This window comes from Phocoena phocoena, chromosome 9 (genome assembly GCF_963924675.1).
Source record: "Phocoena phocoena chromosome 9, mPhoPho1.1, whole genome shotgun sequence".
Classification (NCBI taxonomy): Eukaryota; Metazoa; Chordata; class Mammalia; order Artiodactyla; family Phocoenidae; genus Phocoena; species Phocoena phocoena.
This window is the reverse complement of record NC_089227.1, coordinates 84,522,547-84,594,635: the sequence shown is the minus strand read 5'-3', so window position 1 is coordinate 84,594,635 and position 72,089 is coordinate 84,522,547.

Genomic DNA, 72,089 nt, shown 5'->3' with positions numbered 1-72,089 from the left:
CTACAATACAATTATCGAACCCCACAAGTTTTGCATGGTCTAGTATATAGAAAATATTTACATTTGGGGGTGGAATGTGTATTTATTTATTTATTTAAAATCAGGTGGACTTGTCAGGCACAATGCATATTTAATGAATTTGTGGGCTGAGAGAATAGGGCCATAGAAACTGGTTTCTACATATTCTAAAATTCCTGTATAGCCATTAAGATAGAAGGAGGAAGCTCTTTGTATTCTGTTATGATAGATCCTTGAAGATACAATCTTAGATAAGAACAAGGCATAGAAGAGCGTAAAGAAGAATTTATAAAGAATTTTATAAAGAATAAAGTTTATAAAGAATTTATAAACAGCTGTGAATGGTTGGATGGATGGATAGATAGAAAGAAAGAACATCTCTGGAAGGATAAAAAATGAACTATAACATTTCATGCCTTTAGGAGAAGGAAGTAGGTAGCTGGAGGACAGGGAGACTTTCCCCTGAATACTCTTTTTTACCTTTTGAACTTTGAGCATATTATTTATTCAAAAATAAATAGTAAGTAAGCGTAGACTTACATTGGTACTGTTATTAACCTTGTAGGGTATAGGATAATACTTCTCGTTATGTCTTAAAGAAATTGGAGAATGAGACCTGATGGAGGAAATTTTTTATCTTTTAAATTTTGAAGTTTGATGTTTGTGTCACTTAATGGAAAAAGATGTTCCTGGTGTAAGAATATATTTTTTTCAGGAACTGCTGGTGTGGAGAGAAAGGGACTTGGTGGGGGTCTGGTATCTAGAAAGTCTGGGAATTCCATACAGGAAACACCAAGGAAGATGTAGAAGGAGTTTGTTTATTACTCTTGAATAATTTTTTTCCTCCTCTAAGAATGAGAAACAAGAAGAGAATTTTGTAGTTTGTTTCAGTAGAAAAGTACAGCAGATGGCAAAGGGGACGCAGAATTTACATTGCATATATATTCATGCCGCCTTTGATGATGAAAGAAGATAAGTACATTAAAAAAGCTGCTAAGAGAAAATGAACATTTAGGAATAAGGGCTGGCTATTTTCTTTATTTTTAAAAGAGATTCTTGGGTTTTACTGAAGATTATATGAAGATTAAAAGAAAGCCGTACTGAATAAGTCCTAGAAATCTATGTTATTAGTAAATTATTTCCATTTGATAGTAATTTGATTATTTCATGTGATCATTTTGATGTAATTATATGGTGAATTTGTGTGATATTTATGCTTAAAAATTACTTTCGAAGCATTTTGAAATATGTTGCATGAAAGTTTAAATTTAATTTGAGTTAACTCAGCCACAATTTTTTTTTCTGTTTTTGAATGATTATCACAAAGGTATCGATTGGTACTCAGTGCTGTTTCTCTTGAAGGCCAATGTTTATTAATCAGTGAGTGTTGAATTGCTCCCAGTGTCCATTAGGCATCCTGTGGTTAATGGAGACAGATGGTCCACCCTTGATAGATGCTTCTGGAAAGTTAACATGTCAACAGTGGTAGTTACATTCCTGTCAGGGAGGGAAGCCGCTGACTGCTCAGGCAGGCCTTCAGGAGGAGGGAAACTCTGCGTGGTTTGTTTGGGTGTCTAGGGTATGACCTTGCAGGTGAAGAATTTTGATTTTTATCAATTCATTCAGAGTTGATGAGGACTGTGAGACTGAACGATGTGATGAGTAAGCTGAGCAAGCTTACAGGCTCACGGGAGATTGGATATCCGTGAGGTAACTTGCCAAGGGAGGTGTACTGTGGTCACTTGTAGACTGGTCAAAAGGGTAAAATTTGGATCATAACTTTACTTGGGAAACATAGAAATAAGATGGGGAAGAACGGGATCTTTTCAACTGATATTTTCATCAAGTCATGAGAATTTGATAGAGGACTTTTTTTCGCTCCAGGGGCTGTTCTACCTTAAAAACTGGGCCTTAAAGTCAGAGCATCTTTACTGTGTGGTGCTGGATGAAAACAAATTCTTCTCTGGTGTTCTCTGTAATTAGTTACCAAAAGCCCCATTACCCTGTGGCAGATATGTTACAATACAAAGGAGAGATAATAGTAATGATAATAATGAGGGCCTACCATGTGTTGGGCACTTTGCTAAAATGTGTTGTTGTTGTTTTTTCCTATTATTCCATTAATTGCACAACAGCCCTAGGAAATAGATAGTATCATCACTCCCACTTTATAGAAAATCAAAGCTTAGGAAAGCTCAGGACTTGGAGCCCGAGTTCAGAGCCAGGTAGCCTGACTCTAGAGAAGCTTATGATCTTAGCCACATGTGATAGAATTTCTTTTGCACGTTTCAGCTTCTTTCCAGTTGTGTTTTCCTTAGGATGTAACATGGCCATTTGGAGACTCCTTATCTCTCAAGTGAACACTTAGGAAATACAGTTATTGTTAAAATATTTAAGCAATAACTGTTAGCATAGTTTCTTTTTGAAGATTGCTGGTCTTTATTTTATGGTAATTCTGAATAGTAGTTTCATTTAGAGGATGAACCATTAAAAATGAAGAAGGTTGGAAAAAAACCAAGGATAATGCAAAGAAAAACTATTTTTACTTAGATTCATTTACTGTTAACATTTCCCGCATTTACTTTATCATTTGTGTATATTTTCTTGCTGTGTATTTTTGTATGTATATGTGTGTATGTGTATATTTTTTTCAGAATCATTTGAGAATGTTACATATATCGTGGCCCTTTACCCATATTTTAGTGTGTATTTCATAAGAACAGGAATTTTCACTTACACAACAGTAACTATTTTATAAATTTGTGTTAAAATATTTTCATCTGATCTGCTATCCATATCACAGTTTTGTCAGTTGACCTAATACTGTCCTTTATAACATTTTTCCCCCTGTGGTATAAGATCCAGTCTAGGGTTATATATTACATTTACTTGTTGTATCTGTTTACTGTCCTTTCTTCTAGAATATTTCTACAGTTGGTCTTTTATCAGATCGACATTTTTTGAAGAATATATTGCCTTTTTTTGGGAAATAGTAGAAAATTCCTCCTTTTGTGTTTGTCTGAAGTTTCCTCATCGTTAGATGCAGGTTATGCGTTCTCAGCCAAATTTTCCTTTTCTTTCTCCTTATTTATTAAGTTTATTCTTTTTCAAAATCAGGAAATTAACCACTGATACAATAATATTATCTAAATATAGGTCTTAGTCAGATTCCATCAGTTATTCCCCAAATGTCTTTATAGGAAGAAAATCCTGGGCCATATATTGCATCTGGTCGCCTTTCATCTGGAATAGTTTCTCAGTCTTTCTTTGTGTTTCATGGCATTGACAGTTTTGAAGAGTGCTAGCCAATTATTATTAGCATATCCTTCAATTTTGGTTTGTTTGAAGTTTCATCATGTTTAGATTCAGGTTTTGCATTTCTGGGAGAAATGCTGCACAGGGGACGTTGTGTTCTTCTCAGTTCATCATATTCAGAGGCACACAATGTCTGTTTGTCCTACTTCTGGGCATGTTGACTTTGATCCTTTGGTTAAGGCCCAGCCTGCCAGGTTTGACCAGTGTTACTCTTTCCCCCTTTTCAGACGATAACTATCTTGTGGAGTGATGTTTTTCATTAATAACCTGTTACTCCTCAGATTTTTACTTGTAGGCTTAAGAATCCATGGATGGTTCTTGCCCGACTCAGTTAGCCTTGTAATGGTTGCCCAGTCGGATTTAAAATTTCATCATTCCCTCTTCATTTTTCATTGGCTTACTTCCACAAAGAGTGCTCCCTTATCTCTCATTTATTTATTTTTAAAAAATATCAGTTTAGACTCATGAATTCTTCCTTTACCTTATGATCCTTACTTATTTTGAAGCTCAAATTGTCCCAGCTTTGGCCAGTGGGAGCCTCTTCAAGCTGGCTTCCGTGTCCTTTCGGCATACCCCCACCGTGCTTTGACACATCCTTACTTTACTGACACGGAATGATCCTCCTTGTCTATGTTCTCTGCCTCAACCCTGGAAGCGGCCATTTCTCCAAGGAGCTCTGCGTGAGAGTGCCTAGTTCTCCATATCCTGGCCAAGGGTGACTTTTCACACTGTTTAATTTTTGCCAATCTGATAGGTCAGAAATAACATGTCAGTGTAGTTTTGATTCGTATTTCTTTTATAAGTGAAATTTAATATCTTTTCATGTGTTCATATACATGTGTGTATCTGTAATGTGTATACATGTGTAAGTGTCTGTATATGTATGTGTGTGTATATTCATGTCCTTTGCCTATTTTTCTGTCAAGTTACTAGTCATTTATTTCCTCAATTTTAAGTGTTTTTTATTTATTGTGGATATCTGTGATATGATGCAAATATTTTCTCTTATTTTATCTATTGTCTTTGGTTAATGATTTTTTTGCCATGCAGAAAAAAATTGTTACACATTTTTATGTAATCAAATTATCAGTCTTTTATTCTTCCTGATTTTGAGTCATAGTTAGCACGCCCTTCCTTATATCAAGGTTGGAGAAGAATTCACCATTTCCCCACCTCTGGTACTTGTATGACTTCATTGTTTTACATTTAGATCCCTTATTCATTTGGAGCATATTCTTGTGTGTGGTATGAAGAATGGATCTAATTTTATCTTTTTCCAAATGGCTAATCAACTGCTTTAACCATTTATTAAAAAGTCAGTTTTTGCCCCAGTGATTTTTAGACGCCCCCTTTATCATACACAGTACTAAAGTTCTATCTGTACTTCAGTCTGTTTTTGAACTTTCCATGCTACTCCACTGATTTGTCTGTCTACTTGTGGGCTAGTAGCACACTTTTCATTGAGAGGCTTTATAGTATAATTTAATGTCTAGTAGGACTAGTCCTCCCCTCTCCCGTTTGGTGTATTCCTGGCTGTTCTTGCACATGTAGTTTTAATACGCCGTTCAGTATCAATTTTCCAGCTTCAGTAAAAAGCATTATTGGTATATTTATGGGGATCGCATTACATTGATAAATTAATTTACAACGAACTGACATTTTTATGATGTTGGCTTGTTCTCTTCCAAAATAAGAAATGTCTTCCTATTTGTTAAAGTCTTCATTTGTGTCTTTTTTAGGAATGTTTTAAAGTTTTCCTCAGATGGATTTTATACATTTGTTGTCAAATTTATTCTTAAATATTTTATTTTCTTTGTGAAATTTGAAACTTGCTTTTTTTTCACTTATTGTGTCATGGCAATTTGAACAGGTCAGTACATGCAGACATATTTCATTTTTTGAAATGGATCTATGGTAGTCTATTGTACCCTAATTTAATTTTTTTCTCTGTTGATGTATTTTATGTTGCTCCTGAGTTTTCCCTTTTATAAACAATGCTGTGGAAAATATCTTTGTACTTTTGTTTTTGCTTACTTGTATAATTATATCTATAAAATAGATTCTTGGAAATGGAATTGCTTATCCATAAGCCATGTAGATTTTTTTGGTAATATATTCTACCAAATTATCGTCTCAAACTATTGGACACTTTTTAAAGTTTAAACTTTATTGTATATGTCCTGTCTTTTTTTTTTTTTTTTTTTTTTTTTTTTTTTTTTGCGGTACGCGGGCCTCTCCTGTTGCGGAGCACAGGCTCCGGACGCGCAGGCTCAGCGGCCATGGCTCACGGACCTAGCCGCTCCATGACATATGGGATCTTCCCGGACCGGGGCACGAACCCGTGTGCCCTGCATCGGCAGGCAGACTCTCAACCACTGCGCCACCACGGAAGCCCCCATATGTCCTGTCTTAAAAGACATTCAAAACTTTTTTTTTGAAGGAAAGGTCATAAAAGTTAATTCTAAACAAAAAGTATATCTATGTATCCATTAATATGGGGAATATAAAGATAGCAAAGTCATGATGTCTCCCTTAAATAACTTACAGTTTTGGAAATCAGATATATGTTTATTTATATGCATTAGAAAACAGAAAAATTTCTTTGGTAGGTGGACTTTGAACTGAGCCTAAAAGGAAAGTGTTGAATTTAGATTAGTAGGCAGGGACTTCCCTGATGGCACAGTGGTTAAGAATCCGCCTGCCAGTGTAGGGGACACGGGTTCGATCCCTGGTCCGGGAAGATCCCACGTGCTGCAGAGCAGCTAAGCCTGTGCACCACAACTACTGAGCCTGCGCTCTAGAGCCCGTGAGCCACAACTCCTGAAGCCCGCATGCCTAGAGCCCATGGTCCATAACGAGACGCCACTGCGATAAGAAGCCCGTGCACCACAATGAAGAGTAGCCGCCTCTCACCACAACTAGAGAAAGCCCGTGTGCAACAACGAAGACCCAACACAGCCAAAAATAAATAAATAAATAAATTTATAAATTAGTAGGCAGCATCAAAGAAGGACGTTTCATGTGAGACTAGCATAGGCTAAAGAAGCAGAATTTTACCATGTCATGTGAAGTCAGTGAAATAACTGGCCTTAGACTGAAGCAGGTGTTTGTATTTAAAGATTAAAGTCAGTTACTGGAAGACCTTGGGTGCCCAGAGAGTTTGGATTTGATCCACTTGGCAGCAGAAAGGCTTTCTGAATTAATAATCTATTGCCATGTAACAAATTACCCCAAAATTTAGTGGCTTAGGACACCAACAAGCATTTACGATCTCTTAACAGTTTCTGTGGCTCAGGGACCTGGGAGCAGTGAGCTCTCTTGCGACATTCTATTCCTTAGAAGCAAGACAGTAAGTTCAGCATGCATTCAAGGGGAGGGGCATTAGCTTCCACCTTTTAAGGAGAGGTGTGTCAAAGAGTCTGGGAGCATTTTAAAACCACCACACCATCTGTCTTCTGAAGAAGAAGAATGGCGGTATGATTTTGAAAAAGAAGAATACCATGGCAGAAGATTAATCTGGTAGCAGTGGCAAAGATGAATTGAAGGAAGGGAGAAATAGGAGGTAGACCCGAGTGCAGTAATCCAGCGGTAGAGTACTGATGGAGTTAGTCGGGGGAGATGAGAGGGGAGAAAGTAGGATGCACATGAGGGGTGCAGTGCAACGAGAGAGAGGAAGATGTGAGTAAAAACAAATGCCTGCAGGATGATCAGGCATGTAATAACTGGTAAGAGAAACCAATTTTGAGGAGATAAAGGTGCTCATCTGGTTTTAGACGTTCAAGGGGAAATTCCTAAGCAGTTGCAACATGAACCAGGGCTCATGTTGAAATGTCTAGCCAAAGAGGGAAACTTCACATTTGTCATCCCAGAAGTGAGGGTTAAATTCTTCAAGGGATGTGTATGCAGGGAGGCAGGCCAGAGCACTGAGGACCAAGCCTCGGGGGAAGGCGTGGTTTGGAGTACAGTTAGGAAGAGGGGCTAGATCTATAGCGTTAGAGAAAGAGCCCTCTGTATTCCTGGCAGGAACAAAAAAGGTAAAGTGATCGAGAGCTTCAGATATCACAGAATCTGAAGAGAATGTTTGAAATGAATGCATTTGCCTGTAAGATTATTAGAGGTGACAGCAGTTTAAGTGGAGTAGAACAATTTTGGAAATTGGATTATAACATTTAATTCGATGATTAACTTTTTTCTAAAAAGCGCCTGAAGTGGGAGGATGAATGGCTGGCGTGCCTTTCATCACTTAGATTTTGAGATCTCACATCCTTCTTGCCTCCTTTTAGCACCACCAAGCCTCCCTGGAAGGGAACTTCTGCTCAGTTCTTGGACTGAGGGATGGAATAGGATTTTACTTCACTTGTTTTCAGGGACTCTTAACTGTGAGTGAAATCAACTTACTTTATAATTTTTTTACTTCACACGCTGTTTTTAACTATTCTCATCTGTGCTCTTCACCCTCCTGCCTTCCTTTCCCTTCCCCCTGTTTGTATGACTTCAAGATCAGAACCAAGACAAGGGATCATCTGTTTTCCCTCCTCCTTACCTCCCAACTTTAAGTGCAGTTCTATTATTCATAGGTTTGTTTTTGTTTTTGTTTGCGGTACGCGGGCCTCTCAACTATTGTGGCCTCTCCCGCTGCGGAGCACAGGCTCCAGACGCGCAGGCTCAGCTCAGCGGCCGTGGCTCATGGGCCCAGCCGCTCCACAGCACGTGGGATCCTCCCGGACTGGGGCACGAACCCGTGTCCCCTGCATCGGCGGGAGGACTCTTAACCACTGCGCCACCAGGGAAGCCCTATTCATAGGTTTTGTTAACTGAACTTGCAGGGATGATTAGTAAATATGATTAAGATAGCTGCTGACAAATGTAAATAGTAACTTGAAAGATGATTTTGTGTTCTTTTATGTTACGTTTCGGTACATGTATTTAATCAGTTTTCAAATTAGTAAAAATAATTGTCAATAAGATGGAACAAAAACGTGAAAATATTTTAAAAATTACTTTATGTGAGATAGTATATATCAAGATTTCTATAAGGATTTGAGATCAGATGGACCAAGGAATTATGTAGTAAAACACCGACATAGCCAGAAATGAAATCTGAGTTTTCTCTGCTCATATAGCAGAGAAATGTGTGATGATTATTATTTCAATTTTTTTTCTGATAGGGCTCTTTTTCCTTTAAGAATAACTTTGGGTCTTCTAAAGAACTAAAGAAACGAAACCAGTATATCAATAGTAACTGTGCTTCTAAATTAAAGTGTAGACTTTATGCTATGAAAAAAAGTATTGATAAATTCTTTTTAGCACAAAAAGATCTGACTGACATGGTAACGTCATATTTGAATAAATAGGGCAACATTAAATGATGTATCCTAGTTCTGCATTGTGCGTGGAAGGTGAGCACAGGAAGAGCTGAAAGGGTCAGGGAGTTGGGGAGAAGGCCAGCAGGAGTGAGGGAAGTCTGAGAAACTTTGGCATGGAGAGCACAGATAAGAAGTGACTGTTGAAGCGGCCATGAAAACATGGGCTCTAAACATGTCAATACTGCCATGACCGGTCTTACATATATTTTTCATTACATGTATTAAGTATTTCTTGTGTCAGTGGGTATGAGAGAGAGGGACAGACAAAAAGGGAGTGAGAAAGAGTGTCCTGGGAGGTTGACAATTTTGTTGTTTGTTTTCACAATTAAATGTCTGTATATATTTGCGAGGACTGTCTTGTGACTTGTACTACTTGTACTTGGGCAGTGGACAAAAAGTTAGTGTGGTTAATTGCTGTATTTTCCTTCTCCTGTCTCCCACCTGTCCTATCCCTTCCTCTTTCCCCAATGTTCTCTGAGACTCACTTCGAGCACCATCAGTCCCAGAAGCTTCATCCAGTGGCCTCTGTCATACCCAATTCCCCCCACTTGCTGGGTTCGTTGTCCTCCTCTGGGCCCCTCCACTCCAGAATGTCCTGGGAATCACTCTGTCACTGGGCTCCTCCAACATGTTATATAAATGTCTGTTTACGTGTTTGTTTTCCCTACTAGAGCATGAACTCCTTAGTGGAAGGTGTCAAGTCTTACTCATCTGTGTATCCCCATGTCTAAAAAGTGTTAGTGGAATGAACAAATGAATGGTTTCCACTCCTTGTAGTAGACACACTCACCATGGTACATCAGCATGGCAGTGGAGTCGCTGCGCTTTGATGGTCAGGAGATCCGTTGACTAGGGAGACAGATCACGTGGGCCATAGAGAATCTGGGGTGGACGGAAAAACGAGTGGGGTGTGGAGTTCCTGATCTTGAGGTGCTCCACCAAGTAGGTTTCAGTGATGGCTTGGGAGCAAGAGCAGAGTAAATGAGACGCTGTGTGTTAAGTGTTGCAGCAGAGGCCTCACAGACAGACCGGAAGCCTGTGATCACTTCGGCCTGGGGAGGCTGGGAAGTGGATATGTAGCTGCTCACCATGTGTAGAAGGAGGAGGAGCATGTACCAGCCATAGAGGTCCGAGGATCATTTCTTGAGACGTTGAAAAGGAGCTTGAGGCTCATGGGAGTTGGGGAGTGGGCACGTGGTGGGAAATGAGATTGGAAGGAGCTGTGTCTGTAGTCCTAGTATCTGGTGTTGGCCCTGTTGACTGTGGGGAACCATTGGAGGTTTTAAAATCAGAGGAATGGCACAGATTCACATTTTACGAGAATGTCCTGGCAGCAGTGCGAAAATTGGACTGGAAGGGAGAAAACTGAAGAGAATAGACTGGTTAGGAGATTGGTGCAGTGAGCAGCGGTCCAGATGAGCGAGATGAAGGGCCTGGATTAGGGCCCTGACAGTGGCGATGAGCGGGGGGAGGCAGTGTGGAGTGTGCTTTGGGAAGTAGAGTTTGTGAGGCTTATTGACTGGAGCTTCATATAGCAGTTGTGAGAGAGATGGAAGAATAGCAAATGGCTATAGATTTTTTTAATCCTCTAGCCATTGGATGAGAGAGTAGAAAGGAAGCTTGGATTTGGTTTTGGACATCTGAGAAGGGGGCATCTAAATGGCAACAACTAGCAGACCGTTGGAAACGTGACTCCAAAGTTTAGGAGAGAAAGATGTGCAGGGTGGAGTCATATGTGTGTGAATGGGTGAGATTACAAAAGGGGAGCTACCTGAGCGGGCCAAGCAGAGGACCTCTGGACATTGCAGCATTAAGAGGGCAGGAAAGCCCATCGAAGAACAGATTCAAAAAGGGAAGTACTCAGTATCAGATGCCACTATAAGAGGCCAAGCAGAGGACCTCTGGACATTGCAGCATTAAGAGGGCAGGAAAATCCCATTGAAGAACAGATTCAAAAAGGGAAGTACTCAGTATCAGATGCCACTATAAGAGGTCAAGTTGGGATGAGAAGTAGAATGACGCCATTGGATTTGGTCAAGTCAGAGGCTCTCAGTGATAAAAATTGTAATACTGGCAATTAGAAACTTCATTCCAGTGGCTAAGTGCAATGGGCATTAATGAGTACAGGCAGTGAGTATGTATAGGCCATCTTAAAAAACAATTTGAAATAGGAGGTAGATTATGGAAAAAGGGTAGAGGGAGGGTCTTTATTTTGGCATAAGGTAGTATAGGTATACTTTGACGGTCTGAATGTCTGCACATGCTTGGAACAGCAATTGTATGAATCAAGAGATAGCTGACTAGGGACAGGTTGTGGAGCATCGCCCAGCAGCGAGGGCCTGGCTGAAGTGGAAAGCAAGTTTTTCACCCAATGGGAGAGGTGCTTGAGTTTTCTCCCATAGCGCTCTCCTTAGCCTGGGAGCTGGAACAAGTAAACTACAACATGACTATTTATTTAACTATCAATAATTCTTTTGTCAAAAGAACTTATTATAAGGTTCTTTTAAATAACAAGTACTTTTCAGTAGTCTCTGTGTGGTAAAATATATATAGAATTGATCATTTTAACCATTTTTAAGTGTACAGTTTTGTGACATTAAGAATATTTAGATTGTTTTGCAACTGTCACCACCATCCATCACCAGAACCTTTTTGTCTTCTCCACTGAAACCCATTAAACACCAACTCATTTCCCCCTGCCCCCAGCCCCGGGCAGCCACCGTTGTACTTACTATCTCTATGAATTTAACTGCTCTAGGGACCTGATATCAGAGGAATCATACAGTATTTGTCCTTTTGTGACTGGCTTATTCCACTTAGCATAATGTCTTCAAGCTTCATCCATGTTGTGTCAACGTCCCCATCAGTATTCTTAAAATATGATTTAAACACATTTTCTTTTTTAAAGAATGCAGCTATTCCACGGCCATTCTAAGTTCTCAAGACCCGCCGCATTGGTTTTACAGGGGAGAGACAGGCAGAAGCACGGAATTCGTCGCATTTACCGTGTGTCAGGTGCTGTACTGGTTGCAAATGCTTTGTCTGACTCAGTCTTCCCCACAGCTCTGGGAGGTGGATACTCCTGTTACTCTGCAGCTGAAGAAACTGAATTTCAGAGAGCTGAAGAAGCTTGGCCAAGGACACACAGCTGGCACGTAACTGAGCCAGGATTCAAATCCTGGTCCTCCTGATGCCAGGCTCCATGCTCTTTTTAAAACCCTGCAGTCTCTCTGTAGTCCTGTCTCCACTTCTGTTATTCTGAAGGAGTCAAACCTCTTTGCTTTGAACTGAATGAAGATGTGCTTTTTCAAGTTTTCCTGGTGTTCAGCAAATGTCCTTGGCTCCTCGTAACATTAAACTCCCACTGTTTTGTATTTAAGCTTTTAAGAACAGAATCAAACATTTGCCCAAAGTGGAGAATCACTGGTATAATTAATATAAATAACAGTTATTTATTGATGTTATCTGGTGTATTTGTCCAACTTGGAATTTATCTGAGGTAGTTTACAGAACTAAGTTGATAGATTTATAGCGTAGATTTTTTTTTTTTTCTTTTTTTTTTTTTTTTTTTTGCGGTACGCAGGCCTCTCACTGTTGTGGCCTCTCCTGTTGCGGAGCACAGGCTCCGGACGTGCAGGCTCAGCGGCCATGGCTCACGGGCCCAGCCACTCAGCGGCATGTGGGATCTTCCCGGACCGGGGCACGAACCCGTGTCCCCTGCATCGGCAGGCGGACTCTCAACCACTGCGCCACCAGGGAAGCCCTATAGCGTAGATTTTTGAAGGAAAATACTTTTTTGGACTGAATTTATATTTCAACCCTAATCACAAGTAGGAAATGAGAAAATTTATATTTAAAAATGAAAAATGTATAACCATTCATTTTTAAGGATCTCACAAAACATTATTCAAGAAATCCTGACTACAGGATTTGATGCTGAAAGCCACAATCTGATACACGCCTTGAAGATATTTTCTTTTAACCTATGACTGTTTCTCTGAATTCTTGAATCTTCTATCCTGTGCCAGTGAAAGACGTTTTTTTTAAAGATCTAAGCACTGATGGTGACATACCAAGGTTGTTTGAGTGGATGATCCTGACAAAGTAAAAAAAGTCATTTACAGAACGGTAATTTCTAGAACTCGGGAGCTTCATGGAAGTAAGCCAGTGGGCTTCAGTGTCATTTGAAGGCTGTGCTTATTTCTGCATCTTTTTTTTTTTTTTACATCTTTATTAGAGTATAATTGCTTTACAATGGTGTGTTAGTTTCTGCTTTATAACAAAGTGAATCAGTTATACATATACATATGTTCCCATATCTCTTCCCTCTTGCGTCTCCCTCCCTCCCACCCTCCCTATCCCACCCCTCTAGGCGGTCACAAAGCACCGGAACTGATCTCCCTGTGCCATGCGGCTGCTTCCCACTAGCTATCTACCTTACGTTTGGTAGTGTATATATGTGCATGCCTCTCTCTCGCTTTGTCACAGCTTACCCTTCCCCCTCCCCATATCCTCAAGTTCATTGTCTAGTAGGTCTGTGTCTTTATTCCCTTCTTACCCCTAGGTTCTTTATGACATTTTTTTTTTCTTAAATTCCATATATACGTGTGGGCATACGGTATTTGTCTTTCTCTTTCTGACTTAACTTCACTCTATTTCTGCATCTTTGTTCATTGTTTTGCTTTGAAAACTTTGAGAGCACCACTGAGTTTTTGAGTTTCATCCGCATTCTGTGACCAGTTGTTATAGAGACCCGAAGTCTGAAGTTTGTGTTGACTTTAGAAAAGTCATTCTCTGAAGCCCATTTTTGGAGTGAGTTTAAAGAAAGAAGAGTACCAAAGCCAGGTTCAGTCTTATAGTGGATGCTTGGAAAAGGATAAGTGGTTCCCTGGGACTATTAGAGTGGATCAGATTACCTTCTAAAGTAATGATGAAAACAAAGAGTAAGTCAGAGGGACTATCAAACACTCTAAGTTCTTCCTTCAGGCAAATGATACCAAATCATCAAAGTCAGATAATTGTTTTCTCTCCATTTTATTTTTTATTTTTTTCTTGAAGATTGACAGAATTAGAAATTTTACAACCCCCATCAGTGGTACATTTAAGTGTTTTAGTATCCAGGTGATTAAAAAGTACCTGATCTCTTCTGCTTTATTTCAAGGCTCTTCTCTTGTTCTGACTGCATCTATTTAAAAGCAACTAATGAATATCTGTAGGAAAAAATTTCTCATCGTAAAAGTCACGGATAAAGCGGGCACTTCCCTACCTAGAGTCAGGGACTTAAACTGTAGTCAAATGTTCATGCCTTACTGTTTTGTTCAGATGTAAAAGAAAACAATGCTCAAGATATAGAAAAATCTTTAAAGTATGCAATTTGTGTGACCCTTGCTGAGTCAGGTGAGTGGGTGATGCTGGTAGGAGAGAGTTGTAGAAAAAACCGACTTCTAGCAAGGACCCAGGCTAAAGAGAACAGGAGTGGGGCTGAGAATATGCTCAAGGAGAAGGAATTCTTTGGAAGGGGGACGCCCGAGTGGTTAGGTGGTGGGGTCCAGTGGCTGAGGAGAAAGCTTTTGAACTGAGAGGACTAGATCTGGGGCCCAGAGGGAAAAGGACTCGCTCTCTTTACCTCGGGACTTGAGAGGAGAGCTCAGGCTGCGTCTGGGAGTGGAGGTAGATGGCCTAACAGAGAGTACTGACTCCAGGGAAAGGGAATATCGTGGAAGGTCTAGGAGAGTCTTTTTTTTTTTTTTAAGGAGAGTCTTTTTAATGTTCTATACCTACCATGAAATTGCATACTGTGAGACTGTTGTGCTTAAAACTTAATCCAAATGGATAGCATTTGTATTCCCGAGATACACACGTAGTAAATATTTTTGGTGTATTTGAACAAACTCTCAAGTCTGTTTTTCACTACGGGGTACCAAGTAGGGGATTCCTGTTAGCAGACGAGAGAGAGCAGGATATGATGTCTTCACAGGACAAAACTCCGATACATTTAATTCAGGTAAGGTGACAAAACCCAAGTGTGAAATCTCAGGGGGGCAGAAAAGTACCCTTTTTTTATATAGCATTTGATCCTTAAAAATTATTCTCTAATTGTCATCCCTCAGAACATGGCTGGATTTGGCTCACTTAAACTGCCATAGGTCCAGGAAGGGTAGAGATCTGGAGTGTATTCATTCATTTGGGAAGGTACCCCAGTAGGAAACATGGAATGTAGAACCTGGAGATATGATAATATAACATGACTGTCCTTAGTGTAGGTGAAATCCTAAACACTGGGATAAGTTTGAGGTATAGAGGTTACATGACTTTAATTTATTATCCTCTGGTTTTTGTCTTCATTGTCTGCACTGTTGTTATGTTTTATGAAACTTAGAGCATTCTCTAATTTGGAGCAGGAATTATTCTTTGATATCAGGCAACACCTTAGCTAACTTCCTCAATCAGGATATGTTTAGTCAACAGATAACTCTTTTTTTTAAAAATAAATTTTATTTATTTATTTGGGCTGCGTTGGGTCTTCGTTGCTGCGCGTGGCCTTTCTCTAGTTGTGGCGAGTGGGAGCTACTCTTCGTTGCGGTGCACGGGCTTCTCGTTGCGGTGGCTTCTCTTGTTGAGGAGCACAGACTCTAGGCACATGGGCTTCAGTAGCTGTGGCATGTGGGCTCAGGAGTTGTGGCACACAGGCCCTAGAGCACAGGCTCAGTAGTTGTGGCGCACGGGCTTAGTTGCTCTGTGGCATGTGGGATCTTCCCAGACCAGGGCTCGAACCTGTGTCCCTTGCATTGGCAGGTGGATTCTTAACCATTGCGCCACCAGGGAAGCCCCAACAGATAACTCTTGACACATACTAAATACAAGTGCGTTGCCTGCTTTGGGTGGATACTACGATGAAATCAGAGGCAGACATTATTCTCAAGTTGATCTAGTGGGAGGGGAGAATGGACTGAGGGTTGGGAACTTGGGTTCTGCAGTCAGACCCAACCTGGGTTCAGATCCTGGTTTTGACATGTTCTAGATACATAACCTTGGAAAAAGCTGCTCGATTTCTTTAAGCCTTCCAAGGTTACACACCTAGTACATGTCAACACCAGGATCTGTGTAGTAGTACCTGTTTCATAGGCATGCTGGAGATAATAGTTTGTAAACTCAGGAACTTAGGAAGTCCTCTGTAAACACTGGCAACACACACAGTTGAACAGAATGCTGCCCTATGGGTCTAGGGCATTATGACTTTGCTGGAAGTTCAGTGTTAGAGATAGGACTTGGGGAGTTATCTATATGGAAGCAATCATCCAGACTGTATGACTTTGAATGACATTGCCGGAGATAAGCACAAGAAATAACAGGACAGAACACAGAATCTTATTGTTTTTTTTAATCCACAAAAGTGGACTAGCAATTGCATTTCTCTTCTTTGATGATTTGTTTTATTACCTTGTGATAACTCAGATGCTACGAGAGTTGAATCAGACTGATACCAATATGAAAATGACTTAACTCATCAACTCTTTTTAACACACAGTTATTGAGCCTGTTGTATACACCTGTCATGGGTTCTAGCACTAGATCTACTTTTTCAGTTCTGAAAACAAAACAGACTAAGAAGCCATCTGGGTGGTTAGCTGTCAAACTCAGGAGTTTGGCTGACTATTAAAGATAGGTGGCTTTAGATATTGGAGAGTTTTCATGCACAATGCATGAAACTGCTAAATAATAATTTGGTAAATAATAAAGAAGTGGTGGAGATGGATTTCTTAGCTCACTATTTTGTTCAGACATTGTGGTCTCAACTTATTTAAATATCTGTAAATGTTTAATATCACTGATTGCCCTGTCTCATGCTTTATTCTTTAGAAAAAGTTACATAATATTTGATACATGCAAAAGGTTATATAAATCTATAAATTAGTAGAACATTATCAATACATTGAAGCATTGTAAGGAGGAGCTTAACTCGTTTACTGCATTATTACAGCTTACTGAACATTATTGGTCAATAATTAAATATTTCCAGAATGCGACCTCTCTGTCCCCTGCCAAGCATCTGGTGTGGGCCTGGGGTCTTTGTTGGTCAGTCAGTTTAGTGTTTGGGAAAAACAGATGGACACAGACCAGAGGGGTGTGACGACGAGCTGGCATCGGTGTCTGTCACCACATCTAACCAAGAAGAGAGAATCAGCGGCTGCCGCAGTTCCTCCTCCTCCTCCGTCTGAAGTGAATTCCTCTTTTGGCCAACTCTGCCTGGAGCCATTTGTGGCCAGGGATTCTGGGAAATGTAGTTCCACCTAAGTCGAGTTGATACAGTACAAACCAGCACACGTTCCTGTACTTGTTTGTTGTATTGTAAACAAGAGAGACATTCAGAATTATTTCTGCTTAGAAGATATCAGAAGAGTTATTTAAGATACCAGAATAGTTTAAAAATAGAGTTTAACTTGATTTATATCATTGTTTCCTTTTCCATTAAACTATATCTTTATTTTCAAAGCCATGAGATAACTTAAAACAGGAGTAATATAATCTTACCTTCGTCTCTTGAAAGAATTCTTTTAATTTGATAAGTAATTTGAACCTCGAGCTAAAAGAAACAAGACAAAATAATTTAAAAAATTATCCAGTACAGTGCCATCTAGTGATAAATAATTTCCTTTCTGGTTGAAGATCACTACTACATTTTACTTCTTGGTAAATCGAGAACTTCTTTTTTTTTTTTGGCTGTGTTGGGTCTTCATTGTAGTGCGCGGGCTTCTCATTGCTGTGGCTTCTCTTGTTGCAGAGCACAGGCTCTAGGCATGTGGGCTTCAGTAGTTGTAGCACGTGGGCTCAGTAGTTGTGGCTCTCAGGCTTCGGTAGTTGCAGTGCGTGGGCTCAGTAGTTGTGGCTCGTGGGCTCTAGAGCACAGGCTCAGTAGTTGTGGCGCACGGGCTTAGTTGCTCCGTGGCATGTGGGATCTTCCTGGACCAGGGATGGAACCTGTGTTGCCTGCATTGACAGGTGGATTCTCAACCACTGCACCACCAGGGAGGTCCCAAGAACTTCATTTTTAATCATGCCAAATAATTTACTTTCTGGTTGCAGATCGCTACTACATTTTACTTCTTGATAAATCAAGAACTTCATTTTTAATCATGCCTAACTCCTAAGACATATTGGGGGACTATTCCTAAATAAACCAAATATTTGCAAATAATTAAAAATAACCAGAAAAAAAAGAGCTAGGGGGCTTCCCTGGTGGTGCAGTGGTTGAGAGTCCGTCTGCCGATGCAGGGGACGTGGGTTCATGCCCCGGTCCGGGAAGATCCCACATGCCGCGGAGCGGCTGGGCCCGTGAGCCGTGGCCGCTAAGCCTGCGCGTCCAGATCCTGTGCTCCACAATGGGAGAGCCCACAACAGTGAGAGGCCCGCGTACTGCAAAAAAAAAAAGCTAGGAAAGTTCTTTTATCCTCAGATTTTATTCTACATCTACCTCTGCATATGTAATGAGTCACAATTTGTCCATTTGCTGGATACCATTTGGAGGAGGAAAAATGTTTTGTTTTTGAAAAGAATAGGATTATTTTAGAAGCGTGATGTAGTGGAATGAACGTGGGCTTTAAAATCAGGCAGGCAAAGGTTTGTCTTTTGACCTTATTTTTCTTATGATCTGCCAGGCAGTGTTCCAAGAACTTTATATGTACTGAATCATTAAATATTCATGAAAACCTGATGAGGCGTTTTGCAAATGAGGAAACCAAGGCTTACAGAACAGTTAAGTGTTAGGGTGCTTATCTCATCGCTTTTGGGTTATTTGTGTGTTTGTTTCTCTAAAACAGAGTGACTCTTTGCAGGGAAGGTCTTATTAGTATTTGTTTTCCCAGCACCTAGTACAGGTTCATATGTCTCTAGCTCAGCTGGTGAGTATTTGATTTATTGATTTTTTTTTTTTTTGCTTCCATAAAATGAAGACACAATAGTCACAACAAGACAACATAAAATTAAATTGTTTAGTTAAAATATCAGTGTTTTCTCTGAGTGAAAAAAATACGTAATTTAAAAAAAATTACACAGTGAGAAATCCTAGGTTCTAGTCTCTAGATTTAATTTTAATCTCAGTTATACATGCACAGAATTCAAAGAGTCCAGGGGTTGTACAAGGCTTGTTACAAAACTCAGCAGTCTCCCAACTCTTACCCCCACCCCAGTCCCTGCTCTCTGAAGTTCAACTCTGAGACCTAATTGTTTTGTTATTTACCTCCAGATCTCCAAATAGCATGTTGCTCTTTTTCCAGTTTTAATTTTTCAGTCTTAGGCATTACCTTTGACTTCTCATGAAGAGGATTTATCTTTCTTATGCACCCTCACTCTATATGCAGAACCCTCCTACCTTCTCATTATAATTAAATTTTGAATAATAATCAGTGTGTACATTATTATGACAATGAAAACGTTATTCACAGCTGAGGCATATAATCCATGGTTACTTTTTCTTTCCAACACAGCTTTTTGTTTTCCCTGGTGTCAATAATTGTCTTTTTTTGGAGAGAAGACGTTTGCTTACTTAGAGTTTATGTATTTGTCACTTATTCCTCCCTAAACTCTTCCCCAGATGTCTAAATATAGTTAGGGTATGTGACCTTGACCCTGTTGTTTAACTCTTCAGCTAAAATATTTTGTCATTTATGGTGTGAAAGGTCCAGACGACATGAAGACTTACGCTACTCGTATCTTTAAAACTTTATGGTTGCATGAAACAGACATCTGGATATTTTGTGCTGATCACATCCTTAGTGGACAGCACTGCCAGCCAGCACACAGTCCTCCTATCTGACCTTGGTGGTCTTTTCTTGGGTAGCTGGAGCGTCTCTACTCCAGGGCGGCATGGGACTCAAGGTCTGGCTGGAAGTGGAGCCCCACTTGTGTGTGACCAAGACTGCTAGTCAGCAAAAGCTGTGTCAAGCATGCATCACAAGCTAGCAATACCCTCAGTCCATCCAGAAGATCAGAGATTCTTTGATTAGGGAGATTTACTTGAGTCTTTTGACAGGTGGAAGCACTGGTTATCTTTTACAGTGAATAGTCATAGAAGGAGAGTGGATACATAAAGTTGCCAGGGTGAAATACAGAATAAATGGCATAGAAGATATGAGCAGACATTAATTAAAATTTTGTTTGAAACAAAAATAAAACAGAAAAAACCCTTGGCAGTAGCTTCTCAGAGATTGTTGGAAAAACTAATGTTGGAGACCTAAGCATGAATGATCCAGTGACTCTAAGCTTTGTGGATGTTTTGTTTACCTCTGTCATAGACCTGGTATGCTTGTGAATAGTGTCTGAGATGTTATTTGGGGGGATGTCATAATTACTTTATCTATGTGTAGAAGAAAAACTAGAGGACAGAATGAGTCTGTCCTGTTTTCATAGAGAATTTGCTACAGAAGCTGTCATTATCGACGGCCAGCACTAGGAGGCCACAGAGACCGTGATTCTGAAGGACTCAGGTTCACGCATCTTTCCTGTTGGAGTTGAAAAAGAAACCTAGGGTAAAAAGCCCAGTTGATGTGCTGTAAAAACTTAAAATTTAGGAACAGATAAACTAGATAGTCATCCTAGTTTTCATAATGCAGTGATAAATGAGTTGAAAATATGCAATGCTGCTTCTCTATATGCTTGTCACGTTGTTTGTAAATAAAATAAGCAAAGTGTGTGTTCTTACTAATGCACTTTTTAAAATTGTACTTCTGGATTTTAGTTCTTGAACCTCTGGATCCAGGCCCTGACTACCTTAGGCTTGGATGATTTCAGTAGCTTCTTAATTGATGACACTTTTGGTCTCATTTTCCTCCAGTCCATTCTATTTATTGAAAACTAGAGTTTTCATCAGAAATAGTTTTGGCCACGTGTGTCCTCTGACTGGAAACCTTTTTTTTCAGATCCCAAAGACCCAGACACATGTTCGTGGTTTGGAAGACTCAATATTGTTAAGGTGCCCGTTTCTTCCCAACTTGATCTATACGTTGAAGGCCATCCTAATCAAAATCCTAACATGCCTTTTCTAGGAATTGACAAGATCATGCGTAAAGGCTTCTATTTATGTCAGAATGTATTGATCCTAGAAGAGCTAAAACAGTCTTGAAAAAGAAAAATAAAGTTAGATGAGTTACACCCACCTAATGTCAAGACAATATAAAGCCACAGTAAACAACATGGTGTTTATGTAAGGAGAAACATAGAGCAACATAACAGAAGAAAGAGTACAGAAACAGAGCTATACATATGTAAGCTATTGATTTTTAACAAACTTTACGGTAATTCAATGGCAAAGAGCTTTACATTTTTAATAAATGCTCCTGGAACAAGTAGACATCCTATACGAAAAACTAATAAACAAACAAAAATCCTCCTCCCCCATGCCAGACATAAAAATTAATTAAAATATACCATAGACCTAAACATAAGGGCAAAATCATAAAAATTCTAGAAGGAAACAGGAGAACATCCTTGTGGACTTTGAATAGGCACACTTTTTACAGAATACCAAAAACACTGAATATTAAGCCTAATTTATATTTTGGTCAGGATTAAAATAATCTGTTCTTCAAAAAGCTGTTAAGAGAATTAAAAGATAAGCCATGAACTAGGAGAAAATATTTGCAGTATATTTATCTGATAAAAGAACTGTATCCAAAAATAACCTATATAATGCCTTAACTCTTACCTAAGGAGGAATAATTTTAAATAAATAATTAATTTTAAATGACGTGTTACAATGCATAACTGACGTTGTAAGATGCTTACAATTAGAGAGAGAATTATTCTGAAGGGGACAGCTGGGAATTCAGAATGATACCAGGGAGAGGGTTGCTGTCTATAACGTGAAGGATTGTTGTAAGTCTCTGAACAAAACTATTTTGTTTTCATGGTTTTTGAATATATATTAAAACTGTGCAAAATGTAAAAAAAAAAAAAAAAGAATAAGGTGGTCTTTTATTTCTCTGCCTTTCCTGTTAGTGCTAAATATAATATTCTAAAAAGGGAAATATTACCTTAATGACTGTAGCACATCCTACTGGCTGCTTTCCCTGCGACCTTTCACCACTCTCTTCTTTTCTAACAGAATCTCTGTTTGGGGATTTTCTTTGATTTGCAGACAGAGGTATTTGGCTAACTCCTTCCGCTTCAGTCTCAGTTTAGATTCTCCAGTCTCTCACAGCTCCGTGTACATCTCCTGTCATGGACTTGCTGTACTGTGCTGTGATGGATCACTGTTGGTACCACAATTGACCACAAGCTCTGAGAGAGCAGGAACTTTCCTTACTCACAGTTGTGCTCTTAGGAACTAGCCTGGTGCCTGGTGACTGATAAGTTTTTAATATCTATATTTGTTCATATTACCCTGAAAGTAGACACAGGGTTTCTGAGGCAGGGATAGATTATTACTTACGTCAGTAACCTAAGACAAGAGGCTCTGAGTTTGTAACTCTGGAATGTCTCCATGACCCTGGTTTCATCATCCTTCTGAAATGTGAACACATACCTCAGGGGAGATCAATCTTTTACTATACTAAATACTATCTATTTAGTCATTTTTTAAGTTTTAAGGCTTGTCCTTTAACCCAGGTCCCAGTTAATTTTCGCAGAAATCTCTAACTGTGCAGAAGTACAAAAATACTCGCTTCATGACAGTGATAAAGTAGGTGCTCAATAAACTATTTGTTAAGTGTTGAACAATTTAAACGAATAAATTCAACCCAGTGATCTCAGCTGGGGCAGGGATTGGGGGCTTTAGTGGTGGGATGTGGGGAAAGTGTAGCAGAACCACGTGGGGGAATTTTTTCTCAACAATATACTTCCTACCCCCAGCTTCTGACCTGCTCCTGTTAACTATCAGATGCCTCAGGCATTTGGTTTTCTGTGGCCAAAAAGGAGTTGAGAACCCGGACATAGCCTGCCCTGTGTTTGAATCCCTTCTGTGTAGCCTTTCCTATTAAAGTTAGTAATGGAACCATTTGTCTTCACACCTGATCCCAAGGCTGCTGTGTCAGTGTTTACATTTATTCCAAATGATTCTTCTATTTCGTGTTTTTTACGTGGATTTGGTGGGATTTCTTAAAGGGTGTTTCTTTTATTGATAGCTTGCCTTTCTTCAGAGAGAGTCTGAGGCACCTCTACAGCAAAAATACATAAAATGAAAAAGCATATAACAGAAAATCAGAACTAAGATAAAGGTGAGAAACATGCTCATTGATTTAAATTCAGATTTGGTTCTGGTGTTTTTTTGAGGTATAATTGACAGACATTATATTAATTTCAGGTGTACAACATAATGATTTGATATTTGCATGTATTGGGAAGTGATCATAACAGCAAGTAGCATTAGCATCTGTCACCATACAGATTTTCTTTTTTTTGTGATGAGAACTTTTAAGATTTACTTTCGTAGCAACTTTCAAATATGCACTACGATATTATTAACTGTGGTTGTCATGCTGTACATTATCGATACATCTGCAGTGCTTATTTATTTTATAACTGGAAGTTTGTACCTTTTGGCCCCCTTTACCCATTTTGCCCACCTGCTGCCCCTCACCTCTGGCAGCCACCAATCTGTTCTCCGTATCTGTGAGCTTGGTGTTTGTTTTTTTAGATTGCACATGTATGTGAGGTCATGCAGTATTTGTCTTTCTCTGTCTGACTTATTTCACTTAGCACAATGCCCTCGAGGTCCATCCATGTTGTCATAAAATCTCACTCTTTTTCATGGCTGAATAATATTACATTGTGTGTATATACTATTTATTTATTTTCTTTATCCATTTATTCGTCAGTGGACACTTAGGTTGTTTCCATATCTTGGCTGCTGTAAATAATGCTGCAGTGAACCCAGGAGTACATCTGTCTTTCTGAGTTGGTATTTTCATTTTCTTCAGATGGTACCCAATGGTTCTGTTCTTAACATTTTAAGTCACAGACCCCTTTGATGAAATCTGTGGCTTCTCTTCTGAGAAGAGTGAACACACACACAAACTCAATTTTGCTATAATTTCAGGCCCATCCTTCCCTATGGAACCTTTTGTTATCAAAGAAGACAAACTATACCCATTCCTTAAAAAGGAAGAAAGTATTCTTCGTATTTATTAGGTTCTAAAAAATTTGTTTCTGTAATAACATATTTCAAACATACAGAAAAATAAATAGAAAATACAAAATCAAATAGCAGTTATAATATTTGCTTTAGTTTTTTAAGTAATAAAATATCACAGACAAAATAGAAACTTCCTGTTTAGCATTTTTGACCCTATTCTCCTCTCTTCCTCCTTAGTAGAAACCACTATCTTGAATTTAGTGTTTAACATTTCCACACGTATTTTATACTCTTACTGCCTTTGTATACAACTGTATACATGCATACATATAATATTTTATATGATTTCAAACATTTTTTCTTTATTGTGGTAAAAAACACGTAACATGAGATCTTCTTTCTTAACAGATTTTTAAGTGTATGGTACATTATTGTTAACTCAGCGCAATGTTGTCCTGCAGAGCTCTAGAACTTCTTCATCTCGCATGACTGAAACTCTATACCCACTGAACAGCAACTCCCATCTCCCCCTCCCCTCCAGTCCCTGGCAACCACTGTTCTACTTTCTACTTCTATGAGTTAGACTGCTTTAGCTACCTTATTATATAAGTGGAATCATGCACTATTTGTCCTTCTGTATCTGGCTTATTTCACTTAGCATAATGTCCTCACGGTTCATCCATGTCACATATGACAAGGCTTCCTTCTTTTTATGGCTGAATAATATTCCGTTGTATGTTTACACCCCATTTTCTTTACCCATTCACCTGTTGATGGACATTTAGGTTGTTTCCACCTCTTGGCTGTTGTGAATAATGTGGCAGTGAACATGGGAGTGCAGATATCTCTATGAGATCCCAATTTCAATTCTTTTGAATAAAGATCCACAGGTGGGATTGCTGGATCATATGGTAGTTCTATTTTTAATTTTTTTAAGGAGCAACGATTACTGTTTTCCACAGCAACTGTCCTATTTTACATTCCCACCATGCACACAAGGATTCCAGTTTATATGCTTACTTGTCAGCACTTGTTAATTTCTGTTTTTTAAAAATAATGCCCATCCTAATGGGTGCGCGCTGATATTTCATTGTGATTTTGATTTACATTTCCTTCATGATTAGTAGTGTTGGACATCTTTTCATATACCTGTTGTCCATTTGTATGTCTTCTTTAGGGAAAAGTCTATTTAAATAGGGGGTTACATGATTTTTCTTTTTGCTATTGAGTTGTAGAAGATACTTATATAGTTGGGATTTTAACGCCTTATCAGATACATATATGCAAATATTTTCTCTTACTCTGTGGGTTGCCTTTTCAATCTGTTGATTATTTCTTCGGCTGTGCAGAAACTAACATTGCTTTTTTTGGTAGCATTTATTTATCTTTGGTATTTGTAGCTGTCCTTGATTCTTTTAAATATATGTAGTATTTCGCTATAAGCCTATATCACCGTATGTTTATCCATTCTCCTGTTAGTTCATGTTTGAGTTGTTTCCAGTTTTTTGCTGTTACAAACAGTGCTAACAAATACTCTTACATATGCCTCCTCATGGACATGTGCCAGTTTTTTCTCCAGTGCACATATTCAGGAGTGGAATTGCCTGGTCATAGATATGAGCTTCTTTACCTTTATTTATTTATTTATTTATTTAAAGATGATGTTGGGGGTAGGAGTTTATTAATTTATTTATTTTGGCTGTGTTGGGTCTTCGTTTCTGTGCAAGGGCTTTCTCTAGTTGCGGCAAGCGGGGGCCACTCTTCATCGCGGAGTGCGGGCCTCTCACTATCGCGGCCTCTCTTGTTGCGGAGCACAGGCTCCAGACACGCAGGCTCAGTAATTGTAGCTCACGGGCCTAGTTGCTCCGCGGCATGTGGGATCTTCCCAGACCAGAGCTTGAACCCGTGTCCCCTGCGTTGGCAGGCAGATTCTCAACCACTGTGCCACCAGGGAAGCCCTGTATCTTATTTTTTAAAGCCCTCATTATAGCAAGGATTTTTTTTCTAAAAGTTTTCAAAATTTTTTTCACATTTATGTCTTTAATTAGCCTGATAATGTTTCTCAATGGTGTGAAACAGGGATTTAATTGTACTTCCTTACAGATGACCTATGTCTTAGCACCAGTGTTCAATAGTTCATCCTTTCCCCTGATTTACAGTACTACCTCTATTACATATCAAATTTCCAAACATATATGTCTTTTTCTGGGTGTTCTGTTGCTTTCATTTGTCTGTACTGTGTTACCGTGGTTTAACATGTCTTAACATTTTGGAGGGCATGTTGCCTGTGTTGTTCTTCAAGTTTGTCAAGGCTATTCTTGGCTCTCTTTTTCTTAAGAAGGACCCTGTAGAGAGTTTTATTAGAATCAGATTGAAATCCCACTCCATTTAAGAATATTTACCAGGTCTTCCATCCACAAACATGGTTTGTTTTTTCATTTACTCAACTTTGTAATTTTCTCTGTAAAGTGCTTGAAACTTTCTTGTTAGATTTATTACTAGAAATTTATTATTAGCTTATAGCTTTTAATTGCCTTCTTTCTCCTTTTCTTTTCTTTTTTGCCTTTCTTTCTTTTTTCTTTCTTTCTCTCTTTTTTATTTAAGCATAGTTGACATAACATTATATTTGTTTCAGGTGTACAGTGTAATGATTTTCATTTTTTATGTATTGGAAAATGACCACCACAATAAGTTCAGTTGACATCTATCGCCATACATAATTACACAATTCTTTTTCGTGATGACAACTTTCAAGATCCATTCTCTTACTTTCAAATATGCAACACAGTATTATTAACTGTGGTCACCATGCTATACGTTACATCCCCATGACATTCATTTTATACCTGGAAATTTGTACTTTTTGATTACCTTCACCCGTTTTGCACCCTGCTTCCCCCCGCCCCTGTAACCACGTGCAGCCACCAGGTCTGTTTGCTCTATCCATGAACTTAGGGTTTTTTAAAAAAGTTTCTGTTTATTTATTTTATACATATGTTTTATTTATTTATGGCTGAGTTGGGTCTTCGTTGCTGCATGCGGGCTTTGTCTAGTTGCTCTGAGCAGGGCCTCCTCTTGGTTGCTGTGCATGGGCTTCTCATTGCGGTGGCTTCTCTTGTTGCGGAACATGGGTTCTAGGCGCGCAGGCTTCAGTAGTTGTGGCGCGTGGGCTCAGTAGTTGTGGCTCACGGGCTTTAGAGCGCAGGGTCAGTAGCTGTGGTGCATGGGCTTAGTTGCTCCGCGGCATGTGGGATCTTCCCAGACCAAGGCTTGAACCCGTGTCCCCTGTATTGGCAGGCGGATTCTTAACCACTGTGCCACCAGGGAAGTCCTGCCATTTTAAATGGTAGCTTTTCCTAATTAAATTACAAAGTGGTGTTTTTTGACTTCTAGGAATTACATTCATTTCTGTGTATTGACCTTATATCCAGCAACATTGATGAACTTGTTTTTATATTACTGTTAATAGCTTGCCTTCATAATTCTCTTTATAAATAATTATCACTTGGAGAAATTTTGTCCCTTAATTTAAAATTTTATATCTCATTTTTATTTCTTTTACTACATTGACGACCTCTATGCTGTTGAATAGAAGCGATAGTTGTCTTCTTGGTCTAATTTCCTGGCTTTTAAAGGAAATACTTTATTTAATCATTAAGTATCGTTTTGTTATAGGTTTTTGGTGAAATTAAGAAAGTTCTTTCTATTCTTGATATGCTAGGATTATTATTTTTTTAATCAGGAAGGTGGGTAAAGAATTAACCAAACCATTCTCATTCTGTAAGGACAAACCTGACCTTGGATGAACTTTCTACTTAATTTCTCTGAATCCCGATAAGGGGGAAAGTCAACCATGTTACTAGGCAACACTGCTTATGGTAAAAATGATCTTTATTTGGTAAATATATTTGGACTGGGAGGAACTATGCATGAACTCTCAATTCTTGGTTAGAAGCAGTAGCTTTGAGCTTCCCTGGGGCACTTTTCAGAGATGGGTATGAACTTCATGGGGACCCTGGAAGCTGTGGCTGGGATAGTTATTTGAGGTACTGGTTTCTGTTTGGGACATAAGGCTTCTAAGCCAGTGTGACTCTGCACTTACCCTGTGATTCTCATTTCCTTGCACCTGAGCTGTCATCTGAATGCCCAAGAGAATAGCTCCTGGTTGGCCATGTGGACTCTTAGGTGGACTCTTCCCGTGAGGAGGAATACCTGGAACTGCCTTGCTGGCATGCTGTGTTTTCTTCTTATGCTTTCTGAGTAGATGGCTGCTATTTGTGGCCTTTGGTAAGTGGGTAGCTCAGAATGTGTAGAGAGAAGTCCCACATGGGCAGTGCACAGTGCATCCAAGCAAAATACAGAAGGAAGTGTTTACTGGGGCTGATCTGAGTTTATTACTCTCACTTATAACCTTCAATTTCTAGTTTTCACCCATTGGAAAACTCATATTCACATTGACTACAAATTAATATTATAAATTTGAACTTATAATAATAAATATATAGAATATACCATTTTAATTTTTTATGTATTAGGTTTGGTTTATGTTTGCCAACTCAGAAATGGTTCTGCTACTAAAAAAAGTTTGATAACTAATGTTTTAGACCCGTATGGTCCAATGGGTAGGTATTTGCCCTTCTAATATAGCTTTTAAAATTAAATAAAACTTTTTAAAATTAAAAGTGAATATAATTAAGAATTCAGTTCCTTGGTTGTACTGGCCTCGTTTGAAGTGCTCAGTAACCACATGTGGCTAGTGACTCACATACTGGACAGTGTAGGTTTAGAATATTTTCGTCATCACAGAAAGTTCTGTTACGACAGACTTTCTAGCTATTATTTTTTACTCATTCAGATTACCTGAGAGCTTTATATTTTTACTGTATATGTTATTTGCTTTAAGAAACTGCCGGATGAGCCAGTCAAGGTATCTATCAGGGACAGTATTGAAGACCCCAGTACATTACTGTATAATGATCTGCTAGAGACATCGTTCTCAGATTGCATAGCAGGACAAATTCTGTTTCTCCTGAGACTTAGCATTGCATCATGGCTAGTGTGAATTTTGTAATTGATTGGCTTTCACTTTTTGCTTTATCAATCAGATGGCGTAAGCCCACATTTATGGCCTACGTAACTGCATGCTTTTTTCTCTTATTTGAATTTTTATATTTGTAAACTACAATTTTATTGTAATGTCTGCATCTTTATAGATGGTAACAAATGCTTTGAGAAAAGAGGTAGAGTACAAAAATGGTAATAAATAAGTACTTTCAAGATTTCGATGGATACTTTTGTCACTTATTACTTTATTGACTTACTAGGAGCCACTTGTTCCTGAACCTCAGGACTGAAAAGACGTGAAGGAGCTAAAAACAGTTCTTGGCTGGTTATGGTTACAGTATGTGCACATGTAATCTGGACCGCTTTACGGATGAGGTGACTTAGAATGTACACCTGTCATAAACCAGGTTTAATTCACTTTTCTAAAACGTTTTTATTTTTCAAAATAATGTTTGAAGAACTGTCTTACTAAAATACTTCGTAAAAATTTCAGACTTTTTAATATTGCTAGGGAGGTTCAACCAAGAACCTATTTGAGTATTCAAACTGGTTAACCGGGCTTAAACAGAGACTAGAGGACTGTTTTATTTCTTTGTGGAGTCTTCTGTATCTTTTAGATAACAGAGAATTTAATTCTGGGCCTTTGTGGCTTCTCAGTGTACTTTTCTCTTTTTTAAAAAATGTCTTCTGGAACTTATAAGCAGGTCAACATTAGATATGTCTTTACTGTTTTAAACATTTTGCAACTTTCCTTGCTTCTGCAAACACTTAAAGCAGCTTACAAATTTCAGGCCAAAAGTAAAGTAACTTGATATAAAAATAAAACCAATCTCACCTGAAAGAAGTTGAAGGATTAAGTATTCCCATCCGTCAATGTTGAGAGATTTGGACAATATATTTGATTTCACATTTTCTAGTTGCTCAAGTAAGAAAAAGAAACTCAGAATTCTATCGTTTTCATGTACTGACAACCGGAAGCATACAAACATCTGCAGAAACCAAACATTTCCTGGAACTAACTCGAGCAGAAATTTATCACGTGAATCATTGTTTAAAGAACCTTGTGAAAAATATCTTCAACCACAGTTATGTGAAAGACCCAGGGGTGCAGCTCACGTGGACTGGGCTCTCCAGAGTCTGAGGAGGCTGCGGGAACCAGGGCTGGGAGGTGCGTGCGCCACAGGGCTGGGGGCGGTGGCTTTGGGAGCGCGGAATCCAGCGCCTCTGCCGTGGGGAAACGCCAGTAAGGAAGGGGCTTAGGAAATCTCTATCGTCAATAGCACCCTTCTGTTGTTTGTTTCTCTAAATATTTGGTGTCGTCAGCGTGGATTTTGTATCAGTGCTGATTTTATTCTCTTGGTCCTCAAGTTCTCAGACAAATGCTTTCAGTAGAGATGTTTTATTCTGTAGATTAATGTGACGTTTTTAAGCTTTGAAGGACGCAAGCAACATTTCTTACGGAATTTCAAGAGCTGGGCTTGTATTTTTGACCATTCAGAAGTCTAGTGCACTTCAGAGTGAAGGTCAACAAGGGAATCTTTTTTTTTCTTTTTTCCTCAAGGAGCATCTGCTCATTAATATAAGTTTTCATAACAGTAATTTGTGACTTCGCAACTTAACGTGACATGGAAGAAACAGCTTTTGCCTGAAATATTTAAGGGCCAGATATAACAAACTATTCATCTTTTCCATGAAAAACTTCAGTATCGTCATCATAGTGCAATTTCTTTAAAGAATGCTTGTATCCCTTGGATCTGCTAGGGTGAATTAACTGAAAAAATTTTAAAGCACTTAAGCCTGTCCTGTAGGTTAGAAGGTGACCATTACACGTTTACCAGATACAATAGTTTTAATATAGATGTTGATTATTAGCTGCTCATTTTGGTAAAAACTGACCAATGCTTCTTAAGATTGAGTCACAAACGTCTGGCACGTAAGAAGGTGTGGTACTGGGCTTTAGGAAGGCATCTTGGGTGGGGGGTTTGAAGTCTGGTGATATATACCTATCATACAAGGCTATTATAAGGATTACATATGATAATGTGGATAAAATGCCTGGTACATAGTAAGTACTTAATAAATGTTAGTTCATCATCCTCTCATGTTATTGATGATGGCCATACGTTAAAGTTCTTCCAGAATTTTTATGCTGGATCATAATAAATATGTATTTTTAGGCATGTTGGGATCTATCCTGATTTTAACAGTGTTGTTTTATATTGATATTTAAGAAAGCACTAATAACATGTGTTGAAAATGTATAGTCTCTCATTAAATTATAGAATGATGATAATTTAAAAAATAATGCAAATGGTTTTGAATTTCTTGGTGGAATGAGACAAGGTTTAACAGTGTTCGAGAGTAGAATAATTGTATCAGAATTCAACTTGCTCCAGGTTTATCTGTGGAATATAATTTATCACATAAAGATACTGCATTGATAAAATATTCTTACGTAGAGTCCAGTAAGAACCAAGAGGAGGTTGGAGTCTGGGGATTGGAAATGGAAGTGTGTGCAGGCTGATACAGCCTGTAGGAGTCATAGAACTCTTGGAAGACAGGCTTACTCACGAAAAGAACCTTGGAAACATTTGGCTCTCGGCTGAGAAATGCCTTTGAGAGAGTTAAAGCGTTAATAGATATACCCCAGAAGTTGAAAGAAGAACTTTGTAAAAAGAAAGCAGCCAGAGCTGGGCTCTCAGTCACTGTTGTTCCTGCCATCCAATCTAAGCCCCCGCATGGCTGTGAGGTCCCCCTACAGACGGTGCAGCAAATAACGTAACAGTGAGAGCTCCAGAGCAACAATGCTCACACAAGGCAGAGCATTAATAAGTAAGCATACACCTCCCCGGAGGAGGGAGCGGCTGGGTAGTTGCAGTGTAAGTTGAGGGAGCTGCTATTGATAGTTGAGACCCAGATGTCATATTTTAAGATGTTCTGCTTAAGTTTTAAAGTTAGTAACATTCATATAATATAGGAAACTAAAATTTCAGTGGGAAATACAACATATCAATGATGAAATTATATTAAGACTTTGTGTGCAAGTTACTGTGCAAAATTTAATTGTAAGTGCGTGGTCCTTGCTCTCCAAGAGCTTGCTGTTAAGAGCAGTAGAGTCTGGAGATTTAGTTAAATTGCCTATCCATGATATTGTTTTCACCCATTTTTTATTCAGTAAATATATATTTGGAGACCTGTTAGGTGCCAGGCATTTTCATGCCACCGGAGGGATACAGTATTGAACAAAACAAAAAATTTTCCCCTTAAGAAGCTTAAATTCTGCAGGCGGAAGAGAAAAAAAGAAAAATGATTTTTATTCTGATGAGAAGGGAAACGGTGGGTTTTGGGGAGTGGCATGATCTGATTTTTTTTTTTTTTTTTAATCTATATGACTCTGGCCTTTTGTTTTGAGAATAGTATGCAGTGAGGCAAGGAAAGAATCCACCGGGGGACTATTGCAATAATCTAGATAGGGATGGTGGAGGCTTAGATGGCAATTGTGGTGGTGGAAGTAGGGAGAAGTAGGGAGAATTTAGATATATTTTTAAGGTAGAGCCAATGGGATTCGCTGATGGCTTGGTTACAGGGTGTTAGGGAAAGAGAAAAGTCAGGGATGACTTGGAGGGTTGAGTTGTCATTTACTAACATGGGGGATCCTGTAGGAGCATCAGCCTTAGGTGGGAACATCAGGAATTTGTCATGAGGTGACATTAAGTGTGAGATGTCTCTTAGACATCTGGGAGTGATGTCAAGCAGGCAGCTGAAAATATGCGCCTTGAGTTCGTTCAGGGAAGAGGTTTGGGCTCTTGTAGGTGGTATTTAAAGTGATGAGACCCATTGGGACGACCAAGGGGAGGGAGTATAGATAGAAAAGAAGACGGAGAACTGAGAGCCTTGGGTCACTCTAACATCAAGAGGTTGAGATAATGAGAAGTCTAGAAGGAGTGGCCAGTGAAGGAGGAGGAGAGGCAGCATTGTGGTGTCCTGTCCTGGAAACCAAACAAGAAGGTGTTTAAAAAAAGAGAGGATCCTCTCTCTGGGGATAACAAATGGTACCTGCCTCAGAGGTGGCTGTGATGAACTGTTTAAATGGACGAGAGAATTCATTAAAGTGCCTGCCTCAGTACCTGGCTACTGGGTGGTTCAAGGTGGAAGTCATTGGTGACTTAACAAGAGCAGTTTCAGGGAAGTGGTGGGGATAAAAGCCTGGTTGGAATGGGTTCAAGTAAGAATGGGAGGAAAGAATTGGAGGCAGCAGATATAGTCAGCTCTTCTGAGTATTCCTATGAAATTACATTAGAGAAATGGGGAATTGATTCATGGGAATGTGGGGTCAGGAGAAAGGTGTGTGTGTGTGTGTGTGTGTGTGTGTGTGTGTGTGTCTGTCTGTCTGTCTGTCTGTCTGTCTCTTTCTTTTAGGTTGGGAGAAAGTACAGACTGTTAAATGCTGATGAGAATAATCCTGTATAGGGGGAAAGCTTGATGATGTAGTTGGATTTAAGATAATGAGTTGTTTTGACCATAGGTAACAGGTTGGTGGAAATAACTAGATTGTCCTTTGTCTCTTTACCTTTTCTTCTCAGTCTTTCATTCATTCATTTATCAAATATTTACTGAAGGTTCACAAGGTGCCAAGGATCAAGCCAGGGGCTGGGTAAAAAACAGTTGATTAAGGGGTGAATCAAACAAACAATCTATACACTCACTCTCTGGTGGAGTTTTTACTGTCTGGTGGAGATAGGCTTCCTAAAAACACGCAAATAAATAAATACAGATTTCAATGAATGCTTCGTAGGAAAAGTATGGAGTACTTTTGAGAGAGAGAGAATGCCTTGGTGTACTTTAGATTGGGTGGCATTTGAAGGCCTCTCAGATAGGAAAGATGGTCCTAGGAGAAGAGATGGACTGAAAAGAAAAGCATTCCAAGCAGAGGGAACAGAGCATGCAAAGACCTGGAGCAGGGGAGAACTTGGTGCTTTGGAGGATTTGAGAGGTCATCAGTATGGCCTGAGAGGTAGGAAGGGACCAGGTTGTGCAGGACTTTGGAGGCCTTCTAAGATTTGGGATTATATCCTAATAGCAATGGGAAGCTGTTGAAAAGTTTTTAGGTGGGAAGTGACATGATAAGTTTGCATTGGTGGAAAAAACTACCTGTGCTGCCCTGTCATGGTGAATGCATTGGAGGCAGCAAGAGTGGGAAAAAAGAACTCCAATTTAGCCAAAAAGAGAGTATCTGTAAAATAGTGAGACTGAGATATTTACAGTTTTCTTATAAAAAAAATAGAATTGAGAATATCCTCTACTTAGCAGAATTTGCTTTGAGCTTACCAGGTTTCTCAGCACATGCAAAGAGAGCATTTTCTTGTTAAAAATAATATCAACACAGAAGATGAAGATGTCAGTGATTTGAGATTGCTTAACATAAAATGAAACTTTAAAAAAGATTGCAGTAACTTGGTGAAAAATTTCAAATAATAAACTTTTTTTTCCGGAAAAAATACCAGTGACACAATATTAGAGACAGACTCTTTAAGAAAATGGATTAAAGTACTGAATATACACCAAGAATACTTAATCTACTTATGATATTTTAAGTGTTCGTATAATATAAAGAAACCTTAAATTTTTTGCTTTAATGTAGCAGATGTACATTATTTTTACTTTATTTTTAGAAAAAAAACCCCTGTATAATAAAAACAGTTTATTGATTAATCAATAAATATTTCAAAAGCTCCCCTTGGGCTTCCCTGGTGGCGCAGTGGTTGAGAGTCCGCCCGCTGATGCAGGGGACATGGGTCCAGGAGGATCCCACATGCCTCGGAGCGACTGGGCCCGTGAGCCATGGCCGCTGAGCCTGCGCGTCCGGAGCCTGTGCTCCGCAACGGGAGAGGCCACAACAGTGAGAGGTCTGCATACCGCAAAAAAAAAAAAAAAAAAAAGTTCCCCTTTTCACTTTCAAAAGTATCTTAGTGTTTTGATAAATTATGTGATTAGAGATAGAGGATCTCTCCAGTTGAAGGGTCAGACTGGTAAAAAAGCCATCAAGTTATAGTATAGGATGCATATTTTATTGCGCTAATTTAGACTTCCTCCCAAAGAGATTTCTTAAAACAGAAGGGCAGTTGTAATACCAAGTATCGCTATATCAGGTCACCCACAACTCCAGGGTCATGAATTAACTTGTTGTGAGCTCTCACTTAAAAAAAAAAAAAAAAAAAAAGAAAAGAAAAGAAGAAACAGAAGTTACTCCCTATCTAGACAAGCCACTCCTGAGAGTTCTATCTTGGCTGTAACTCGAGTTTTCTTTCTCACACTGGCATTTTATTTATGCTTTTCAGGGTGAAAACAGTTGGGATATTTTATCATCTGGAGTTTCTCTGCCTCGCTGATGATCTAAGCTCAAACCTGCCAGTTTATGGGAGATGATAGAAAACACCCTCTAACATCTGAGTAAGTAGATGCTGCGGTGTGTGTGTTTTGATTTACTGCTTTAAAAAAAAAAAAAAAAAGATAATTTTATGACTTTAAAGTTTTAAATTATCAGGTACTTTAATTGGGTTCTTTAAATTTTGTTGTTGAATAGTGATGTCAATTATTATAATTCCAATAAGTGAATATTTTTAAATAATGGGATTCTGGAAGAAATTAATCCCCTGATGATAAAAAAAAAAAAAGTTAATGAAAACATTTTCCATTAGCTTTTAAGGAACATATTGAGGACCTAAATGTATATATTAAAAATTTAAGAGCACTCTCCTTAGTGCTTTATTTCACTTTTATATTATGAATGTAAAAATATTGGTAAGACAACTGTTATGAATTTTTTAAATGCAACTCTATATAAAAATTGTATTTTAATACGGAGTGTATTTTGGCTAACTTGAAATAAATACTGGTTTGTTTCTTGGAAGTAGAATTTTAAAAGTTCTTTCTATTTGAAAATAAAGATTTTTTTTCCTTCTAATATAGATAAGATTACAAAATTTCTCTGGATTTTGACTTTGTTTCTTAATTAAAGAGACTGAGAAAGAAGGGCATTCATTCTTTCTAATTAAAACTTCTGAGTGAAGTTTAAAGAGTTGAGCCAGTCATTTTGATATAAACTGTTTTTCAGAATGAAAGCTACTAGTTCTCTTATATCCATTGAATCTCTTTTGACAAAACTAGGAAACTATGAGGCTGTACCAGGGCCTTTTTCGGAATGCTGAGGTGAATACAATTAATAAATACACAAGATTGCTTCCCACTACAATGGGGTTATTTAATTTTGGTCTGTATCTGAGCTGTTCAGTATAGTAGCCAATAGTAGCTATTGACATTTGAAATGTGGCTGGTCCCGGTTGAGATGTGCTGTGCATAAAATACATACCACATTTCAAGACTTAGTATGAAAAGAAGACTAAATATTTTATTAATAATTTCTGTATGAATCATGTTGAAATGATAATATTTTGGATATATTGAGTGAAACAAAATATTATTAAAATTAATTTCACTTGTTTTCTTTTACTTTTTTTTTTTTAATGTGGCTGCTAGATAATTGTAAATTACTTGTGGCTTACATTATATTTCCAGTGAACAGAACTGGCCTGTTGTATGTGATCAACATGCTTAGTCATCCATTACTCAACATTCTGTAAGCCTTGACCCTTCTGGGCTGTGTATGGATCAATTAATATAAATCTATATTGTTTTAAGAATATGATTCTTTGATTCATCAAATATTTACTGAGTACCTGCTATATGCCAGACAGTCCTCTAGGTACTGGTGTTACAGTAGTGAACAAAATAAACAAAACTTCCTGCCTTCATGGAGTTAACATCCCATTAGTGAAACTAGACTAAAAACATAAATAAGTAAAACATATAATCTATTTGAAGGCTTTGGAGAAAATGCAAGGGGAGGGGTTCAATTCTAAATAGATTGTTCAGGGAAGGCCTCACTGAATAGGTGTTATTTGAGCAAAGACTTGAAGAAGGTGAGAGAAAGAGCCCTGTAGATATTTGGGGGAAGAGTGTTCTAGGCAGAGGGAATAGCAGGATTGTGCCTGGCTTGTTTGAATTGTAGGAGGTGAGGTGATTGATTGGAGGGAAGTGAGTGATGGGGAGAGAAGATGAAAGGTAATGGATGGTAACATCATGTGAGCACTGGTTATTGTCTATGCAGACACAGAGGTAACCTCTAGGGAACCAGGCCAGAAAACAGAAATAGGAATTTTAAAAACAAAGCAAAGGTATCAGAGGCTACACTTCATGGGGGGAAAACAGAGTCTACAGTTTAAGTTCAAGCTACTTACTAAAAGAACCATCAACCCTTAGAAAACTGAGATCTGTCCACTGATGACTGGATGAATAAAATGCAGTATATCCATGTAATGGAATACTATTGGGCAGTAAAAATGAATGAAGTACTGATGCATACTGCAACATGCATGAGCCTTGAAAACATACTAAGTGAAAGAAGACAGTCACATAAGGTCACATATTGTATGATTCCGTTTATATGAAATGCCAAGAATATACAAGTCCATTCATATAGCATCCAAAAAACCAAAATACTTTGGAATAAATTTAACAAGAGAACTGTAAGTCCTACATACTGAAAACTACAAAATTTTGTTGAGAGAAATTAAAGTATCCCTAAATAAGTGGGAATAAATGGAAGATTCTGTATTGGTGATGTGGCAGTTTTCTCCACATTGATCTGGAGGTTCAACAAAGTCATTGCCAAAGTCTCAGACAGGATTTTTGTAGAAATATATTTACAGAAATTGGCAAACAGATTCTAAAATTTATATGGAAATGCAGAAGATCTAGAATAGTCAAAGTAACTTCAAAAAAGAAGGAAGTTGGGAAAAAAGAAAGTTGGAGGACTTATATTACCTGTTTTCAAAACTTATCATAAAGCTATAATAATAAGAACAGTGTAGTATTTGCATACGGATAAACATGTAGATCAGTGGAACAAAATATCTAGAAATAGAAACATATGTGGTCAGTTGCTTTTCAGCAAAGGTACTAAGGTAATCCTATAGGGACAGCATAGTCCTTTCAGTAAACAGCGCTGCAGCAATTAGATTTCCACATGAAATAAAATGTACCTTGACATTTACCTTACAATATACACAAAAATAACTTAAAATGGATCACAGACCAACATGTAAAGAAGCAGACATAGCAGAAAGTCTTGTGTTCTGGGTTAGACAAAGATTTAGTCAATAGGATATAAAAAGCATGAAGTATTAAAAAAATGATTAATTGGACTTCATCAGAATTAAAGTTTTACTTTTCAGAAGATACCATTCTTAAGAAAATGAAAAGTCAAGCCACATAACTAGGAGAAAATATTTACAAAACTTATGTCTGATAAAGGATTTGTGTGTTGAAAAAAAAATAAAGAGCTCTTAAAATTCAGTCATAAGACAGCAATCCGATTTAAATATGTACAAAAGATTTGAAGAGTCATTTCACCAAAAAAGATATATGAATGGCAAATAAGCACAAGGAAAGAGTTTCAACATCATTAGTCGTTAGGGAAATGCAAATTAAAGCCATAATGATATATTGCTGCACACCCACTATAATGGCTAAAATTAAAAGGACTAACAATCCGTGTGTTGGCAAGGATGTGGAGAAACCAGAATCCCCACCCACTGCTGATTGGAATATAAAGTGGTACAGGTATGTTGGAAAGCAGTTTGGCAGTTGCTTAAAAAGTTCAACATACACTTAACAAATTATCTAGCAATTCCATTCCTATAAATACATTGTCAGGAGAGATAACAGCATATGTCCATACAAAGACTTGTATACAGTGTTCATAGAAGCTTTATTTGTGATTGCCAAAAACTGGAAACAATGTAAGCATCCATCAGCAGATGAATATATAAATCCATACACTGGAATGCTGTTCAACAATGAAAAGGATTGGACTATTCATATATACAATGGCATGGATGAATCTCAAAATAATTATGCAGTATGAAAAAAAGCCAGATTCCCCCCGCCCCCAAGTGCCATACTGTCTGATTCCATTTAATTGAAATTCTAGAAAATGCAAACTAATCTATAGTGACAGAGAGCAGATCCATGGTTGCCTGAGGATGGCTCAGGAGAGGAGGGAGAGAAGGATTCCAAAGGAAGGGGCACAATGAAACCCTGGGGTGATGTATATATTCATTATCTTGATTATGCATGGTGGCTTCACGGGTGTATACATACATCAGAATTCATCAAATTGTATACTTACATATGTGCAGTTTATTGTATGTCAGTTACACCTCAGTAAGGTTGTAAAAAAATTATGTCCATTCAGAAACCAAGCATATGTTCATAGCAGCTTATTCACAGTAGACAAAAACTGAAAACAATCCAAATCCATCAGCTGGTGAATGGATAAACAAAATGTGTGATATCCACACAATGGAATATTATTCAATCCTGAAAAAGAATGAACTCCTAATTCATGCTACATAGTACAACATGGATGAACCTCAAAAACATTATGCTGGTTGAAAGAAGCCAGAAACAAAGGACTGTATGTTGTATAATGCTATTTATATGAAATTGTAAGAAAAGGCAAAACCATAGATTAGATCAGTGGTTGCCTGGGGCCAGAGGTGGAAGCAGAGTTTGGCTGTAAACAGGTAGGAGGGAGCTGTTGGGATGATGGAAGTAGTCTTATTGGCAGTCGTGCGGCTGTTTGTGTATAAACTTACTGAAACTCTTCTGATTGTACTATTAAAATGGATGACTTTCATGGCATATAAATTATACCTCAATAAAGCCATTAAAAGTGGGTGGGCACTCAGAATTTTAAATGCTCTTTAAGAGGACCGTTCAAGAAATGGGACAGTATTGCTGATTTCATTGAACTCTAGTGCTTTGGAATACTTTGGTGAGACCTATTGAATTAATTTCTATGTCAGATGTTCTTTGAATTCTAATTGTGAAACAGAAATCATTATTAGTTGTCCTTCCCAGAATTTAGTGACCAGTAACAGCTGCATTTCCCTTGCATGTGAACATTGATTTAGAATGATTGGCTTTATGTTTAACAACGATTAACACCACCCCCCACCCCCCACCCCCCGGCCAGAAGAAATGGTAGTTTCTTAGATTGATACTCTATTTGTGCACAGTAGTTCAAAAGTGTAGGTTATCCTCCACCTCTCAGTCCTTCACAAAGGAAACTGATGACAGCATAAAACCTTTGCATTTTTTAGATGCAGAGAGGCACACCCTTCTAGGTGCCCACCCACCTGTCCCCAACACCATATATATGGAGACAGCAAGTAATCTGCACATAAGGTCCTTGAGAATGGGAGGTAGAGTGCAACCGAGAGAGCTCCTCTGGAGCACTTTGCAGCTGGGTCTGGCCATGTTCTGCACCAGAGTACGAATCAAGATCTCTGGGGAGACTGAATTTTACTTCCTTAGATAAAATCAGAAAATGACCTAATTTTAATGAAAAAATTGACTACTCTAGAACATCTTGCCTGTGATTCTGCCTAAGTCTATTAAAATAGAAAAAATGTATTCTGGAAACAACCCAGTTCTTTACCTGAAATTCATTCAGCCATTTTCCCAAATAAAGTACCAGTTATTTAACGAAATTTTTCTTTTTTTCCCTCCCCCCCTCCAAAGCAAATCCTTTATTCGACAAAGATTTATGGAACACTCATCTTTGTCAAGCACACCAAAGATAAGACATACCTACAAGGATAAAAGAAGCATGGAATTGAGGGTGGGGGCCTGATGATATGTAACCTGCCTCCTTGGAAGGAGGGGCGTTCAGAGAGAGGTTGGGGAAGCTTTGGAGCAGGGAACTTAGAAAGCTGAGATTTGGAGGATGAACAGGACTTGGCTGTTGGCCAGGTTGTCGGGTGTGGGGCGGGGGAGTTGCGAGGACCTTAAAGCTGTGGCATTGGGTTTAAAGAAGAGAGAATAGGGTCAAGAGATGCAGTGAGTCCGAGTGACTTGACTTTGTGACTGGCAGAATTTGAAGAATGTAGGAGAAAAAGACATCAAGGATTAGTTCAACTTTGCCCTTGGCCATCTCAACAAGTGGTGATACCATTCACACCAGGTGAGAATACAAGACATCCAGGAGGTTTATTTGTTTTGATTGTTGCTTTGGGAAACCAATAATTCACTCTAGAGGTTTTATCAGAGGAGTGCAGCTATTTGCATACACCTGACTGAACTTTAAAGATGCCCCTCTGTGACCCATCATCCCCTGGGGGAACACACATGGAGCATTAGGGAGGAAAGTGAAAACTGACGTGATCTTGGGGGTGTCTGTGTTTGTTCATTATCTCGGGCTTTAGTGGATCTCATGTTTATAGGTAAAATCACTGTTGAAAACTTCAGGGCAATTACAGAGAGGAATAATGCTTGGACATGAAAACCTATCATGTTTAAGAATTTAGTAATTCCTTTTTATTACTTTTATCTACTTGACCTCTTGTCTCCACATTTTTATCATATATAAAGTACATTCTTTTTTTTTTTTTTTTTTTTGCGGTACGCGGGCCTCTCACTGCTGGGGCCTCTCCCACTGCGGAGCACAGGCTCCGGACGCGCAGGCTCAGCGGCCCAGCCGCTCCGCGGCACGCGGGATCCCCCCAGACCGGGGCACGAACCCGTGTCCCCTGCATCGGCAGGCAGACTCCCAACCACTGTACCACCAGGGAAGCCCTAAAGTACATTCTTTATACTTCTTTGGTCCAAAGAAGATTAAAAGGGTAACTTTTAGAAAAGACTGCTCCATCCTTTATATGTATTAGCTCATTTAACTTTTAAAATAACCCTGTAAAGGAGGTACTTTTAATCCTATTAATTCTTGATAAAGATTAATAATAAAAGTATTTGGAAATCAACGGGTTTAAAATTTTTTGATATGCCTAAACACAAAGCATAAATTCTTATTCATATCCGTTGACATTAGCATGTAAATGAGGATGACAAATTATTATTTTGGAAATTCTAATCATTTCTACCTTGTCCTTTTGAAAGAAGTACACTGGTAACAAATAGATCCATGATACACAAAATAATACTCTATACTTTTTGAGAATATTGAAAACTAATTTGGAAAATAACTCCTCTTCTTTCTGAAAATTTTTGCCCACTCTGCACTTTCCTGTCTTTTTAAATGATCATGAATATATTACATTAAGCCAAAGATACTATGTAAACGGTTGCTTTGAAACTGCATAAAACAGAAGTTAAAATTAGGTTTTACTTACTGCTTCCAACTTATCTTTTAATAATATGTGGTCAGATCCTGCTTTAAATGTACTCTTGGTTGAGGTACCTTGAGGAAGTAAGTTGCTTGACCTCAGTTAGGCTGTTTCCTTGTCTATAAAAACACAGGCAATGAAGTACATGCTCCAGTGCTCTGAAACTCAGAAATAACTTCTTGGGCATGAGTGCCAAGGTAAGCAGGCAGTTTTCTTTTGTGCCACAAGAGGGCGTGCCTGTGTTGTTGCTAACCGGAGCTGAGGCCTGAATTCCTTTGCAAGATGTGGCTGAAAAGTTAGGGACAAGTAGATTGCTGGGAAAATGTGAAAGAAAAAGATTATTTTGACAGTGTCAAGGGAAAGAGGTACTCGAAACATAAAGTGATGTGAAGGGAAGGATTGTGAATAAGATCCCTTTAAGATGTGAAAACTTGCGCGACATAGATCATTACAGATTTCCATTGCCAGTCAACAACCTTTTTTCTTTTTTTGCCTATATCTGAGAAGTTTTATTAATTTTGTTTTCCTCCTTCTTTGCAAATGTGTTTATAAATCGGTTATATCAAACAAATAAGAGAACCCAAAGTTTAGTTTCTTAGTAGTGGTCTTGAGTGATTTAATGTTGGTTAAAGATAAGTTGGATTGTTTGTTCTCAGTGCCTTGGATATGTACAAAATCTGTTTGCCCCAAATTAGGAAAATTTGAATGTTTTCATCCTGCCTCCTTCCATGCACTTTTTTCCCTTTGTTTGAGTTTCTGAGTTCTTTGATGTTTTGCTGTCATACATAGCTCAGAAAGTTGGGTGGGGGACAAGGAAGAACATTGTTCTGTGAACCAACCCTAGGGACGTGGAACTAATTTTAATATACAGTGAAATCTTTACAAGTGACAAGATCAGAGCTGTACAAATACAGTGACACTGGAAGTTGTGGAATTATTCTGATAAATTTAGGGAAATCGTTTCATCTCAGCTATGTGACTGTTTCATGTGAATGTGTTCTTTAATTTAAATTATCCAGGCAACCCCTTTATTTTGCTAGTATTTTTTATTATAAATACAAAAATCATGAGCATGTTGTGTTTTACATAACTGTAATTGTACTTTTAACACTTTCTGTATTGGAAAATGTTCTGAATTTAGAAAGAATGATCCATAGGCATCTCCTTTTACTCTGAATCCTACTTTTAGAAGTTTTCTCTGGGGTTTGTTCCTGGTAATAAACACTATCCAAGTTCAGAGGCAGACTGCCCAGGTTCAAATTATCGCGCTGCTGTGTTTGAAATGTGACAAAAGCAAAGTTAGCCTAATAATTTCTCTCTCATTTGAATCTGATAGTTTCTTGAGCAGGAGAAAGAGAAGTGGAAATACTGTAGAAAATTATGCACTTTATCTGTGTGGCAGCCAATTTCAAACCATCTTCCTGGTACACTCTAAGGAGTTAAAAACATGTTAAATACTTTGAGATTGCAACGTTTTAAAGAGAAAGAATATAAAAGGAAAAAGAACTCTGTAGCTCTGTTTTCTTTGCTTTCACCATGAAATGTGATCTTGTTTCAAAATATGGGAACACCCCGTGATAAACTCTTTTCCACATGAATGTCATCCGTCTTCTTTATTTTGGTAAAAAGAAGGTAGAGAATAGCTGATAGAGGGGCAAGCTGTTCCTTTAAAGTTACTTTTAAAAATTATGGAATATTTCAAGCATATAAAGAAAGAATAAGGAATAGTATATGATTAAAGTGTTACGTAATTAGTAAAACACTATGTGTGTCCTTCCTAAGCCTGTCTCCTTTTCTACCTTAACAGAGGTAACTACCCTGAATTTGGTTTTTATCATTCTCTTGAATGTTTTTACGCTTCTGTTACATATGGATGTATTCCTAAACGTAGATAGAATTGTGGTATCTGTATATATATATTTTTTACGCTCTTAACAAATTTCTTAAGTGTTCAGTACATTATTAACTGTAACTACTGTGTTGTCCAGCAGAGCTCTAGAACTTTTTCATCTTGCACAACTGAAACTATACACACTAAAACAGCAACTCCCATTTCCCCTGACAGCCATCATGCTACTTTGCACTTCTGTGAGTTTGCGTACCTTAGGTGCCGCATACAAATGGAAACCATGCAGTATTTGTCTTTCTATGACTGGCTTATTTCACTTAGCATAATGTCCTCAAGGTCCATCCATGTTGTCCCATATGACAGGATTTCCTTCTTTTTTAGGGTTGATTAATATTTTATTACACATATTCTTTATCCCTTCATTCATCAATGGACATTTAGGTTGTTTCCACCTGTTAGCTGTAGTAAATATGCGAGTGCAAATATCTCTTTGAGATCCTGATTTCAGTTGTTTTGGATAAATATCCAGATGTGGAGTTGCTGGATCATATGGTAGTTCTATTTTTAATATTTTAAGAAACCTCCATACTGTTTTCCATACCAGCTGCACCATTTTACATTCCCAGCAACAGTGCATGAGGGTTCCAATTTCTTCACATCCTTACCAACGTTTGCTTTTTTTGGGGGGTGTGTGTGTGTGTGTTTAATAATAGCTATTCTGACAGGTGTAAGGTGACATCTCATTGTGCATTTGCATTTCCCTGAAGATTAGTGATGTTGAGCATCTTTTCATATACCTGTTGGCCATGTGTATGTCTTCTTTGGGGAAAAGCCTATTCAAGTCCTTTGCACATTTTTAATCATTTAACTTATTTATTTATCTATTTGTGTATCTATTTATTTATGCTGTTGAGTTGTAACAGCCCTTAAATATCATGGATATTAACCCTTTATCAGATATATGATCTGTAAATATTTTCCCTCATACTGTAGGTACTCCTTTTCACTCTGTTAGATTGTTCGCTGTGCAAAAGCTTTTTAGTTTAATGTACAGATGTTTGTCTATTTTTGGTTTTGTTGCAAGACCAGTGTCATGAAGCTTTTCCCCTATGTTTTCTCCTAGGAGTTTTACAGTTTTGGGTCTTAATGTTTAAGTCTAATCCATTTTGAGTCGACTTTTGTATACAACATAAGATAAGCGTCCAATTTCATTCTTTTGCATGTGGATATCCAGTTTTCCCAACGTCATTTATTGAAGAGATTGTCTTTTCCCTTTTGTGTATTCTTGGCACCCTTATTGAAGATCTACTGACCTATATGCGTGGATTTATATCTGGAGTCTTTCTCTATTCCGTTGGTCAACGTGTCTGTCTTTATGACAGTACCAGTTTGAGAAGAATTAGCTTTAATACTTCTTTAACTACTTGATAGAATTCACCAGTGACCATTGGTCCTGTGCTTTTCTTTGTTGGGAAGTTTTTTTTTTTTTTTTTTTCGGTACGCGGGCCTCTCACTGTTGTGGCCTCTCCCGTTGCAGAGCACAGGCTCCGGACGTGCAGGCTCAGCGGCCATGGCTCACGGGCCCAGCCGCGTGGGATCTCCCCGGACCGGGGCACAAACCCGTGTCCCCTGCATCGGCAGGCGGACTCTCAACCACTGCGCCACCAGGGAAGCCCTGTTGGGAAGTTTTTGACTACTGATTCAGCCTCCTTAACACTCTTCAGATTTGGTCTTCTTCATGATTTGGTCTTGGTGGGTTGTAGGTTTCTTGGAATTTTTCTGTTTCTTCTGTGTTATCCAGTTTGTTGATATATAATTATTCATTGCAGTCTCTTACAATCCTTTTTGTCTCTGCAGTATCAGTTGTTACATTTCCTCTTTCATTTCTGATTTTATTTATTTGAGTTTTCTTTTTTTCTTAGTCTAGCTAAATGTTTTGTCAGTTTTGCTGATTTTTTTCAAAAAGCCAACTCTTTTCGTTAATTTTTCCCTATCGTTTTTCTACTCTCTATTTTGTTTATTTCTGCTCTAATCTTTATTATTTCCTTCCTTCTGCCAACTTTGGGCTTAGTTTGTTCTTGTTTTTCTAGTTCCCTGAGGTATAAGTTTAGCTTGTTTATATGGGATCTTTCTTCTTTTCTAATGTAGGTGTTTACCACTATAAACTTCCCTCTTAGTATTGATTTTATTATATCCCAGAAATTTCAGTACATTGTGTTTTCCTTTTTGTCTGTCTCAAGATAGTTCTAATTTCCCCTCTGATCTCTTCTATGACCCGTTGGTTGTTCAAGACTGTGTTGTTAATTTCCACATGCTTGTGGATTTTCCAGTTTTTCTTCTGCTATTGATTTCTAGCTTTGTTCCATTGTGGTCAGAGCAAATACTTGGTATGATTTCAGTCTTCTTAAATTTGTGTGGTACATGTTTTCAAACAAGATATAAATTGTACCTGTTGAAAGGAGAGCTCCAAGGAAAGCAGACTCTGAGAAAGAGATTAACAGGCAGGAGGTTTATTAAGGATATTTTAGGATTAACACCTGTGAGAGAGAAGGACGTGGGATTGGGCAGAGAGAGAGAAATTAGGCTGCAGTGCAGTCACAAGAAAGGCCTTAGCCAATGCCAGAGGGAGCCCTGGAGGTGGGACAGCCCTTCAGAATTGTCCTAAGTTGGGGCGAGGAGCCAAGCATTCGTAGCCTCGCTGTGACCAGTTATCAGGCATAGGCTGCCCCCGGAGAGGGGACCTGACTTTGACAAGGTGACTCTTTTCAGTTGAGGGCTGTCAGCCTGCAGCGCTCCCAGTAGCTGGGGGAATAAGCCCTTCATCCATAAAGGGAGACCTAAGCAGCACATCTCAGCATCCATCACTTAGTACATATCATGTGCATCATCATAGCTTGCCTTTTTGGTCCAATAGTATGTTTCTGAGATTTACTCATGCTAATATCTATAGCTGTAGTCACTCATTTTATTTGTTTTTACAGTATTCTGTTTCATAAATACGTCACCTTTTTAAAATACATTTTCCTGTCGAGAGACATTTTAAGTTTTGCAATTTTTTCACTATTGAAAAATGTGGCTGTAAGCATTTTTTTGTATCTCCTTAGTGCATGTACTTAGTTCATCTGGGGTATATAACCAGAAAATTCCTGGGTCTTAGAATGTGCACCACTTCAAACTGAGTAGCTGTAATGCAACTGCTCTCTACAGTGCTTGTACCTTGCTCCGTATCCTCACAAACACTTGGCATTGTCAGATTTTAATTTTGCCATTTGATGGGTATAAAATGGTATCTCACTGTGGTTTTAATAAAAATTTTGTTGATTACTAGTGAGATTGAGAATGTAGCTACTTGAGTGTCTTCAGTGAAGTGTGTATGCCACTCATGTGCCCCCTTTTCCTATTGGTTTCCTTTTCTTATTAATTTAAACAATCTTTATTACCCCTTCTTTGCTGTCTGTATGTGTACAGTTATCTTCTCCTGGTTTTGGGCTTGATCATTCACTTTTTAAATAATGCTTTTTGTTGAATAGGAGTTTCCTTTTTTTTTTTGCGGTACGCGGGCCTCTCACTGTTGTGGCCTCTCTCGTTGTGGAGCACAGGCTCTGGACACGCAGGCTCAGCGGCCATGGCTCACGGGCCCAGCCGCTCCGTGGCATGTAGGATCTTCCCGGACCGGGGCACGAACCCGTGTCCCCTGCATCGGCAGGCGGACTCTCAACCACTGCGCCACCAGGGAAGCCCAGGAGTTTCCTTTTATGCAGTCAAATTTAATCAGTCCTTTTTGCATTGTTTCTTTGTGTCTTATTTGAAAAATTCTTCCTTAGGCTGAGGTCATATAAAAATATTCTCCTCTCTTTTCTACTAAAAGTTTTAAAGGTTTGCTTTTCACAGGTTCACCTGCAGTCCATCTGAAATGGAGTTGTGTGTATATTGTGAGTTGTGGTTACCGCATTTTATTTTCCCGTGGACAGCCGGTTTTCCTAGCAGCATTTATCAATGGTGCATCTTTTCTCTACTGACGTGCAGTGCCATCTTGCCACGTCAAGTTTCCATCTATGTAGGTCTTTTTTGTTTTATTGGGGTTTTTTTCTTGCTTCAGTTCTACACTTTCTTTATGATATCTTTATTTCTTTATTGTATCTTATTGTCTGGTAGGGTAAATCCTCCCTTCTTCTCCTTGTTCTTTTTTAAAATTGTCCCTACTTTTTGCCTTTTGTCTGACATGCATTTTAGACTTAGATTACAAGAAGAATCTTCCTTGGATTGAGTTCATGAGTTGACTTTATAGATTAATTTGAGGAGTCTTGACACCTTTGCAGAATAGATGTTTCCTGTCAATGTCATCTTTAATATCTATATCTAGGTATTTGTACTGCACACATAATTTTTATACCTTACCTTTTTACTAAATACTGACATTTTGCATGTTAATAAATACATTCCTTAATCAATGAGGTCTACGTAACCATCCATTTATTTAATCATGCCCCTGTTGACAGATTAACACAGTTCACAATGATTATTCTTGAACTTACATCTTTCCCATCACTAAATTATGTATAAATATCACCTGTGTTTTATTCTTGTAATGCTAGGCTGTTATATAATTAAACATCTATCTGGAATAGATTCAGAGGTAAGATGTGAGAAAAACATCTAACTTACCCCATGGGGTTGGCCGTATTCACATACTTTGTCCTTTTGGTCTGACTTTGCCTTTTTTGTTTCACTGTCAAGGAACCATCAGCAGTGCGCATACCGCGATAGACGTTTGAGTAAATGAACCAATTTTTAATATTTGTTGTATTTTCGGGCATGTTACTCTTCCATGGGTCCGTCTGTTGATTCCAGATACATACCACACTGTCTTAAGTACGGGAGCTGTTAGAACACCCTACTTCAGCAGCAGCAGCGTATTACTATTTTTTAGATTTGTCTGGGATATTTCTACATCATTTCTCTTTCAGATAAACTTTAAATAGTTGGTCACTTTCCCTCTAGAACTGTTATGATTTTGACTGACAGTGTGTTAGTTTTCTGAAAAAAATTTAGTCATTTGTATTTTAATTTCCTGGCTTAACGAGTACTGCATATTCATCCAGCTTATGAATTCTGGAACTTTTTGGTTAGAGAAGACAAATCCCCAGATTTCTTTTTCGATTAAAATTCAAGGCAATGAAGGAAATCCATTGCAGCAAACGGAGTCATGCCACATGTTTATTCTGTAGACAAGTGTCTTTCTACATTGTGCAGCACTTCAGGGGCTTCACCTCCGCCCTGCGGACCATGGCTCACACGGTACCATGTGCCCTGGCTGGACAGATTTTTGAAACTAGAGTTGTGTACTCCTTGGCCAGAAAAGTCTTTTAATGGTCTTCCTCCTACAAATCTTTAAGGGAATTCTGTGCCTCCCCTTCTCTGATTTACCTTTTTTACGGTAAGGAAATAGGACACAGAGCCTGTAGGGTATGGGAGGGAAGGCTGCATAACTCATTTTCACACCTGCTTGGATTCTGGCAGTGCTACTTGCTAAGTGAAGGCTAGAGGCTGGTTTGTCGTGTGTTTTCACAGAGCACTGGTGGCTCCAGGCCAACGCATTTAGGCTTTGTCTTTTTTTCTTGCATAAAATTGCCTATTTTTCACTTCAAATGGGGGTGTTAGGCACTCAGAGATGTCTGTTCCCGTTTCACATGCACACCATCTGTGGTCCCTGGCATCTTAGGTTCCCAAATTGGCCGAAGTCGGTCAGCATACAGAGTGGCCGGGGTCCTCGCCTGTGTTTGTCCCTGTTGGTGCAAGCCAGTGTTGCAGCACCCACCTGAAGCACCAGGCATTGGTGCCGTGGACGGAGTTTTTAAAAGTTTGAATAAACTATTTATTTAGAATACTTTCAGAAAAGTTGCAAAGATAGTACAGAGAGTTCCCATACGTCCCCCACCCAGTTACCCCAGTTGATAACTCTTACCTTATCATATTTGTCACAATTAAGGAACAAACATTGGTACATTAGTATTAACTAATTAAAATCCACATTTTATTCAGACTTCACTAGTTTTTCCGTAATACCCTTTTTCTGTTCCAGGATCCACCCAGGATATCACATTACATCTTGTCATCATGTCTTCTTAAGTTCCTCTGGTCTGTGACAGTTTCTTAGATTTTCCATGTTTTTGATGATGTCAGTTTTGAGGAATACTGGTAAGATGTTCTGTAGAACATTCCTCAGTTCAGATATCTCTCATGTTTTTCTGATTATTAGCCTGGGGTTGTGGGGTTTTAAGAGGAAGACTACAGAGGTGAAGTGATACTCTTATCATGTTGTGTGCAGGGAACATGCCATCATCACGACTTCTCCCTGATGTTGCTGACCTTGGTCACCTGGCCAGGGTAGTGTTTGCAAGGTTCCTCCACTGTAAACGTATTCTCCCCACCCCACCCCACCCCTTAGCATACTCTACCCTTTGGAAGCAAGTCAGTAAGCAGAGTGTAGTCCTAATTTAAGAGACTTGTTAATTGTCCTATCTGTCTGGACCCTGTTATATTTAAACCATGCCTATTATTTTTTGTACTATTTTTTGTACTTTGTGTTTAAAGCCTGAAGAATAAATAAAAACTGCCTAGGCCTAAAAAGGACTTGAAGTAGTTAGTAACTATGTTTCTCCCAGTCTTTGTATATTTGCTTTATTGGTTTTATTTAAAAATCTTCATATCCTGTGTGCTACATCCTCGTACCACGTGGGCTACTCCGTTCAAACCTTAGGAGTTCACATTACAGATTGCTTGTTGTGTTGTTTGTGGGGTGAAATTCTCAATTAATTTGATTTTTTTTTTGTCTGATTAGTTTTTTGAACTCAAATGACTTTACATTTTCACTTCAAGTCCATTTCTAAAGAAGAATGAAAGAAGAAGAATATTTTATTGTTTTGGCATATAATAGGAACGTTCTTGAAATGATATATATAAAAATTGCTTTTGTTCATCAAATCATCATTGTATGTGCTCTTAAGGAACCTACTATTTCAAAAAAACCCTGTAATAAGTTTGTGATGCCGAAAATGACCGACTTTGCAAATCCACATTTGCAGACACTTCATTTCATCCGTAGGTGCGCACGTTTCATTAAGGTGGACTGGTTAAAGTGTGTTTTCAGAACATTAGAACTTCATGTTCCTTCTTCTTACGATTGTGAACTTACTTAAGAAATTGTGTTTAGTGTGTCAGAGGATTGTGTCTGTAAGCCCATCTTAGAATCCAGTACTAGAAGAGAAAGTTCAAAGAGTACATTTTAAGGGGGCTTTTGTTCACTTCATGGTCAACTCGGTATGACAACTCAAAAACAGAATAATGTTTTTAATCAACGGCAGGGGAAGTCCCTTCCCTGGCCCCTCAATTCTACTTTCAGTCAGTCAAAAGAGTCTTAGATTCATGTGGGGAATTCCCACGTGTTCTATAATAAGTCTCTTTAGAAGCTTTCATATATGTGTGGAATGGAGGACAGTACTGCATACGTTTTCTATCTGTTGTGTCAGTGCTGTTCAGCATACTGGTACTGTGTTTTAATATTACTCATTCTTTTTTCTAGGTATAGATGTGCAAGAATGAGAAAGGCTGAGCTTTATAAAGTGAAATAGAAAAAATTAATTTGTTCTCAGGTCGGTTAAAGGCCCGTTAAATGTAAGATCTTTGGATATACGCTGGCTCTTTTTTCTGCAGTAAGTAAAGAAAACTCTAGAGAGCTTTGGAGACAGGAGGCCCCGTCAGCTGCCTTTCGCTGCACGAACCGGCCCCTCTCTGGTTAGCTGCAGGCTCTCCTGTCCTTCATGCTCAGAGGCAGGCAGAGTGTTACTGCTCAGATCTGGCAGATTTGTGTCCTGCACTTACCGTCAGGTCAGATTCCTAAGGACTAGAAGTGCTCTTCAAAAAGAGATTAAATGTTGAGCCATTTTGGGGAAACTATAGCAGGTTGAAGATCCATGACGTACCATAGGTAATTGGTCTACTCGGAAGAAGGCCGGAGAACTTGTGTGCGGACCACCTGCGCTGTGCTACACTTTCCCGCGCTGCGTGGGCGAAGCCGTGGCTTCTGGGGGGACAGGGTTATGTTTACACTCCGTTGACTCCATTACCTTGTCCCGCCAGGGACATGTGAGAACCCCAGCAGCAAACAGGAAGCGGCCGTCCACTCCACCACTCGGCACGCGCATTTGCAAAAACAACTTAGTACCGAATGGAGGTTGTCTTCGATGAGAGGAAATCTCATAATTGGTACACAGGAGGCAGGGTGCCTGGGCGTCCTCTGCCTCGTCCTCCATGCCATGCCTGGGCCTCGGTGGGGTTTGTTGTTGGGGAAAGAGATATGGAGTACTGGGGGAGGTGGGCATGGAACAGAGGCTGTCTTTCCCTTAAGGCATTTACAAGTCCTCCCAGCCCCATCCTAAAGCCAACCAGGAGTAAAAAACAACAACAACAAAAGTTTCTCCTGAGTTTTCCTGGTGCTTCCGCAGGTCTTTATATCTCAAAACCCTACTTAACATATTTTCACGAAAAACTAAATTTTGGTGTTCCTATGCCAGGAAGATTCCATCTGTGAGGGTACCTTGAAACTGTTACCCATCTTCTATTGTCCCCCTTTTTATGTTGCTTCTCCTCTAAGATCCCCTGTGGTTTTCCTCTGGTTGCAAAACTTCAGGGAATTGTGCATTTGAACCACCTCCTGCTGAGCTGTCTGTGCCCTCCAGTGGACTTGGGACAGTCCTTACGGGGTCCTTACGTGCCTGCTCTGAGCCGGTCTGCTGGAGAGCGCTGCATGGGCTGCCTTGTGGAGTCCAGCCCCCCTCAGTCCAGAACCACACTGCATCTTAGGGGCGGTTTTGGAGCTGCACAGTGAATACCTCATGTAGTAAAAAATTTTTTTTCAGCTTCATCTCTCTCCTACATTCATTCATTCAACAAACACTTATTACGTGCTCATTTTGAACCAGGCTCTGTGATAAGGTGAGAGATAACAGAAATAAAAAGGCCCAGCACTGTCTTCAGTAAGCTTCCAGTCTAGGGAGATAAATAGAGTGCAGTGTGGTAACAGCTCTGATACAGAAGCTGGGAAGGCCTGCGGTCCAGACACTCATGGCAGATGGTTCCGGAGAAACTGATAGATGACCTAGGTTTGGGAGGCTGGAAGATGGGGGAGAAGAGGGGGGTTATAGTAAAGGAAGGAGAGTGAGAGCCAGGGGATATGTAGGCTCTGGAGGTGCTCCCGGGGGAGGTTGCTGCCTATTCAAAGGCCTATACAGTCTAGAGACTGAGGAACATGCTGGAAACCGCAGGGTGTCAGGACCTGCTTGAGGTTAGTGTTTGTTAAAGAAAACTTCTCAGACAGTTGAGTTTGAGTACGTGGCAGCGTTTTATCACAGTTTTGCAAACGCAAGGGAAGAGGCCCATGGTAGGTGTATTCAGAGAGTCCCTCTTGGTAGGAAGAATGATTAAATCATCATTGAAAAGAATGTCTGCTTATAAATCCTTAGACTCTGATAGCTGACAAGTCAACTGGGTGGGTGGTAGTGAGTTCCCAGAACAAACAATCTTCTTCAAGTTCATTAGAAAGTTGCCTAGATAAAAGCATTTTATCTGGAATGCCGTTGATGTCTTTTCACTAGGATGTTGTGAATTTTACAGTAGGCAATTTGGTTCTGTTCCAGACCAGGTTTGGGGCAGTTTTTCTTTTGTAGGTTCAAGGTCACAGTGGAGTGCACGTGAGTTTTCAGGGATCTGCTGGTGAAGAGCTTTGTAACCTAAGCTGAGGAGAGTTTGGATTTTTATCCTGAGGGCAATAGGGAGTCACCGAGGGAATCTTCAACCCCACCCATCAGTGTGGGGAGGGGATTAGCTGCAGTGTGAGGCCGCAGCAGCAGGGGTGGAAGTTAGTAGAATATTTTAACTCTCCAGGGGAAAAATGAGAGCTTTGAGTTCAGTCTGTCTCCTCCTTTGTCCCCCTCCTCCCCAGCCCCTCCACCTGGAGCAGCTCTGAGAGAGAAGCATAGCTGCGGGGTGGAGGTGGGAATTAGCAGTTGCTTTTCCTCCAGAAGAGTCGGTTTTAACTTTTTAAATTTAAATTTTTCTTGCCACAATAAAAGAAAAGATGGTTATGTTAGGATGAAGGTGAAAAGATTTTAGAGGAAGAGCTCAGGGAGGAGAGCTGAGACCCTTCCAGTGGGCGCTGGGCCCCCTCTGCCTCCAGCCCTGGGCCTGGTCCCCCACCCTCTCCTTCCAGGCGTGGTCCGTCTCTGTCCCGAGACACCAGAAGCAGTGTCAGAACCCAGGGTATCACCTGGACTTGGCCTCGGCCTTGAGGCTGTCCTCAGCATCTCTGCCCTAATATGCTGTAATTACGTAAGGTTCTGTCCTCCCTCAGAAGTCTGCAGGCTGAACCTGCTACTCCAGGCTGCTTCAGTGCATCTGCTGCGGTTAAAATAGAACCTTCAGAAGTGCCCTTGCCCCAGGTTGCATACCTGTTGGCATGTGACGATCTGCGCTGTGTTTTCTTGTCACTATTTAACGATGTCATGGTGTCATTCTGTGCACAGGTGTAGCTAGGTTACAAGAATTCTCAGGGAACCTGAACTCGGGCTAGGTCTCAGTCGTTTGTGGGGTCGTACCCCTGTAACCGGATTCTTCTTTGGCAGGTGTCTCTGTGGTCCTACTGTTCCAGTGTTTTCTCTGTTCTCTCATTATAATGTTTAATCACTGTCTTGTTAACATACTGCCATAAAAATAATCCTCCATAGCTACCTGCTATAAATTGTACGGGCACATTTGAGAATACGCACTTCTCTTCTAAACTTGATGTGAATAGGGACTTGCCCTTAACTTCTATTACTCTTAGAAACATATATTCAAAATAAATAATCATTCTCCTTTTTTAAAATTGTCATCCAGGTTGCAGAAATATGTGCCTCTAAGAACTCAGGAGGACCTACTTTGTGGGAGCAAAGGTAGTGAGTCATACCTGCAAGCTTGGAAACGAGAGTTCACTTGTGCCTCTTCATCCAGTCGGGGCATTTCCTCGGCAACCATTTATGCAGCAATTAAAAGATGAGGAGTTAAGAGGTATGTACTTGGACATTTTAATCCTCAGATGCAATCCCTGTCAGATTGAAAACCTCAGTTTTCATTTTTTTCATTTAAAATAAGTAAATCAAAATGCTTAATAATTATAGAAAAGCACACTATTAAGATATGTGTATGTTTTGTGCTGTCTTTTTTTTTTTTAACATCTTCATTGAAGTATAATTGCTTTACAATGGTGTGTTAGTTTGTGCTGTATAACAAAGTGAGTCAGCTATACATAAACATATATCCCCATATCTCCTCCCTCTTGCGTCTCCCTCCCTCCCACCCTCCCTATCCCACCCCTCTAGGTGGTCACAAAGCACCGAGCTGATCTCCCTGTGCTATGCGGCTGCTTCCCACTAGCTATCTATTTGACACTTAATAGTGTAAATATGTCAATTGTGCTGTATCTTCTTGATGCTCTTTCTCTGATGGGAGTGTTTGTATATATTAATGCTGGCTTATTTGGGAAAGCAGAATAGAAGATTACTGCTTGAAGTGATTTCATTTAGCTGTGAAGTTATTTGGAAACGCAGATAATCTTCTCACATGCCTGTATCTGAGTTTTGTTATTATCAGAGTATCAGCATGGGGACCAGGGAAGTCTATTAATCATTTGTTTCTTCTTTCAGTGTTCACACTTAAATTTATATCTCTCCTTATGTGTTAGTTGTTTCAGTCTCCCTTAGATGGTTGCTGAAGTGTAATGCTCTGTGGCTTGAGGGAAAATGTGGAAGGGAGTGAGGGACTCTTCCACCAAGCAGACACAGCCTCGGTTCGCTAAAGGTTTCCCTCCAACTCTTCACTCTCATCCTTCTTAAATAGGTTTCTACTTGGATGTACATGAGGATATGATAAATATTCTTCTTCCTCTGTGAAACACTAACGCTTCCAGACTTTCTTTAACATGGACTTGCACTAATGATAACTACAATGAGATATTGTCTCACACCGGTCAGAATGGCCATCGTCAAAAAATCTACAAACAATAAATGCTGGAGAGGGTGTGGAAAAAAGGGAACCCTCTTGCACTGTTGGTGGGAATGTAAATTGATACAGACACTATGGAGAGCAGTATGGAGGTTCCTTAAAAAACTAAAAATAGAACTACCATATGACCCAGCAATCACACTACTGGGCATACACCCTGAGAAAACCATAATTCAAAAAGAGTCATGTACCAAAATGTTCATTGCAGCTCTATTTACAATAGCCAGGACATGGAAACAACCTAAGTGTCCATCAACAGATGAATGGATAACGAAGATGTGGCACATATATATTACTCAATGGAATATTACTCAGCCATAAAAAGCAACGAAACTGAGTTATTTGTAGTGAGGTGGATGGACCTAGCATCTGTCATACAGAGTGAAGTAAGTCAGAAAGAGAAAAACAAATACCATTTGTATGCTAAGTGAGATAGTCACGTGGACATGTATACATTACCAAATGTAAAATAGATAGCTAGTGGGAAGCAGCTGCATAGTACAGGGAGATCAGCTCAGTGCTTTGTGACCACCTAGAGGGGTGGGATAGGGAGGGTGGGAGGGAGGGAGACGCAAGAGGGAGGAGATATGGGGATATATGTATATGTATAGCTGATTCACTTTGTTATAAAGCAGAAACTGACACACCATTGTAAAGCAGTTATACTCTAATAAAGATGTTAAAATAAAAATTAAAAACAAAAACGAAAACAAAACATGGATTTGCACTAAATTCCATCTTAATGAATAAGGTGGCTTCTTTTCATGCGCCAGTGAAAGAGGAAAGTCCTACTAGTTACATGACAGGTTCGTTTTCAATAGTGTCAGAGATAATCTGAAGAGAACCATAATATTAAATCATTAGTGGTGCTAATTTTAAATAGGGCTATGCTGTGATCCTAGATCAGGTGTTCTGTAGAAATGTTAAACCCAAGATGAAATCTAGCGTTTGGCTGTTTTCTAGCTGGAGACTGAGAGAAGTCACCTCCCCACTCTGAGGGCCTGAGGGCTTCCTGAACGTTTTCAACTTTTAGCCACAATAATTTGAATTTTCTTTTGGATACCTCAGTCGGTTCCCTTCTGTCGCCAGCAACTTTGAGACTTTTACTGCAGAAATGTGACAGATTAAGTAGGTGAACTTTGTTGTTATGGTTTTTTATCTCCTCCCTGGGTACCTAGATCTGTGGAAGAAATTATAACAAATCCCTGGTCTAGAGTCAAGCCTCTGGACTCTTTTTTTTCCTATAGTGAAAGTGAAAATTTACTAATTCTTAGAGTCAAAATGTATCTAAGCTACTTAATTCTTAAGTCCATTTTGACAATGACCTTTTAGTGGTACTGATGATGCAATTCTACCCTTAGTTTTAACGTCTTTCATTTAATTACATATTTGAAATGTCAGGCTCTAGTTCACGAACTTCCTTAAGTTATTTTTACACTGGGGTTATAAGTAAGATAATAATTTGGCTTATTATTTTAATATCTGTGACTTTTTTTGTGAAATAAAAATTGATTTATCAGTTGATTCATGTATTCATTCACTGAATGTCTCCTATTTGCCAGTCACTGTATTAGGTGCTGGAGATACAAAGATTAAGACCTAGTCTCTTACTTTAAAGGTGCTAACAAGTACACAAGGAGAGGCGCATAAATAAATATTGTTATAAGAATAGCAAACACTTCTGTAGTACTTACTATATGCCAGGCACTGTTCTAAGTGCTTCCTAGGCATTAACTTTAACTCATGAATTGATAAAAAAGCCCTATGATGTTCTTACTATTATTTTCTCTATTTTACATAAAAACAAATTAGGGCCCGGAGAGGTTAAGCACTTGTCCAAGGTCATAAAGCTCATTTTGGTTGACAGTCGAATGTAGTTAAGTGCAGAAACAGAGCTGCCTATGGAATGCTCTGGCAGAACAGGGGAGCATCCAGCTGGGGAAATGGGGAATGGAGGTGTCGTATCAGTGACATCTTCCCGAAGGAGACAATCCCTGAACAAGTGGGGTGGAAGAGGCAGATTTCTCTTTGAAATATTTATAAACATAAATGCCACATCATAAATGAGTTCATAGGTCAAATCAGTGACAAATACCAGAAGATGAGGAGATAGTAAAAATATACCAGATCCCTGCATCTTCAATTTAAACGACAAGGAAAAGGATTTCCAATTTTGAGGTAAACACTTATTTTCAATTGGTATAAAGCACGGTAAAAACTTGGCATTTGAAAAAATCTAATAGAAATGTTAATTTACTTATACTCTGTAAGCATGTGGGATAAATGTGTGATCCTTTGGAAGATTCTAAAGTGAATGCCCAATCACTGAAGATTTTATCTTGGGAAACCTGTAGTAATCTAATAGTCTACTACTAGTATTTATTTGTGTAAATGCAGGGGAAAGATTGGTTAACATCTTTCAGATTAAAAATTGGCAGAACTACCTGATTAGGTAAGTTAGTTTCATCATTACAGAGATGAAAAACTATTCAGAAGGTGGGCTGGTGGCACCCATGCCTGGCCTGGCTGCGCTGGGTCTTTGCTTTTCCACCTTCCTGTCCATCCCCTACTTTTTTGAGCCTCAGCCGTGTATTTAACCATCCTTTTGCCCCCCACCCCCCTATAAGTCTTCTCTGCTGACTTCCTCATTACTCCCACTCATCACTGATGACTGCCTCATTGCTCTCCACCCTGCCCCAGCTTCACGGGATGACCCACCTCCTTCCCTGACGGCATGGGTTTTGGGGCTTGTCTTCACCAGTGATCTCCCCAACTCCCCTCAGTTCCCCACTTCCTAGACCTTGTCTACTCATGGCTCAGATCAGTAAGTCAGAAATTCCCTCCTTGACCACATCCTCTTGTCCATCCACCTTGTCCAACAGAGTTACACCCGCTGCCTCTCCTTTGATCTCACTGAGACCTCCCTAATCAGTGGACTCCTTTGCTCTGTACTTAGCCATTAGTTCCTTCCTGTCTTTATTTCCCTCCTTGTCCACGTAGAATCCGTGGTCCAGGTTTTAAGTCACTCTCTTGCCAAAAGCTTACACCTCCTGACCTTTTTGTCCTTTTGCTTGCATCCAGGCTGCTGAGCAGTGTTGGAGCGAATCCTACGAGGAGGTAGATTGGTACCTGTTTGCATAAATCAAGGTGTTGCCCAACACTGCACAGCACTTGCATGATTCTGGTTAACTGTCCTACTCGTTCTTCATGGTGCCTGTTACTCAGCTAGTCCAATCCTCAAACTCATGGTCCTTCTCCTCCCCACTTACTCTCATCAGCCGAGTTCCTGCAGTGGAACTCTCTGTCCCACCTGCCACGGAGCCTTCTCTGGTCCTGATGACCTCCTGGTTTTTCATCCACCTTTTATACTGTCTTAATTGTCTTTGTAGGTTTTCATTTCCATCAAACTGACTTCTGTTATAAGACGAGTACAGACATCTGTTTTCTCTCCTAAGTACAGTAAAACATTTTTGTGCTTCTGTCCTTTGCCTTCTGCTGGAATTTATTGGAGGGTGGCAGGCCCCTGGCTTTCTTGTGCTGTGTGTGTGTGAGCACTCACGTGGGCCGCAAACCTTCATTCTGTGACCTTAGCCAGATGCAGTGCCAAGCCTTACACAGGAACCACCTCCCTCGGCTGCTAGATGGTTCTGTGCTCTGCAGAGATAGTGCCCTAGGGTTTATTCTGCATACGTGCAGTAGAAGATTTGATTGGCATCTTTCAGATTAGAAATGGACAGGAATTTCGTAGATAGATCAGTTTTATTATTACAGTGTTCTAAAAGCGTTGTCTTCAGCCTGGCTCACCTTTGTAGATTATCGAGGTGCACTGAGGTGAGAGATTTGGCCCCCACTTCTGCCAAGTCAGCCTCAGCTCTGTTCTCATCTACGCCTCTGTGTGCTGATTCTCTGATCCGCTGTTGGAGGATTGCTGCCCCCTCTCCTGCTGCTCCCCCATGCTCCTGCTCCCCCGTGCTGCTGCTCCTTGTAACTGCTGCTGCTCCCCTGTGCTGCTGCTCCTTGTAAATGCTGCTGCTCCCCCGTGCTGCTGCTCCCCCGTGCTGCTGCTCCTTGTAAATGCTGCTCCTTGTAATGCTGCTGCTCCTTATAAATGCTGCTACTCCCCCATGCTGCTGCTCCCCAGTGCTGCTGCTCCTTGTAATGCTGCTGCTCCTTATAAATGCTGCTACTCCCCCATGCTGCTGCTCCCCAGTGCTGCTGCTCCTTGTAAATGCTGCTGCTCCTTATAAATGCTGCTGCTTCTTGTAAATGCCGCTGCTCCCCCGTGCTGCTGCTCCCCCGTGCTGCTGTTCCCCTGTGCTGCTGCTCTGCACTTCTCTCATTTTCTCCCCCTTCTCTTCTTTTGTCTTATCTCTTTGGTTGGCTTTCACATAAAAACGGGAACATTTAGTAGACATTATTCACTGATTTATTAATTATTTCATTCCAGAGCTGGGCATTCAGGGATGCAAAGATTATGAGCATGACATAGTACTGCCCTTGTGGTGATCGTAGGGGGAAACATCTGACTGTGACATTCCAGTATATTTTAATAAAGACTGTTAAAGTCTGTGCTGAGCATTATATTTATGTAATTTCATACAGTCTTTTAAAAAATCCTGTTTTTTTCATACCACCTTTATTCAGTTTATGGTGCATTTGTTATCACTGTGATTCTCATGCGTAACATATTCTCACCAAAATATTTTATTTGCCCCTCTGTTACCGTCTAAGGCCAACTTCAGACTTATGCCTTGGCATGCTTCACCACAAGCCTGATATCTTCAGTGCCTTATGTCTTAAAGAGAAAAAAGATAGGTTGTCGCAGAGGGTATGCCAGAACCCCTTTGAGATGACTGAAGATGCTAGTTCAGTTTTATGCGTCACGGGCAGCTGGGAACTAGCCCCTCTGCACCCTACTGAGGAGCCTGAGCTGCTTCTGTCCCGTGCACGGACGTGCCCTGGCCTTCACTTCTTTGCGGAGGGCTCCTGTGTCCCGACGTCATAGTTCCTACCCTCTCTCCCAACTCAACTCCTTTTGTTTTTATTATTTTACTCTAGAGAAGCAACTCACTGATTATTCTGAGAGACTGTTCTGTAAGAACTAGTTACTAATTTGATCAGTAGACGTTTATTGAGCATTACTACCAGCCAGGTACCACTCTTGAGTGCTGGGGACAGATAAGGGCACAAAGTAACACCTCTGCCCACTTCGAGCTTTTGTTCTGGTGTGGGAGCCTCCCAGAAAACCAATAAACATGCGTTGCGAAGCCAGATGGTGGTCGATCCTAGGAAGAAAGTAAAGCCGAGTAAAGGGGTGGGAGACACGGGAGGGGTGTGTGTGCTGCTGTATTCACTACATCCCAGGCCTCTCTGAGGAGCTGACAGTTAACCACGGACCTGAGTGTCTTGGTCAGTTTGGGCTGCTGTAACGAATAAAACATATGGGTGGCATAACGACAGACATTCGTTTTTCACACTTCTGGAGGCTGGAAGTCTGAGATCAGGGGGCCAACACAGGCAGGTACTTGGTGAGGACTCTTCCTGGTTTCAGACAGCTGCCTTCTTGCTGTATCCTCACAGGGCAGAGAGAAAGATCATTTCTCTTGTGTCTCTTCCTGTAAGGGCCCTAATCCCAGTCATGGGGGCTCCACCCTCAGTACCTAATCACCTCCCAGGGGCACCACCTCCAAATACCATCACAGTGGGGATTAGGGCTTCAACATACGAATTCTGGGAGACGCAAGCATTCAGTCCACAGCACTGAGTGAAGTGAGGAACAGCATTCCAGGCACAGGGAATTGCAAATTCATAGGCCCTGGCATGAGACTGGGCTTGGCTTGTCAGAGGGATAGCCCTGTCAGAGCAGAACAGGCAGGAAAGGAAACAGCATTTGGAAATGAAGTTCGGACAGAGATCGAGGTCCAGTCCACATAAGGCTAATAGCTGTGGTGGGCAGTTTAGATTTGATTCCCAGGCATGAGGAGTCTTTCTGAAAAGGGGAAAGATGTGTTAGGACTTAGAATTTTAAAAGGTCACTTTGGATGCTGTGGGGTTGAGGGTCAAAAGTAGAAACTGGGGTGGTTTAGGGGAGAGCTAGTGTGCCTGAGATGGGCTGGTAGCTCAGTCTGGATTGGGGAAGAGGTTCTTGGATTGGGGACATTGAAGGTAGAGCTGGTACATTTTGCTGATAGATCATTTGTGGGGTATGAATGAAAGAAGAGCCAAGGAAAACCCTGAGATTTTTATACTGAGCAACCAGGTTGAGGAAGGTGCCATTTACTGAGATGGGGAAAGTAAGGGTTGATAGTGAAAGATGTTGGTGTGAAAAAGGATCTCATAATCAAATACGTTTTGGAAAAATGGCTCTAGAGCATGATCAGGAGAGCTGGAGCAGGTACGACAGAATACAGGGGAGAGACTAAAGAAAGCCATTTTTCTTTATTTCCCTATTTTTTCTTCCTAAATCTCCATATTCCCACCAACAGTTACTGAATGTTCGTGTGGTACCTAGAAAAAAACCCAGTTAATTCAGTCCAACCATTTGTCAGTTTATTCAAACAACTGATTTGACATTTTAATTAACCACAACCATAATGATTGTACTGATTGTTCAGATAGAGTCAACCACTGTGTTTGGTTGAAGCCAGAGCAATCAAGAGTACAGTCAAAGTTTCCTGAGGAATTTTCTTGCCACTACAGAACAGGAAGATGGCATTTGCCCTCAATGTTAGATTCTGGTAGAATGCTGAGTGGGAGGCCCTTAGGGAATACGGGTGGGAAACAGCAGAACAAGATGAAAAAATACCAACAGGGAATAACCTGAGAGCAGCAGATAGATCAGTGGCTGAGTTAGAGTGCAGAGTGTTGGAGAGGATGCACTTAGACTGTCCAGCGAGGTGCGTTTCCTCATGGGCCTTCCCCGGGTTTAGAGCACATTCTGCAGTGTCAGTGAGCATGGGTAAAGGACAAAGCTTTGTTGGGGGAAGGGAGAGCTCACAAGGCTTGGTTGAAAACGGAAGGGAAGGGGGGTCCACCACTGCCCATCGTCCCACAGAGAGGTGTGCGGGGCCGGTGCGCTTTCAGTGTAGTGTAGGTCTGTGTTTGAGTGATGGGATGGTGCCTCCTTCCTAAGTTTTTAAAAATAGATTTTGGTTATTTTTTTGTTTGTTTTTCTAGGTGAAGTTCATAACATAAGGTGAAAAGTGGCATTTAATACATTAACGTTGTACAACCACCACCTCTGTCTAGTTCCAAAACATCTTCATCACTTCAAAAGAAACCTCTCTGTGTCCGTCGAGCAGTCACTCCTTATTTCCCCCTCTTTCTAGCCCTGGCAAACATCTTCACATCTTCACCTTTTTTATGGGGCACAAGAAAGCACCTTTAATGGTGGGTGAATACACAGGCTGCTTCGGACCAGGGGGCCTGGATTTGGGACACCTGCTATTTACAGGCATTGTTTGGGAACACCAGCTGCCCTCCCCCACCCCGACCCCATACCTGGAGACCTTGGGACCTGTGGGAAGCTGCAGACGTTCCCCAAAACTCAGAGAGGAAAAGGCACTGGGCCTGTGCGAAGCTGAGTTTGACTCTGTCCTCTCCCCTGCAAAAAAGTACCTTCCTAGCAAATGATCTGGGAAAAACGAGTGTGTTGAGGTGACCCAGAGGGTTTAAGGCAGTTCTGCTCATTCTAGCACAACTATGAACAAGCACGGTTAAAGGCAACATGTGAAGTGTCCTTTCCAGCTTTGCCTGTCATACATCTGGCACCACCATTCAGTTGTTGAGGGCATCAAGAAATTACATAAAGAGATGAAAACATTGAATCATTAATGTGTTCTTTCAAATGGGAATTTGTAAGATCTTAAGGTCTTGAGACAGACTGGCCACACTCTTCTCAGTTGAAAATGCCATTGTCCCAGCTGTTCAAGAACCAGATGTCGGAAACCTAATAGTACAGATTCTAGGGCACCTGCTGAGCTAAGTGAATGGAGTAGAGAGATGCACAAAGTAGAAGGAATTTTTCATTCTTCCCTGTGTCCTTCTGTTATGGACTGTATGTTTGTGTTCCCCAGATTCATATATTGAAGGTCTAATAACCTCCAGTGTTTGGTATTCAGAGGTGGGGCCTTGGGGAGATAACAGGTTTAGAGAGTGGTGTCCCCATGAGGGATTAGTTTGCTTGTAAGAAGAGGACGACCAGAGCTTGCTCCCCCCGACCCTCACTCCCCCGTGAGGACACAGTGAAAAGGGGGCTTTCCCCGAGCCAGGAAGAGAGCGCTCACCAGAGCCCAACCATCTGGCACCCTCACATTTTACCTAACAGCCTCCAGAACTGTAAGAGAAAATTTTCTGTTGTTTAAGCCACCCAGTCTGTGGAATTTGTTACGGAGGCCCGAGCTAATGAGACACCTTCCCTTCGTATTTATTCATTTGATGAGCTATACGTGCCAGTTGTACAAAACTAGATAATTAAATCCAAACACTACAGTGGTGTATAAAGTTTAAGTAAAACTCTATCTTCTTCCCTCCAATCATAAGACCTTTTGAAGTAGGCTTTGAACAGTTTGAGGTTTATTCTTCTAGACCCATGCCATCTAACAAAGTTGCCGTTTGCCACCTGTGGCAAGTTAAATTTCTCTTTTTTAAGACTTTTTTGATGTGGGCCATTTTTAAAGTCTTCATTGAATTTGTTAAAATATTGCTTCTGTTTTATGTTTTGGTTTTTTGGCCACGAGGCGTGTGGGATCATGCGGGATCTTAGCTCCCCGACCAGGCATTGAACGCACAGCCCTTGCGTTGGAAGGAGAAGTCTTAACCACTAGACCGCCAGGGAAGTCACTGTGGCCATTTAAATTTAAATTAATTAAAATTAAATATAAGTAAACGTCTAGTTCCTCAGTCATACTGGCCATCTTTCATGTGCTCAGTAGCTGTGTATGACGAGTTGCTACCATGTTGGACAGGGTATGTGGAGAGCATTTCCATCATCACAGGATGTGCTGTTGAACAGCACCGTTTTAGATAAGCTCTATCCCTACACAAACATGCATATATATATATATAAGTATGTATATGCACATATGTATATACGTGCAGTTGGCATAATATGGTACGTATGCTTCTGCAGTTTGTTTTTCCACCTAACGGAGAAGCTGTTAATTTAGTGTGACGCACACGTCACGTCATGGCAGGAACATTATAAAACAGAGTGCGCCATCAAACACAGAGTTCCAGTAAATCAAAACTCTTCCAATTTCAGATCTTAAAGGTAGCTGCAGCGTAGCTTTAAGGCCTGTTCCAACTTTAACTAAAGAAATTATTTTTTGAAATAGTCCACTCAGCCTTGGGTACGTAAAGAAAGAAGATTCAGGAGATGTAGCTTGAGCTTAATCTACCATGCTTACCATACATATTCATACACACACGTTTCCTACTGTCCCTGTTTTATAACAGGGACTGTAATCTTTTCCTGTTTATCCACTATTCGGTAGACCAGGACTGTCCAAAATGGTAGCCACTAGGCACATGTGGTTATTTAAACTGAATTAAACTAAAAATTCAGTTCCTCAGTTGTCCTAGGCACGTTTCACGTATCCATTTAGCCACATGTGGCTGGTGGATACGGGTGTTAGGCATCGTGGATATAGAGGATTGCTAGTTTGCAGAGCGTTCACGTGGACAGTGTTGCACTAGAAGATATTCTTCAGATATCTTTCTCCTTAAATTCAGTGAGTTTTCCACAGGTGATGGATGGGGGACTCTGCCCAGGGGGACATGCAGAATCTCTGGGGGTGGGTGGAGAGCTTGCACTTCCATGCCCTTCCCGTTCAAGATTTTTTTAATTCCTCCCTCTGAAGACGCATGTTCTGCCAGCTACTTGTTGAGAATTAGTGTTCCATGGAAGTTAATTGTGGGAAAGAAAATTGGTACCAAGAGCGTTTCAAGGTTAGACTGTGATAATTGGTGGTGCGCACACGCTGTTAAATAGCACCTGTATATACAGTAAACGTCACTGTTCAGTTTAGAATAGAAAGTAAATTACAGTGAGTGCTGACAAAAAAATATGTTTAAGCTTTTTAAAATGAGAAAAGAATAGAATATTGGAAATGCAAAACAGAATGTGTTTATGTTGACATTTATGTTAGAAAATACATAATTTGGACAAATTCACAGGAAACAGGAAGAATAGTTCCCTTTGGGAAGGGAAATGGTGTAAGGGAAACAGAACAGAGTGGCTTTTTCACTGTATATTCTTTTCTTAATGTACCTTGTAACTATGTGCTTGTTAGTAAAAAAAAAAGAAAAACAAATCAATAAAGTAATTAAGGAGAAAATAAAACACATCCTTAAAATGTGCAGGATGGAGAACAGATTGTTTAGGAGGTAATAAGGGTCACTTAAGATAGAAAAAATTAAATAGTTGAATGAGAGCAGAGGGCTGGCCAGAGCTTTCACAGCACACCAGGACCTAGGGTTGGTGCACCATTTCTTACAGGCTGGTTATTTTACAGCAATTAAAGCTATTTTAAACTGTTTCTTAAATACATTTTAGAAGGAAAAATATTCGTAATACTGAATTTTTTTTTTTTCTTCCATGCAAGTTTTCTTGACACCTGTAAAACACAGCTTAGGATTTAAACTCTTGGAAATTATTATCCCAGAAAGATCTGGTCTGGGGCACTCTGCTTCAGCTCCAGTTTTTCAAGAAGATGAATACTGGTGTTAACTGGCTGTAGGTGGAATGGTGAATGGGGTACAGTTTATTCAGCACATGCCGCCCGCATATGTCACATGTGCACTGAGTAGGGATTAATAGCCTACACTGCTCCTTCTCCTTCTCATCCTTTGCTTACAACTGTCAGTGACCAGGAGGTGACAGGCCCGGCAGTGGGGGCGGGGGCGGGGGCTGGGGCAGGGCATGGGCAGTGGGGATGGAGCTGCTTTCTTCCACCATCAAGTCTCTGTATTTCAGTCAGTCCTTAGGAGACTACGACATCAAAAATGGAGTGCCCACCATACACAAAAATGAACTCAAAATGGATTAAAGACCTAAATGTAAGGCCAGACACTATCAAACTCTTAGAGGAAAACATAGGCAGAACACTCTATGACATAAAGCACAGCGAGATCCTTTTTGACCCACCTCCTAGAGAAATGGAAATAAAAATAAACAAATGGGACCTAATGAAACTTAAAAGCCTTTGCATAGCAAAGGAAACCATATACAATACGAAAAGACAACCCTCAGAATGGGAGAAAATATTTGCAAATGAAGCAACTGACAAAGGATTAATCTCCAAAATTTACAAGCAGCTCATGCAGCTCAATATCAAAAAAACAAACAACGCAATCCAAAAATGGGCAGAATACATAAATAGACATTTCTCCAAAGAAGATATACAGATTGCCAACAAACACATGAAAGAATGCTTAACATCATTAATCATTAGAGAAATGCAAATCAAAACTACAATGAGGTATCACCTCACACCAGTCAGAATGGCCATCATCAAAAAATCTACAAACAATAAATGCTGGAGAGGGTGTGGAGAAAAGGGAACCCTCCTGCACTGTTGAGGGGAATGTAAATTGATACAGCCACTGTGGAGAACAGTATGGAGGTTCCTTAAAAAACTGAAAATAGAGCTACCATATGACTGAGCAATCCCACTACTGGGCATATACCCTGAGAAAACCGTAATTCAAGAAGAGTCATGTACCACAATGTTCATTGCAGCTCTATTTACAATAGCCATGGAAGGACATGGAAGCAACCTAAGTGTCCACTGACAGATGAATGGATAAAGAAGGTGTGGCACATATATACAATGGAATATTATTCAGCCATAAAAAGAAATGAAATTGAGTTATTTGTAGTGAGGTGGATGGACCTAGTGTCTGTCATACAGCGTGAAGTAAGTCAGAAACAGAAAAACAAATACTGTATGCTAACACATATATATGGAATCAAAAAAAAATGGTCATGAAGAACCTAGGGGCAGGACTAGAATAAAGACACAGACATACTAGAGAATGGACTTGAGGACACGGGGAGGGGGAAGGGTAAGCTGGGAAGAAGTGAGAGAGTGGCATGGACATGTATACACTACCAAATGTAAAACAGATAGCTAGTGGGAAGCAGCCGCATAGCACAGGGAGATCAGCTCCGTGCTTTGTGACCACCTAGAGGGGTGGGATAGGGAGGGTGGGAGAGAGGGAGATGCAAGAGATATGGGAACATACGTATATGTATAGCTGATTCACTTTGTTATAAAGCAGAAACTAACACACCATTGTAAAGTAATTATACCCCAATAAAGACGTTAAGAACCCTATCATTCAGCAAAATTGATCTTTTTCTATTAAAGCAAGTTGCTAGGATCTGTGCTTTTTCGGGAAAGAAAACTAAGGATAAAATAACTAGTTAGGGGAAAATTATGTCCTAAACTGCATATGTTACAAAGGAAATCTTTGTTGTGGAGTTTTAAGGCACAGCTTCCCAAAGGCAAGGGTAATTTTCAACGTAGTTAACAATCAGTACGGCATGGGAATCCAGACATTCAGAATGGATGCCAGTCTTAACTGGTGTGGCTGTACCCATGTGTACAGGCTGGATGTAACGCCTGCCGAAAGGTGAAGCCATTTGAGATGGGAGATGAGCTGTTCCTGGGTTTTGGGGCAGAGCCTGCTGGCTGTCCCCCAGTATCCATGACCCCCCCTCTTTATAGAATCACTGGAGCCTACTTCACAACTGGAGCGTTTGGCAGCTTTATGGCCATGAGACTAAATTCTGGTTAATTGGAAGTGTGTTACTATGTGATCCTTTCCAGAACCTTCTTTAAGGGACAGTATGTGCCCCTTTTGCCCTCTCTTTATTTATATCTTTCCCAGTCTGCTGTCTGGAATTTCGATGCCACCATCTTGGACCATAAAGTTGGGTCACACGTGATAGAACAGCAAAACAGATGGAGTGCCCCACTTGCCTTCCTGGACGTTTTCCTGAGAGAGAAAGAAACCTCTCTTGTTTAAGCCGCTGATACTTTGAGCTTCCTGTCATTCTCAGCCAAACCTAATTCTAAGTAATGTAGCAGGTCCGTAACCTGCTAGGAAGATTCAGTTTTATCTTACTTAAAACTCCTAATTAAAAACAAAAAAAACAAAAACTCCTAATTATCCTGTGAGCTTGGTATTCTTGTTCTCATTTAATGGGTTAGGAGTCTAAGGTTAAATAAAAATTAAGTAACTTGCCCAAATACACCCACGTAGAGCCAGCATTTGAATCCATGTCCTGACATCAAACCACCAAAAGCTTAATCCTTGTTTTAGTAATTCATACGAAACGTAGAGAAGGGCACATGGTGTATGGTTTTGTAACATTCACGTTTTGGCACAGACCCAGTTTTGTGGATTTTTTAAATAGACGTTCGGTTTTTCAGAGAAATTCATTTGTGGCTTTTTGAATGTGACAAACATGTCAACAGTTTTTCAGTCAATAATACTTATCAGAAAAGCTTTTTTTTTTTTTTTAATTCAAAGAAACCTGTGTTGTTCCTCTAATTACCAGTATTTGCTTAATTGTAATTTGCTAATTGGGACATTTCTGTGAAAAGAGAATAGTTCGAAAAGAGATTTGTAGTTCGTTTTCTTTAGTTATGCCTATGTGGAAGAAAATTGGGGATTTTTTAGAATTCTTCTTACTCTGCAGCAACTCTAGACCATTCCCCCATATTTTTTATGTGAGAATGTAGAAATTAGGATGACGGTGGAATGAAGGTTACAGGTTATCTGGATGATGACATGGAGGCAGCCGGCATTTTCTGCAGTGTAGATACAGAACAGAGACCTGGGATGGCTGCATGCCGAGCTGCTCCGGGCTGGGCTGGAGTGGGCAGGTTGGCAGCTGATGCCTGGAGGGCAGGTGGGGCCCAGCGGGTCTGGGGAGGCTGGTGAACTGGGTCCAGTGCAAACAACCGCTTGGCAGCAGAACCTGCTGTAGAGACAGGAATTTTGACCTGCTGCCCAGGCTCCTGTTGGTGCCCTGGGTGCCGCTCCAAGTTTATTCACTCATCGCAGGGCAGACATTTAATTGGTTCAGAACAGCAATCTCTGAGTGTATTCCTGGGAACACTGGATCTGCAGGATTTGCTGTATAGAAGAGGCTTCTGTGGCAAATAAGTTTGAGAAACTGCTGTGTTCTGGTGGCTCTCCTGGAAACTCACAGTGCACGTCCGGCATATCAAAGTCTAAGACGTTGAGAAATCTGTTGAACTTTACAGGGTTTCTGAAACTTACTTGAAAATAGAAATTGTATCTTAAAATTTAATGTCCTGTGTAACCCACTTCATGATTCTTTTAATAAGCAGTTAATAGTGGTTTTGGAAGTTGCTGTTTGAGTGGGCTGAGTCCCTGAGAAAATACAAGATTTGAATCAAACAACATGGGACTTTTCTTGGTGTCCTGTCTGCTCTTATCTGCCAGGCCATATTCCTTAAAGTTCAGTGCTTGTGTATGCTTCACAGAAGCAAAACTTTAATGCTTGAAAGGCCCTTTGAGGTCGTCTAATTTGGCCTCTTCATTTGCTAGTTGAAGAAAGTAGGATTTAGAAAGATTAAGTCACTTGCCAAAGGCTAAACAGCTAATAAATCAGTGAGGATGCCGGGGGCCAAGATCTCTTAATGCACCATTAGTCAGTTCCTGGTGGAAATTACTTGAGGTATGTAGTTCCTTACTTTCAAGACTTTTTTAGTGATATCTTGGGATTAGGATGGGAGAAGACCAAAAGAGTGGATGTTTGCTTTCCTGTCAAGGCTTGGGAGAGGTCAAGTGAGCAAAAGAGGGGGCAAGCCCATGGAGGCAGAGATGGAGCTCAGTAAGAGAAGTCCTGCAGAGGAAAGCAAGAGCCCGGCTCAGGAGTGTTCTGAAAAATTATCCTATTTGTGTGGCTGAGAATGACTTAAAATAAGCTCTCTTTTCAAGTTACTTCCACATGGCTCCAATGCAATAAACAGATGAACGACTCAACAGACAGTATTGCCGCTATTGTCATATTCTATAGGGTGGCAGCTGCCTTGAGCCCATCAGGAAATGCTCATCAGCTGCCAGAGGTAACACCCGTCTGTTTTCCATGGAGTTAAGGATTTGGAAAGAATGACTTTTGGAAATTTTTTTTCTAACAAGGCCTAGGGTATTGACATCATTAGGGTCCAAATTATTTTGCTTGGATTTAGATTTTCTTTCTTTCGTGGTGAAGTTAGTAGACCCTGAAATCGAATCCTTTATTGCTGTGTGAGGTTCTTTTTCTGTTGTATTTATTAAGTATCAGAATGTCACCTGTCATTAATTTTTGTGGAGTTCATCTTGAGTATTTTTCTTATGTTTTATGAAATGCTATCTCTAGTCCTACAGTGAAACAACGCTATCTTATCTGTTATAACCAAAGCTTTCTGTTTACATGTCCCCTTTGGAAGGTGCTACATTCAGAATAAAAGCTGCACATCTGACCTCAAACTGTAAGGGTATTAAATTTTCTTCCTGACAGCCCGGGCAAAGAAAAAGAATCCTAAGACTGTAGCATTGCTGTGTTTCTGTTAAACAAGTCAGGAAAATTCCCTATAATGCCAAACTCTGGGACACAATTTCTAAAGTCTCTAGTCCCTGTTGCAGCCTCTCCTCTCCTGTAAAGAACTGAAAGAGAAGATTTGCCTCAGTAAAAAGAGGCAGTAGCTATCAATATTTATTGAAACTCTGAGAATAAGTTTAAATTGAACCAGACATGCAGAAGATAACAGAATAAGTCTTATTTCTAAAAGTATTAGTTTTCTTCCCATGGCTATAGATCTGATGGATTTTAACAAGTAATAATGAACATTTATGATTATATATGAATTTATCTTAGAGCAGTTTTGGGAACCAAGATTTCCCATATACCCCATACATCCCCTCTCCCCAGGCACAGGTCCCCCCCATTATCATCCCCCACCAGAGCAGTACATTTGTTACGGTTGATGACCTACAAGGGCAGATCTTAATCACCTGGAGTCTTGACGGTGTATGTTCTTTGGGTTCGG